Here is a 72,089-nt window from a genome sequence, read left to right as displayed (position 1 = left end):
CCACTAGTCCATGCAGGGAATCAGTAGTGGGTCACCAAAGTCTAGCTAATGGACAAGGGGTCGCCATCCAAGTATATACATTTCAGGTCCCCCTAGTGATGAAACCAAGGTCATCCTGACCTGATACACACTATAGCTCGATGGTGTACATGGGGTATCTCTCATACATGTATACACTACACCTTAAAAGGTAGTACGCTTTCCCGAAAACGGCTATCAATGTGCATGCCATGTGATGATACAAATGATGAGGCTTTGACCCCGTCTTTGAAGGCCTCTATCATGCAAAAAGGTCACACATTCTTTCGGTTCACTCATCCGAAAATACTCCAACCTCATCAAAGGATAACCCATATAACCCTCATCGGTTTGTTTTTCTTAACCCAGGTAATATGGGTTTTCTCCAACCACACTGACGTAGCATGTCAAGCACAGTCTAGTATCGGCAAACATAATTTGCTTAGTATGGTTTACAAGGGACCACACTCCCACTGAATTCATGTTCCACTATATAATTTTATTTTACAAGCACTCATAAGGATCTTTAATGGCTACACTCACGCAATAGTAAATGCACTATTACAAGGTTGGTATGACATATGATTTTTAGGTTGGGGACGTTGATAAACGAGTACACTTGTACGGGTCCGATGCATAGAGTTCATTAACCTCTAGCTCAAAGCCAATGGGCAACTAAGAAAAGGTTTGAGTATCTATTTTTGACACTGAGAATGTTGGATTTGATGATTATCTAAAATCATCTACATAAAGAATTCCCATATTATGTGAGATCGAGATTGATATTGATAGGTTTCCTAAAGGAAATATAATACCAAAAAAATTAGGACTATGGATATATCTTTTGGTCCTTGAAATACATGTAACGAATAGAAAGTTTCCTCTTTGGTGTTGACTCCTAACCTATATATAGGATATGAAAGTGGAGAAAATTTGTGTGCCTTATTTGGGTCACCATATGAGAAATGTGGCTTCCTTTAAAGAAGAGACATGATTTCTTCTACATCAGTGCCAAGACCTCCCTTAGAGAGAAGAGAGCTTCCTATGGAAAGAAACACTATGGATATGCCTGTTGAAGATTGTGAGGTTGGTTTCTTGTAGAAAAGCGGTTCTATGAAGATTTTGGGTGTTACCTTTCAGGAAAGTAGGTCTAAAAGGGTTTACTTGACTGGGTTTTGTCGAGTTATTATCCCAAAATCTGTAATGTAATTTTTATTGGTATAGTAGATTTCAGTTTGCCGTGCCCGTAGATGTAGCCCTCTTGGGGTGAACCACGTCAATCTTTGTGTTCTTGTGGCATGTTCATGCTTAATTTCTTGTACTATGACTTGTGTTCTTTCCTATTTTGTTTCTAGCTGGATAAGTGCACAATCGAGGCTACTTAAATCCTAACAGAAAAAAGGTTTGAGCATGTATTTCTGGCCTTCATTTGGTGCATCTAGGATTCTTCAATGGGTGTAGGCCATTGCTTGATCTAGGAAGGACATTTTAAAGGGAAAATATGAAGGGACTATATTGTGCCCTCTAGGATGCAAATGGTGTTATATTCTTGATAGCCTTCACAGTCGTGGAGAAAGAGAACTACAAGGGCTGGTTGTCATTATTGACTATTTTAAAAGAATTGTTGGATGTTTAGCACGATCTGCCTCCACTAACCATTATATCGGTTCAGCAAGGGTAGCAAAATGCGATCCAGGAGTTGCTTCCAAATACAATTAGGGGTATTACACGTGATATAGAACTTCAAGAGGAGATGGACGGAGCAAATGTCGAGACAACTATTCTGGCGTGCTACCCGTGTGTGCACTCTTCAGAATTTAATGAGTTTTTGTTGCAAATACCTAAGGCAAATCTTATGGTTGGATCATGTAAATCCTGTGCAATACCAGGCCACTGCCCATTTCCTTGGACATTTGAACATCCAACCTTCAATATCACAGTCATTTAACAATGGATATTATGTGCTCGAGACACACCCATAACTGTGCTCATTGAATACATTAGAATAAAGCTGATGAGTAGATTCTTTAAGAAACTTTAGGCTGCAAGAACTCGAGCGGTACACTAGTACCATCTGTCCAAGTTAAAATTGACGGTTGAAAGGAGAACAAATTTTCATAATGTATTATGGGTAGTTTATGCGATACAAAATCCACGATGATAATATATGCTGTCTATCTCACAAGGAGAACATGCACCAGTAACGTATGACAAGTCAGTGGATTACTATGCGGTCATGTCATAGACACCATAAACCACAGCCATACTGATATTCAGACAATTTATTATATGCTTTCCACTTTGAACCTGTGCTGAATGATATACACAAGCTCGAGATGCCACACAACATGATAGTGTTACCTCTGAGGACCCAGTGGACATCTGATTAACCTAGGAATTACTGCATCCACTTAGAAGTCGTAGAGGTCTGCGAGTGTTCATAAAAGTGAGGCACTAGTTAACAAAATTAGGAAGATCAGTAAGTTTGAATTATGCAAAGAGCTTTCTTCTTAGAACAAAAACATCTTCAATAGAGATTCCATGATCTCTTAGCTGAACGCACTTCATAACTTTGTAGGGTATGAATGCTTATAAACAAAAAAGCACCCTAAGCACATGTTAACTTAACATCGTGTTCCCAAAACAAGAATGTGAAACTATTTTCTAACCTCAACTACCACACCTGCTCATACATAGTAGAAAGTTGTAGCTGCACGTACCTACCCAAGTAAAGCACAATAATCTCAATATTAAATTAGAAGGAGAAGTTTTCCATGATGTAGTTCAGAACTATTAGATCCAATTGCAATTCAGAACTATATGTACTGGCTTTTAAGAACATGAAAACCAGATCCAGGAAGAAGTTCGAAACTTTTCAAACTACCTAATAGAACTTGGTTTTGGGATCTAAGAAGAAGTTCAAAACAAGTAGCTTTAGCCAGCTTCCTGGATCTTGGTTTCAAGATCCAGGAAGAAGTTCAAAACTACCACCTAGAACTTGGTTTCCAGTTCCAGAAAGCAGTTCATAGCATAGAGCTCTGAACTTCTTCATGGAACTTAAAGAAAGTTCCAAGAAGCGAGTTTTGAACTTACTTCTTGGATTGTAGAGTTGCAATCTTGAACCAAAGTTTCAGGAAGAAGTTCAAACATAGAATTCCCAATTGCGTCCTGGATCTTGAAACCTTGCTCTGGGAAGTACTTCGGAACTGGGAATTCCAAACTTCTCAAACAACCTTCTCATCTCCTAGTTACTCTTACAACCAATTCAATAATTGTGAATGAAACAAAAATCAGTTCAAATGTATGGAAAAATTAATTGATATAGATACAAAAGCTCATGCTCATTGAAATCTTAATTATGTTAAATCTTAGAAATGTAATACAAACAAAACTATGCCTTTGATCTAAGCCTCGGCCTCTACAAGGGATGTAATTTTTAGCTATAGATGTTCTTTGTGGCTCTTCAACGTCACTACTCCTTTTTCTTTCATAAGTAGGCCATCTACGAAAGCAACAGGAATGCTCCTACTCTAGCTGAGCTGGCATTGGAAATCGTTGTGTGGCTTGCACCTGATCTCCTTCTTCCTCCATCTCCTCATCCACCTCCTCCTCCTCCATCTCGTCCTCCTCCTTCACTCCCTCCATCTCCTTACTACCACAAACCTCCTTTTGCTCCCTCTCTTCACCCCAACTGGCCATATTGATGGGTGTGAGTAGTGTCCAGAGCTTGAATGCCGCATTCATGCGTGGGGCCGAACAATGTCCCACATGTCCTTCATCAATCACATGCTTTAGCATGTTGGCAACTAAGGCTTACTTGATTACCGCTTGTTGGCAAATCGGGATAACACAAATCCCCACTTGATGTGGTGAGCACCCCATAACAATGAATAAAAAATCCAAATAAAATCCTAAGAACGATATTGTATGTGTAATATATTTGAGAAAATTATAGAATAAAAAACCAAGTAATATGAGAAGTCACTATAACAACACAAATAAAAAGTTGAAGACACGGATTTACGTGGTTCACCCAAAATGGGCCATATCCGCAGGTAAAAGGGCAATGATACATTCATTATCTCAAGAAAGAAATTTACAAGCTTAGGCTTTTGTAGAGATTACCTCATACATGGAAAGAAAGCTCAATAGAATTCTTTCTTTGTCTTCGTCGACTAACACTATCGCCGCAAGGAAACCCCAATCAAATCCGGCCCAATACAAGAGCCACAATAGTGCTAGGGTTTACACAAGAAACCTACAATCTCTAAACCCGCAATCTCTACCTCCCAAAGCTTCTTTACATATTTACTTTCTTTTCTCTTCTTTCATCCTTGTGTTTTTTCTCTCTCTAAAAACGTCTTTTATAGACCTCCACAAAGGTCTATTTTTTTGACAAAAATGCCATTTAACAAAAGAGAAATACCACAATGAGTGATATTTACATCATATCCCAACAATCTCTACCTTGATGCAAAATCACACCCTTACCACGCCAAATTATATCTGGTTGTTGTCTTTTTAAATAACCTAGAGAACTTAGCCAATAATGCAAGCTCTCTAGCCGAATAATCTACATGAGCATGTCTAACTCATCTTCCTTCATGCTTGTACTTCTTATGCAAACTCCACCTTCTTCAACACTCTCATTCTTGAGCTTTTAACGTCATCTTGCCTTCACACATGCTCTAGGTGAATCTACACACTTACAAGCACAATCGGTACTGGATCTCATATCATTGAGATCCCTTGTATAAGTCTCTCCATGAGGTCTTCTCTATGTTTATAACCTTGGCAATGCTTGCCCATACTTCTCAAACTTTGAAGTATTTCACTCAATTCCAACAATTTCTTCCTAGGCTAAATATAAGCCAATCAAGAAAACTACAAACAAGTGAAATAACAAAATCTTATACAAATCATGACAATAATCAAAATCAATATTAGAGTGGCATGAAATACTCTAATCATATCGGCCCTTCCTTCGCCAAATTTTGAACATTGGCCCACAGGAAATTCATGTGGTGTTTCCGGCTTCACATCCCTATGTGAAAGTCCCTATCTTTGATTTCTCCACCTTGCCGAATATCTTTATCGATACCTTGCTTTATGTTATCAAGATCGTGAATTGCCATATCATGCACCTCCTTTTGAGCTTCATCCTTTTCAACAACCAAATTTATCCTTTCACTTACAATTGTGCTCCCTAATAACTTATGCAAGTTTTCTTTTTGGACTCCCTTGATCATAATAAGAGCTCCCTTTGAAACTTTGAGCACTTCACCTTGTTCGGTAAATTTGTAGCATTTTATATCTAGAGAAGATAGTGAACCTCACTTTTTCAAGTGTCCAAACCATCCCATCATACATCCTTATGTGGATCGTGCCCATTCCAATCATCATACTTATTGAATTATTTCTCGTTGATGCTAAACCGCTATCACATATGTATCAAACCATAATTTATGTGAGCATATATAATGTGTGACTCCAATATCAAGTATCCAACATTGATAGTACATGGGATCACATCCCACCATCAACACCCCATCTTCAATATAGTCGGATGTTGATTTTTCAACTTAGTGAACCTCATTCTTGGCCTCACCTTTCTATTTCATTCCCAAAACCGAAGCACTTAGAGGAATTTTGCCAACATTTTTTCTTTCTATGACCAAGCTTGCCACAAAACCAACAGCCTTTGTCATAAGACCCCCTCGAATTTGATCGGCTACTTGAGGAATCTTTTGATGAACTAACTTGTTCATCCAACCGGCCTCTTGCCATAAGGACATCCATCCTCGACCCCATTGAATCATCCATCGATGTATTCTTTTGAATTTCATTGATAAGAATTGTATTGCAAACCGAGCCCAAATCAAGAGAATCTTCTTTACTACAATTCAACGTAGTAACACAGTTTTCATAAGATTCTGGCAACGTGAAAAGTAAGGTGACCATCCTATCTTCATCCTCCACTTTCACACCAATACTTTCAAGTTGAGAAATGATAATATTGAATTCGTTCAACTGTTCTGATACTTTTACACCTCCTTTCATTCTCAAATAATTCAACTTTACTTTTAAGAAAATTTAATTTGTGGTAGATTTTGTTTAATATAAACTTTCCAATATCTCACACAAATCTTTTGTTGTCTTTTCCCCAATAATATTGAACACTTCATTCGTCAAACACAAGCGAATAGTTGCCCATGCCTTCAAATCAAGTTCCTCACGATCATCCTCGATCATATTTACTGATTTTTTATCTTTCTCAAGTTATGCCTTGTGTTGCCCTTGATGTACTAATGCATCTTGCATTTTTAACTTCCAAATTTTAAAATTATCTTTCTCATTAAACTTTCCATCTCAAACTTGTGAGAAGCCATTTCTCCAAATTACCACACATGTCCCTTGAGCTCTGATACCATTTGTTGGCAGCCGAGGGGGACTCGATTATCCGTTGTTGGCAAATCAGGATAATACAAATCACTACTTGATGTGGTGAGCACCCCACAACAATGAATCCAACAACCCAAACAAGAACACTATTGTATGTGCAATATATTTTACAATAAAAAAATAACTAATATGGAAAATCACCATAACCACAACCCAAACAAAAAGTTGAAGACAAACGGATTAATGTGGTTCACCCAAAATGGGCTACGTCCACATGCAAGAGGGCGATGATACATTCACTATCACAAGGAAGAAATTTACAAGCTTAGGGTTTTGTAGAGATTATCTTATGCATGGAAAGAAAGCTCAATAAGAATTTCCTACCATAATCCCATCATCAATCGAATCCTTATTTTGTCTTTGTCGACTAACACAGTCACTGCAAGGAAACCCCAATCAAATCTGGCCTAATACAAGAGCCACAATAGTGCCAGGTTTTACACAAGAAACACCTAATCTCTACCTCTCAAAGCTTCTCTAGACCTCTCTTTTCTTTTCTCTTCTTTCTTCCTTATGTTTTCGCTCTCTAAAAATGTTTTTTATAGACTTCCAAGAAAGACCCATTTTCTATGCCGTTTTTTAACAAAAGAGAAATACCATAGGGGGTGATATTTGCATCACATCCCAATATAGCATTTGTGCGATTTGGCTAACAACACGCACAAACAATATATAGAGTAATATGTATATTATCATAGATTAAAAAGAATAACAAATCATAATTTACAAATATTTAAAGACCACATTCAAATCACAAATTACAAAACTAACTTACTATTTATTAATGTTGTATCCTCTCTGGCAATATCTTGACGATTCCTTGAAATTGCGTAAGAGAGTGCACTAATGTATAAACATGACAAATGAACCATGAATAATTCTCAAATTTGAACTTGTAATTAGCGGCTATTATACAAAGAGCCCATGGAGTGTATGAGCTCGTACTCACTAGAGGCCATGCCATTTTTGTTGTCTATCTCTCCTATTATGTAAGTATACAATTGATTCTCCCACTCTGTACCTCTTGCAGCAACCAATCCATCAAAGACTAAGGCAATTTCCCATGCTTTTCCCTCCTCACCTACCTCCTTGGAGGATTAGGAAGCCCTTGCTTAATTTCACATTGCTGGAGGAGCATGTAATATTTTGTGAGCTATTAGGAACATGAGACATATCGCAATCATGAGCGTCTAGAATGCAGCCACGGTGATGGGTTCCTTAGGAAATGTAAGATCCTGCTCGTATGAGTTTCAATATACCTGTAAATGAAAAGCCTAAGAGTAAATTAACCGAGCAAATACTTTGTGAGTAAAAAAAAAACATAAATTTAGTTAACAATCAAGCTAGCTTGATAGGGTTTGAGTAGATCAAGCTCTTGCCACCCAACAGAGGTTGGAAGTTATGGGGGCTCTTGTACTTCTTGGGTCTCTTCCATGACTTAGTGCTTGGCTTACCCAATTCGGAAAGGGGCTGGGTCGTGGTGTTAGCACCCCACACTCTAGTCACCACATTGTGATTTTCATTCTCACAATGTCTCTCCCATTGAATTCCCTCCCCCCCCTCTGAAAAAAAAAAAAAAAAAGCATTGCACCAACACATACACAATATGGTCAGAGAATAGCACAAATATGTTAAAACATACACATTATGGTAAGAGTAGAGCTCAAATATGTTTAATATAATAATTATGAACAAACAATTAAAAAATACTAAATAAATGAGATGCCTGAAGAAGTGTGGCTGAGCCATTAAAATGTATTGTATCAAGGAAAAGCAACCTTGGATAGAGATTGTATATAAAAGAAAGACTGCAGCATCCTAAATATAATATCGCGCCTCCTCTAAATCCTTGAAAAATTTAATTAGCTTGTTGGTATGGATCTATGGGATGGATTGGCGAAGATGCTCGCTGCCAATTAGGTGCAGGAGGTATATACGTGTGTATTGCGGTAGATCGTGCAAGATGTAATTTGAGAAAGCTCACTGAACGTGTTCCTAAGTCAGGTGTGCTTGAGCCTGTTTAGCTCGACATTGAAACCTAGTATATTTCTATAATAGAGCACCGACAAAGCATACATGGCAAACCCCTGCACACTAGGGATGAGTATCCACTCCTCATTTTATCAAAAAAGAAGAAGAAAAGACAAGGTAAATGATTGTTTTTTTTAAGAGTCATTGAGGAGATGGCCCTACCCTTGGTAGGAATTGAGCCTAAAACGTAGCTTTGCAATTTGTCATTGGGGAGAGGGCCCTATCATTTGGCACTCCGAGGTGAGTTGCCTGAACATCTCATCAAGAGTAATGTCAGGGTCTTTGCTCATAATCCTCCAGTGCCATGTGATAGAATCACCGCCCCAGCTGTATCCGATAGTGGCCTTTAAATGAATCAGCTTATCACGTAAGGAGGGTACAAAGAGTAGAAATGCCTTGACATGGTCCTCTAGGTCACATTTTCCTGTAACCCTATTTTTGAAGTTAGGGATGACGAAGCTCGGTGGTAGATCTTTGATGCTACGAAGATTCTCTTGCACGTAGGCCTTTGGAGGTAGAAAGTCATTGATCCCCATTCTGGCAAGGGTCTCTTGCTTAGCTTTCACTCACCACCTTCAAATTAGTGTATTGAGTTGTAGGTGTAACGATTACCCCACCAGTTGGCTGGTTACTCAACATAGACTAATGAGTTAATAAGGGAGGTGTATGTTGAGCCATTTGAGCTTGAAAATTGGTAGACCTGTCCTGCAAGGGAAGTCTGATAGAGTTGAGCCAGAGCGAGCTGAGTTGGAGGTGCCCCTACAAGTGGAGGGGTATTACTAAGTTCCTTGTCCGATGGAACGATAAGGTTAGACCGCTTAATTGGTTGACTTACCTATCTTGAGAATTGATCTAGAACTTGGGCTCGAGGCTAAATGTCATGGCCTCAATCGGACAATCTCTGAAGAAAGACATGGGCATGATGACTACCCTGAAATTATTCCAGGTCAGCGTCTATGTTATACATCATTTCTGATGTACTTGTATCCCTGAGATGCACAAGGAGAAGCTAGTGGAAAATTGGCCCTGTCGGTACCAAAAACGCCTCCAGACCATGGGAGCATTGTAAGAATAAGCCTAAGAACTGTCAGATCGGCCTAAAAAATGCATGATAGGGTAGTATTGGATGCCTTAAAAATACCTGTAAAGTTTCGTCGCGTTCCAACAAGTTTTGAGCTAATCCAGACAAAACTCTCTTTCCAAATCTAGTTCCTATCATGTTAAAAAGGGACCATATAACTACAACCCTATTCTCAGAGTATCAGATGAACACCAGACTACCTCCATTAGATCTGTAACATCGAAACATCCCCAATTACCAAATTTCGGCTCAATCAGACCCTTCGAGGCTATTCTGGGCCTAACTTAAAAAAAAAGGGTGGGTTTTACATTATTGCAGTGCAGCCTCCGTGAATCAGTTTCCATTTATGGAAACTATGTTTTCTCATTTCATGATGAATTTCAAATGCTCATAACTTACTTATTTTGAATCTAATTACTCTTCAAATTCGGACACGAGCTAGATCTTGTTGATACGCTCGTTTTAACATATGACACGTCCTATGATATGCCCCAAAATGAGAAAATGTTTAGAGAGAAGATGGGCTCAAAACACTTGAATTTTCAGATTTAAAAGGTGAAACATCTCTATATTCAAAAGGTGATATCTTGAGATCTCGATGTCGGATCGTCACAAGTACGGGTCTGTTGCGACCTTGCTTCGAAGGGCTTCAATTTGATATAATGTTGTGTGTGATCGGAGGTCGAATGGTACTGAATTTTGAGGTTAAAAAAAAAAACATTTTTTGGTCACCGGAATCCCAATCAACGATCACGGGATACTCCACCTTCAACTGTGGACTACAGACCATACTTGCTTTATCGAACCGCACCATTGTTTTTCATGACCCACAGTCCAAGCAGGGGCTCATTAGCGAGTCACCAAAGTCTGGTCGATGAGCCAAGGAGTCGCAATCCCAGTATGTGAATTACAGGTCCTCTCCTAGAGACAAGTCAAGGTTACCACGACCTGATGCTACCATAGCTCTATAGCCCATAGGGGTATATCTCGCACATGCATATGCTTCACCCAAAGATGGATATCTAGCTTTTCCGAACGATCTATCGATATGTATGTCGTGTGATGGAATAAGGATGAGGTTTTGGACCCCGTCTCTATAGGCCTACCATCACACACAAGGGTCGCACAAAAAATTCGAAAAATTCATTCATTGAGTTTACACAAAAATCGATTATATATTTTTTTTTTTTTTGACAAGATTCAAAATTATATTAAAATAAAAAAAATCGATTATCTTAATTTATCAAAAATGTTTGAGCAGATTACTAAAAGCTTCAGGTGGTTAACATGGTATTTAATTGTAATTAGTAACTAGTATATCTTTTCAAAAGATGAAACTCATGTACAAAATAATATAGAAATCAGTACATACCTTCGGAAATGGTTCGCCTCTCTATTTTTCGTTCTTATCTGGCTACAAAAACAAAGTATTGATCAGTGGCACAAACCAGAAATGGAGTTTCTTGGTTTACTTAAGGAGAGATGAAATGATGGTTGTGTTTCTAGGATATTAAACAGAGAGAGAGGACGAGTTTTTATTTCTTTATTTAAAGAAAATCTGATTTTGATTTGTTTTTGTGTGCTTTAAATAGGCTTCAAACAAACTTGACTAAAAATAGGAGTTATCATGCCACTAGTGTCGCCAGAGAAAATCTCAGCCCTTCAATATTTATTTCAAATAAGCAAGTAATATTTGGTTTACAAGAAAAAGGGAACCACAAATAGATATCTTAAAAAAGTGTATGACGTGATAAGGATATGCGATTGGTTTAAAAGAAGACAAAATATATTGGAAAAATTACTCATATATCCGTCATTTAAGAGCTATTACAATTTTACTTAAAAGTTTCTCTTATTATATTTAAAATTTTGGATATTACATGTATTTAAAATTTTGGATATTACATGTATATCCGTTGTTAGGAGCCCCGAATTTTTTGTATCATAATGATCCGAAATAAAAAAAGAATACGGAGCTTTAAGATCCGAAATTTACCAAGTTTCGAATCTTAAGGATCCCAAAAAAAAAAAAAAAGAAAAAAGAAAAAATCAAGACTATCAATGTCCAAAATTTCCTAATTTCAGTTCGTTAGTATCCAAAACACAATAACATTTCGGACACCTAAATTTTAAATTTTTTATTATATAATTTTCGAATTTTTAAAATTTAAAAATTATAAAATTTCTAATTTTGAAAATTCCAAAAATTCAATCATACTTAGTTCACGCAAAAATAAATTTTGGATTTTGAAAATCCAAAAAAGAGCAATTTGGTCATTCTTTAAATTATTGACAAAATGTTTTAATAATAGATATAAAATTGGTAGAGCAGTAATAAATACAATTTTACCTAAAGATTTCACTTATTACATTTGAAATTTTGGATATTACATGTACACCTGTTTTTAGGAGCCCCTAATTTTTTTTTTTCTAATATTACCTTATTTTTGGATATTGAGGATCAGAAATAAAAAAAAAAGAATTCAGAAGTTTAAGGTCCAAAATTTTCCTATTTTAAGATCTTTAGGATTCCAAAAAAAATAAAATATTCCAGACTACCAAACTTCGAAATTTCCCTATTTTAAGATTTTTTTTTTAAATAATAATCACCCCTTATAATTTTGGCAACAAGATCACGTACAAGTGGTCTTATTACAAACAATAGAAATTCCAAAAATAAATAACACATCAATAAAATAAATCTCAACTACTTGATGCCATTCATACAACCTAATACTGTGCTTAATATAAAATAAAAGAACAAACAATTAAAAAAAAACATGCCGAAGATTACTTCAACCGGGCTTTTTACACCCTACACCGAGTCACCACATCCAATGGCGTGCGATCAACAGTCTAGCTTCAATCTCTAACCGGGAAAGCTAATTTCGGTCAAACTAGGTAACCACCTTTAAATCTCTACAAAATCCAAACTCCAAAATAATTAGGCTCAAATCCTAATTTTTCCAACCCTTAGATTAGATTATGAGAGAGAGAGGGTCTCTATGTTGGGGCGTGCCGTCTAGGGTCTTTTTAGGAGAGAGATTAGAGAGAGAAAATCGGAGAGTAGAGAGAGGGGCGTGGCCCCTAAGGAAGAGAGAGAGAGAGTTTACCGGAGAGAGAGAGGTGTGTAGAGATGGGGGAGAGCACCCCTATTTAGAGTGAAATTTAGGTCTAGGGTTTCTTTAGGGTTTCCCATAATTTGCCTCTTTCTTGAGATTGAACATGGACCGTTTATCAAGGTAACTTGTGGGGTAAGGGATCTGAGCCATCCATTCTATAGATGAGCCATCAACATTATGGAAGGTGCATGAACCATGACCCCCCTTTCTTTAAACCATTTTCCCATCAATATATTTAAATAAATTAAATCCATTAAAGATATAGTACATACCATAAATTGCATATTCCATCGCAAATTTTCCATAAGAATATTTCAATAATATCAAATTAAGATATTCCTTCAATAATCAAGATAAGATATGGTCAATATTTTCTAATCAATATTTGACCATATGATACAAGATACAGTTACCATATTTAACAAACTTGAAGACAAAGCAACAAAAAAAGGTATCCAAGGGTGGGGAGTGCCACCCATGTATAGTATGTGGGGCCTCACTTAATTCCCATATGGTGGGCCCATGTGTACTATGGGCCCCACTTAATACCCACATGGTGAGCCCATGTGCACTATGGGCCCCCATGTATTTTTTAATAAATATTTTAAAATTAAACAAAATGAATTTTAAAACATTATAACTTTGTAAATTAAGAACTTCATTTTTATAAGTCCAAAAATAAGAAATGAAGTATCAAATGACGGATAAAAATTCAAATAACAAATCTAAAATAATTTAATAATAAAATGAATACAATTAAACTAATATGATGGGAAGTGGATCCATATGGTTCAGGAATTCAATCAACGATCACGAGATACTCCACCTTCAACTGTGGACTACAGACCACGCTTGCTTTATCGAACCGACCCAGTGTTTTCCATGACCCACAGTCCAAGCAGGAGCTCATTAGCGGATCACCAAAGTCTAGTCGATGAGCCAAGGAGTCGCAATCCGAGTCTATGGATTACAGGTCCTTCCTTAGAGACAAGTCAAGGTCACCAGGACCTGATGCGATCACAGCTCTATGGTGCATAGGGGTATCTCTCGCATATGCATATGCTTCACTTAAAGGTGAATATCTAGCTTTTCCGAATGATCTATTTATATGCATGCCGTGTGATGGAACAAGGATGAGGTTTTGGCCCCCGTCTCTGTAGGTCTACCATCACACACAGGGGTCATACAATCCCTCGGCTCACTCATCTAGGCATAAGCTTCAACCTCATGAAGGGCTAACCCAAAAACCCTTATCGATTTATTTTTTATGCCCAGGTACCTTGGGTTTTCCAACCAACTGGCCTAGATCGTCAAGCACAGTCCGGTATCCGCAAATATCATTTGCTTAGTATGGTCTTCGAGGGACCACACTCCCACTGATTTTACGTTCCAGTATAATAAATGTTTTCATTACACATTCATAAGGCCTTTAAAGGCCACATAAACCCAACATCTCCCACTTGGCCTTTGAAGGCCTTACACTATCTCTTCTTCACTTTCTCTCATCCCCATCTCTCTCACATGTCTTACAAAAACATTAGAGACAACTCCCTTAGTAAGAGGGTCTGCAATCATCGAATCTGTAGATATGTAGCTGATCTCGATCTCTTTCAATATCACCTCATTTCTCAGGTGATATAAGTATGGCTTGATATGCTTGGAATTCTTGTGAAACCGAGGCTCTTTAGAGACACAAATATCTGCCGTGTTGTTGCAAAAAATTCGCATCGCCTCACAATGTACAGGATGAAAATTAAGTTGATTGAGAAACTTCTTAATCCACACAACCTTCTTGGCTGCTAGACAGCATGCCACATACTCGGTTTTCATGGAGGACAAAACCACAATATCTTGATTTTTTGACTTTCAAGAAACCGCACTCCCTCCAAGCATAAACACATACCCAGATGTAGACTTCACATCATATGGATCCGCAAGATAGCTTGTATCTGAATATCCCTCTATGGCTATTTCAATTCCCCTCTATATGTGAGTGCATAGATCATGGTCCCCTTTAAATATCTGAGAATTCTTTTTACTGCTTTCCAATGCTCCTCTCCTGAATTGCTTTGAAAACGGTTCACTAGACTCATGACGAAGGACAAGTCAGGCCTTGTTCCCCGTCATAGCGTACATAAGCGACCCAACTGTGCTCCTGTATGGCACTCTCTCCATGACTCTTATATTCATGTCTTCGGTATGACAAATTTTAGTACTAAGCTTCATCTTTTTGTCAATTGGGGTTGACATGAGCTTACACATACTCATATCAAACTTTTCCAGTATTCTCTTATAGTAGGCTGCCTGGGAAAGTTGGATAGTTTTCTCTCTTCTGTTTCTTATTATCTTGATGCCCAACATATATGAAGCTTCTCCAAGATCCTTCATATCGAAGTGTTGTGCAAGGACATTTTTCGTCTCTACTACTAGGGCAATTGAGCTACTAACAATTAGCATATTATCCACATATAATGATATAAAGACCGCATCGCTCCCACTGACCTATTGATATATGCAATAATCTTCATTATTTGTAGAGAATCTTGCAAGAGCAAGGGTCGCTTGGAATTTTATGTATCACTGTCGTGATGCATGTTTCAGGCCATAAAGGGATTTATTAAGTTTGCATACAAGGTTCTATTTCCCTTTCTCTTCAAATCCCTTAGGTTGGGTCATGTAAGTTCTTCTTCTAAATCTCCATTTACGACGGCTGTTTTGACATCCATTTGATGAACCTCAAAGTCAAAATGGGCTGTTATAGCTATAAGGATTCAGATGGATGGAAATTTGGCAACAGGGAAAAAAGTTTCATCATAATCTATCCCTTCTGTCTGGGTAAAACCCTTTGCAACCAACCTAGCTTTGTATTTTTCTATTTTCCCTTCAGAGTTCAACTTTTTCTTGAAAATCAAATTACAACCAATGGCCTTACGTTTTTCAGGTAAGGGTACTAATTCCCATATATGGTTTTGTTTAAGGGAAGCATATTCATCGTTCATGGCTTCTACTCAGTATTCCCTTTCAAGACAGGTCAAGGCTTCATAGTGAGTATTAAGTTCTGAATCTGGATCTTCCCCAACCTTATCAAAATGTTCTCTAAGGTAGGCAAAATATTCTAGGTAAAGAGGTGATCTACTTACTCGGTTACTTCGTCTTGGTTCAAGCAAATGTTCATTTTCCTTAGTGAGGTTAGAAACAGGTTGGGTTGGTTTAGAAGTTTCAAATTCAGGGTCTTGAACTACATCCTTGTTTTTGGCCTCCTCATAAAAGTTGGCTTGTTTCTACTCACCCTTACTTCAAGGAATTCTTCCTCAAAGAAGTGTTCTTCGCGGCTTTCAATGACCGTACCAGTTTCAAGGTTGCAGAATCGATACTCCTTACCATGATCTCGGTAACCAATGAAAGTGGATTTGATAGTTTTAGGTTGCAATTTGATTCTATTTTGATGTAGGATAAGGACATGGGCTGAGCAACCCTAAACTTTCAAGTGTTCAAGAGAGGGAGTACGACCTATGAAAATTTCGTGAAGAGTAAGTGGGGCAGCTTTTGTGGGAGTTCGATTAAGGATGTAACATGTTGTTAATACGATTTCTCCTCAAAAATCCAATGAGATATTTGAATGCCCCATCATACTCCTTACCATTTCCACTAAGGTCTTATTCTTTCTCTCAGCTACACTATTTTGTTCAAAAGTATAAGGCATGATGTACTGATGGATGATCCCATTTTCAACACACAATTCTTTGAAAAGGTCAGATGAATATTTTCTCCCTTTTTTGGTTCTAAGGACTTTAATTTTCAGGTTGGTTTGATTCTCTACTTGGGCCTTATATTCTTTGAATTTTTCTAGGGCTTCTGATTTTGCATGAATAAGGTACACATGGCCATATTGCTAGTGATCATCTGTAAAAGAGATAAAATATCTTTTTCCACTTTTGATGGTCATATTCATAGGTCCATATATGTCACTATGAATGATTTTAAATACGTTAGTAGCTCTTTTTGCCCTGGTGGTATTTTTTCTTATTAGTTTTCTTTGCAAACAAGACTCGCACCCTTTCGATAAATCTCCCTTATAATTATGAAGAATCCCGTCCCTTTTTAATCTTTCCATTTGTTTGATATTAATGTGTCCTAACCTCATATACCATAGGGTAGCATCTAATTTATTAGGGGACGAGATATAAACAACGTTCTCTTTTATTTCAATAGTAAATAGCCCGTCTACAAGTCGTCCAGTCATGCTCATATCTTTCCCCTTCTTGACCACCACTTTCTCCTCAATGAAAGTGGTTATGAATCCAGCCATAGACATCTTAGTAACCAAAACCAAGCACTTCCTCATATCAGGAGCATAAAATGCTTATTTTAGGATCAAAGTGCTCCCACTCTTTAGTTTTCGCTCAAAATCTCCAACTCCACGTACATCAGTCTTCTGATTCCCTCCTATATAAATATGTTGTTGTCTTGGCCCTATGGAGTGAAAGAACGGTAACTTTCTTTGGTGTTTGTGACATGGGCCGTAGCCCCCAAGTCAAGACACTAAGAAGCTTCCTTGGGGTCAGCTAGCATGGACTCGAAAACCACACATGCCAATTCCTTGTTAGTTCCACCAGATTTGTTGAACCGACAACTATTGGCTATGTAACCCACCTTCTTGCAAAGAAAACAAGTTCGAGCCTCTTTCTTTGCTCCCTTATTTCTAAAATCTCTTCTTTTGAAATATCTTTCTTCTGAAAAGTATTTCTTCCCTTGCTTTTCTAAAATTTAAAAGATGGTTGAGATTTTACCATATGCACAACATCCCTTGGAGTTTGCCTTGAACTCCTCATTTCTTCTTCGGATTTGATGGTCGTGATGAGTTCCTTCAATTTTGATGCCTTTCTTCTAGCAGAGATGGAAGATATGAAAGTCTCCCATGAATTAGGAAGATAATTCATTAAATGAATCACTTGCATAGATTCATTGGGCTTCATGCCTGTATCTGCCAAATCTCTGACTAATGCACGAAACACGTGCACATGATCTTCAAACTTGGTACCTTCTACCATTTTTAAATCATTGTACCTTCTCATAGCCATAGTTTGCTTCATGAGAGAGAGTTCAACATACTCTCTTTCAAGTTTATCAAAAATATCACTTGTAGTATAGATTGACTCGTACTCAGAAGCATACGAGTCAGTCATGGCACATAAAAGAATGTGCTTGCATCTCAAGTTCCTCCTCTTCTAGTTGGCGTACTCATCTTTCATTATTTGAGATGAGTCGTCAGTTGGACGATGAGGTCAATCCTCAATGAGTACCTCATGCAAGTTTTCTTCATAGAGCACAAATTTGATTTTTCTTTTCCATGAAGCAAAGTGGGTCCCATCAAACCTTTCGGTTTTCAGGATCAAAGAGATGAAGGTCCGAGCAACCATTATATTTCTATTCTCAAGCAAAAATAAGAAAAGAATCCTAATGGCAATCAAGTAAAACTAGCTTTGATATCAATGAAAGAAAGATCTATGTAATATTTTACCAGAGAAATACAATTTTTTTTTTTTTAATAATAATCACCCCTTATAATTTTGGCAACACTATCATTCACAGGTGGTCTTATTACAAACAATAGAAATTCCCAAAAAGAACACATCAATAAAATAAATCTCAACTACTTGATGCCATTCATACAACCTAATACTGTGCTTGAGAATATAAAATAAAAGAACATACAATTAAAAGAAAAGATGCCTGAGATTACCTCAACCGCGCTTTTTACACCCCACACTGAGTCACCACATCGAATGGCGCGGGATCAGCAGTCTAGCTTCGATCTCGAACTGAGAAAGCTTATTTCGCCCAAACTAGATAACCACCCTTAAATCTCTACAAAACCCTAACTCCAAAATAATTAGGCCTAAACTCTAATTTTCCCAATCTTTAGATTAGATCATGAGAGAGAGAGAGAGTCTCTATATTGAGGCGTGCCCCTTAAGGTCTTTTTAGGAGAGAGAGTAGAGAGAGAAAATCAGAGAGTAGAGAGAGGGGCGTGGCCCCTAGGGAAGAGAGAGAGAGTTTATGGGAGATAGAGAGGTGCGTAGAGATAGAGGGAGAACACCCCTATTTATAGTAAAATTTAAGTCTAGGGTTTCTTTAGGGTTTCACATAGTTTGCGTCTTTCTTGAGATTGAATATAGACCGCTGATCAAGGTGACTTGTGAGGTGAGAGATCTGAGCCATCCATTCCATAGATGGGCCATCAACATTATGGAAGGTGCATGAACCATTATCCCCCTTTTCTTAAATCATTTTCCCATCAATATATTTAAATAAATTAAATCCATTAAAGATATAGTGCATACCATAAATTGCATATTCCATCTCATATTTTCCATAAGAATATTTCAATAATATCAAGTCAAGATATTCCTTCAATAATCAAGATAAGATATGGTCAATATTTCTTAATCAATATTTGACCATATGCTACAAGATATAGTTACTATATTTAACAAACTTGAAGACAAAACAACAATAGAAGGTATCTAAGGGTTGGGTGTGCCACCCATATATGGTATGCAGGGCCCCACCTAATACCCACATGGTGGGCCAATGTGCACTATGGGCCCCGATGTATTTTTTAATAAATATTTTAAAATTAAAAAAAATGAATTTTAAAACGTAATAACTTTGTAAATTAATAACTGCATTTTTATAAATCCAAAAATAATAAATAAAATATCAAATGACTTATAAAAATTCAAATAATAAATCTAAAACAATTTAATAATAAATTGAACACAATTAAATTAATATGATGGGAAGTAGATCCATATGGTTATCGTGACGGAGTCCTCTTCAATTTGTGATAGAAAATAAGACTCGAAACGTCACGGATCGCGTTACAGTTGTGGTCGAAGATGCAAAAGTTTATGAATTTGGCCGGATATAGGATTGATCAAAACTCTGATTCAAGTTGATGAATGGGTATCAAAACGTGCGTAATAATGCAACCAACGATTCTACGACGTTTGATTACCCAAATTACCGCCAGAAGTATTTCTGAAAAGTTCCTAAGGCCTAACAATGACAAAAGGCCCCTCAAGGAGGGTTGATTTTGCTATTTCATGAAAAGTGCCACGAGACAATTTGGTCATTATTCACAAAAATGCTATTTTTATTTTATTCCATTAAGTGTGTATTTTATAGCAATTTTAGTGGTTTTTGAGCATGCACCCATGTTTAGGGGATGCTCTGTATAAACAAGTTAAGTCATTTGTATTAGAGGCTTTTTGAGAATGTTTGGAATGTATTAGAAAAACTTGAGAATTCAAAGAGACTTTGAGCTTCTTCTCTTGCTTCTAACTCATTTCCTAACTCAATAAGGGAGGAGAGAGAAACAGTTGTTGCTTCTAACTCATTTCCTAACTCAATAAGGGAGGAGAGAGAAACAATGGTTAGAGAGAGAAATTACCCTTGGTACTCCTCACTCCCTAGAACTCCAAACTTCTCATTTCTTAGAACTCTTAGCTCCCTACTTCTTAGAACTCCAAACTCCCATACTCCTTAGAATCCTAGACTTCCTACACCTTATCTCATACCATACACCCTATACTCCCTACTCTCTACTCCGCACCATACACCCTAGACTCCCTACTCCCATAAACCCTAGCCTACCATACACCCTAGCCTACCTGACACCCTACACTGCCCTAACCCACCTAGGTCTATTCACTTAGACCCTAGACCCTAGCCTTAGCCTCTAAAGGTCAAGACCTCTCTCTAAGGTGCATTCAAAGGGACCCAAAGGTGCACCTATAACCGAGCCTACTTAGGCCCACTCTCTCCTCTATCTCTCACTCTCTTCTCTTTTCCGCCTCTCTTGTCCCACTCAGACCCACAGTGGGTCCGAGCTCCGTCTCTCTCTCTCTCTCCTTCCTTCACAAACTCATGCATAGGGAGGTCCCATATCTCTCTTTTTCTCTCTCTCTCTCTCTTTCTTTCTCTCTGCTCTCCTCCACCTTTTTATCTCTTCCTACTCGGACCCACAGCAGGTTCGAGCGCTCTCTCTCTCTTCTTCCTTCACGGACCCACCCATAAGGCATGTTTGTCTCTCTCTTTCTCTTTCTCTTTCTCTCTCTCTATTTGTCACGGGCCTGCACTGGGCTCGTATCCCTCTCTCTCTCTCTCCATGTATGCTCTCTCTCTCTTTTCCCCTCTCTCTATCACAGACTCGCACTTAGGGCAGGCCCGTATCCCTCATTCTCTTTCTCTCTTACTCCCTCTCTCTCTCTCTTTCTCTCTCTCGTATACAGACCTATAGTGGGTCCGTGACGCTCTCTCTCACCATCTTTCTTATCCTACTTTCTTCCCACCTCTCTCCTTTCCACTCACTCGAACCCGTAGCAGGTTCGAGCTTCCCATCTCTCTTCACTTTCTCTCATCTATTCTATCTCCCTTACTCTGCTCTCTCTCTTATCTACTCTCTCTTCCTTACTCCCTCTCTCTCTCTTTCATCCCATTACTTCTTTTCTTATTCTCTCTCTTTTTTCACTCTTCTCTAGCACTCGATCACTCAAGCTCAAGTCCTCATGCGACAGCTTCCTTATAGAATTTTTAAACTCTTGGACTGCTCTAACCACCATGTTATATAGTGTTCGGGTTGTGAGAAATCTCTATCGCTTTCATTTTCTCTTCTTTTCTTTCTCTCTGGGTTATTTTAAGGAGGTTCTTTGAGTTAGTAACATATTCATGGGCTAAGTCCCATGACTCCATTTCCTGAATCCTCCTGGTACCAAGGATTTGAGCCTGGTAGCTTCCTTTATCTCTGGTAACACCTCTTAGAATAAGTTACGTCAGGAGGTTGCCCAATTCTTGGGCCACTCCCTCGCTTCTTCTATACCATCGTCTATCTCATCTTCTTATTCTCCTTTCTAATCTCTAAATTAAACCTCAATCAATCCATCCTCATTATTCTCTTTCTTCTCTATCTTGTCCTCTTCTCTATCACTCTAACCCTTCCATTAGAATCCCTATCCCATACATTTACTAGGAGGAGGTTACCAAAAGCGAATTCTAAGAGCCATTTTTAGTGGGAATCTAAGTGATAAATTGAATTTTGAGGGGGCTGAATTCCAACGGCACTGCTGGACAGCCAGAGGGATTTCGAAATGATCTAAGAAGGCTAAGGCTCAGATGCATTCCACGAACTCTACCGGTAAGGTAGGTGTACGAGTCCACCTCTTTATCGCTTTAAAATCATCTCGCCGTTGGACACCTATCTACATGTGGAATGCGAGTGCACGCATACACGTGGGTCGAGCGGTTGTTTGAGAGGGGTTTCATTGTGCCCGGGTCCCCGAGGGAGCCCGAGTGACAGTAAATCCAGGCCCGACCAATCTATACTCTTTATATCATTGATGTGGTTTGATGAGTTGTGTCTCCTCGCACTGTGGTGGCTCGCTGCATACCTAGACCTTGGTTGCCCTTGGGCATCTTGGCCTTGATTATTTAGGTATGGTTGGCCTGACCTAGGCTATTCCAGCCTTGGCCGACCTAACCTTGGTCGGCCTGGCCCTAATTGACTTGGGAGAGAGAGTCCAATGGGTTTTCCTGGTGTTTGACAATGCATGGGCCTCATTTTTTGCCCAACTCCTATGACAGGCTCGAGGGCCTAGGAGTTCTTGAAGGATGGTTTCGGGTCTTGTCCCTTGACTCTTTAAGGTTTTCCTTGCTGCACAGATCTCATAGCCTAGGCTAGATTGGTGAGATTCTGTAGGGTGAGGTATGTGAATATTAGTCTCAGACAATTGAACGTCCTTGACATGAGTGTAACCGGCTAGGGTTTGGGTCGTAAATCTACAAAATTATGATAAACTGATCCCGAGGCTTTGTTAGCCTCACTTGGACAAGGCCGTGGATATCAGGTTGCCTTTGTCTGGCGAGACTGACATGGTTGTTGAGTATGGATTACAACTAATGCTTAGTTCTGAGACTAAACCTAGACCTAGATCTAAGCATGTGCCTAGACCTGAGCCTAGGCTAGACATGGTTAGATATGGATCAAACATAGGGAAACCTAATCTAGAGATAAAATGGATCTGGGTTTGAACCTGGATGCGAGCCTCAACCAAGACCTGTGTGGACTAGCATTCCGAACAGGGTATGGCCCCGATCGAGAATGGTACAAACCTAGCTTGGGCCTAGGTGCGGACCCAAGTCGAGGATTGGGTCAAATTTGGTATGGACCCTTCCTAGACTTAGTGATGGACCAGGGTTCTGGCCTAGGTGTGAACCTGGACTGAAACCTAGGTTAGAATGGGCATGTGCCCTTCATAGACCTAGTGACGTACTTGAAAGTCGGACAATTTAAGCCGGGCAAGTGTATACTGATTATTTTTTTTCTTTCGTTTCTTTTTATCACCACCCAGATTACTTACATATGTCCAAATATATAATGAGAAACAATAAAAATACAAAGAATCCCAATGACTCTCACTTGGTACCACTTTAATAATTATTTATTACACAATCACAATTATATAAACTTGATATTGGGATCATGAAACACATAATACTCCTGGGAACAAGAAAACATAAGACTTCAAACCATAAAGAAGATTGCCAAAAGGTTACCTCAACTGGACTTTACATACCCCACTCCGAGTCTCCTCCTACAATGGTACACATAATCAATGGTCTATCTTAGATCTTTGAAGCATGGAAAAGTCTTGGCTATAACTCTTAACTAAATCAGAGAGCAATGGAACAATAACACAAAGGTGTAAGACCTCAATACCATAATATGGGTGTGCACCATATGCATGGCGCGTGCCCCTATTTATTATTCCAAGATATTGGTAGCGAGAGGGTTAGAGAGATCAAGAAAGATGAGAGAGAGAGGTGAGAGGGTGGTGTGCCACTATTTAGGAGAGAGTGAGAGAGATAGAGAGAGGTGTAGAGATTTTATAGAGAACGAGCCCTTATTTACAGACTTTCTTTAGGGTTAGGTTTTATTAGAGTTAGCCATCTTTATGAAGATTAAATCCATACCATTGATCATGATCATAGGAGACCTGTGGGGTGAGAGATCTGAGCCATATAATCTTTAGATCAACCGTCATGATTTAAATGAAAGTGTTAGAACCTTATCTTTCCACTTCCTTAACCTAATCCCATCAAACAATAAAAATATGATGTATTAAAAATATGCAAAGTATATGATACTTTCCTATCTCTTGTATAAATCTCTTATACATGCTATCTTTGAAAAACTTCTCAAATATCTAAACTTGCCATAATCTTTAAACTTGAGTGAGTGCCTCATGGGCCATCTCATTATAATAGGAGGGTGCATCTAAAAGAGGGGTGTAACACCTATGATGGCCCCCACACGCTCCCTCATGCAAGTTTTATGGTGGGCCCTATATATTAAATGAATTAAATTGACTTAACAGTTCCCATGACCCACAGACCATCACAATGATTCATAATTAAGTCGCCAAAGTCTGTCAATAGGTGAGGGGATACAATCTCAGTCTGTGGATTACAGGTTATTCCCTGAGAGGATTTCAAATATGAGATCACCTGATTTATTGCTATAAAACTAGTTAATTGACAATTTGATAGAGCTTGTGTGGATGACAATCGAATTATAATTTAAAGGCCAATTAACCTGTGTAAGCCAGTTCTCCTTTAAATTCTTGATCTATTTGCCAAAAATAGAAGATCTTCTATTTAGATTAAATCTAATTAAAATAAGCAAAATTAACTAGAAATTAAAGAATAAATGATAGGAAATTTACCTACTTGGGCCGGTTGGCTCAGGATGCCCATATTGGAGGATGTCTCCCGTATCAAGACCACTGATTGTTTACACCTCTTGCCTTCAATTTTATCTTTTAAACTTTGTTGAATTCCTTCAATTTTACAATTTTATCTTTTAAACTTGGTTGAATTTCCCTCTGAGATTTGTTTAAAACATTGGCTATGGATGATTGAGAGTGGTTAAAACTAAATTTAGGGTTTTGTAGCTTAGATACATGGCTTTTATGATTTAAGGTTTGAAGGATAAAACTCTAGGCTAGGATTAAAAAGACCTAGGCTAGGCCTTTCTTCTAAGGAATTTGGTTTAGAAAACTAGGGTTTGAAGCTCTAGAGGGTTAGGCTTCCTATCTAAAGTTAGATCTCTAAATCTAAGATTATGTGTGTTCAGAATAATTCGTAATAGAACCCTTATGTAGATTTCAAAAGTTGGTTCTAAATCGATTGGGAATGATTTGTATTGCATTCCTACAAAAAGGTTGAGTTGACTGGTCAAACAGGGTTAAACGCCACAGTATGCAGTGTTTGGGCAAAACTGGACCAAATGCCATGCCTAGGGTTCTAGGAATTCAGCCACATGTTTTTTAGGGTTCGAGTTTTAAATGCCACGATTTGTGGCGTTTAGGGGTTTCTGGTCCAAATGCTATGTATGAGATTATTTTCAAGGTCTTAAGATTGGATTCCCTGAAGCATGGCGTTTAGGGCTTTTTGGTCAAGACGCCATGGCGCCTGGGAACCTTGGGGCTCAAATTTTGGGATTTCCCATTTCTTTTGATTCTTATCTTAATTTTATCACTTATTGATCAGATTATCCTAAAACCCCATATCTTAAGTTGGTTTTCCTATTTTCTAGTGTTTAAGATTGTTCTAGATTTTAAAATAGTTCCTAGGGTTTTAGGATTATTTAGGAGATTCTCCAGATTGTTCTAGAAGGCTAGGACCATAGTTCAAAGGACTATGGACTATAGGAAGGGTGATCTAGGGTGTACTAGGTTAATGTGGCCCCTAGAGGTCTACTAGGCATTTTTAAAGCATTTATTTAAGGGTTTAAAAATTAGGAAACAAAATAGAGAAAAATAGCCAATTTCAAAATGGGGTGTCAAAAGGATTCTTTTAAAGGATCATGGATTCATTAAATTAATCTGCTTTGATCTGATCGAGGCTCCTATTTTGAGCGCCCAAAGGTTTAGGTAGTATTTTCTATTGCTTTATTTCTTTATTGTATTTCAAGGCTTATCTTTTTGGTATTTTATTTCTTTATAGTAGTTTTATTTTATCTCTCTTGATTGTGATGAGATATACAGCCGGCACGGCCGACGATCCATAGAAGGTTCGATCTCTATGTGAGATTTGATTGTCCTAGTGCTTAGGTTCTCGAATCATATTTGCATTTATTTAAAATTTTTGTGTCGACCTTGGGCTTCCGAAAAATATTTGAGAAAAGATGTATTTTTTATAAATATTATGATACATATTTGTCTAGTCTCTCTAGGGGAGGCTGTAGTTATTTTCAATACTGCTTATGTTTACTTTAGTTTTTTGTGTTTATTTAGGGTTTTTTTGAATAATTTTGAGGCATGAAACTTTTTGTAAATGCATGTTATTATTTTCATTAATTAGGGGAAATGTTTTTTTTTTTTGGGTTGGTGGAGTAGGGGTGGGGGTGGTGGTGGTGGTGGGAGAGGAGGAGGGGGGGATTTACTGTATTTTAGACTATGAAATGCCATGTGATACACATATAGAAACCTGACTCTCAGTATTCTCACCTTTTGGATAATTTGGTCAAAATATGTTACAGCTTTATCATATTTTTCACAAATGAATGAAATTTGATTTTTAAAATTTTTAAATATTTTTTTAAGATATCTTTTTGCTAGCTCAATTTGTTTAAAAATTGAAAGTGTTGAACCGATTTGCGTCACCCAATTCACCAGGTCAACCGGAAACTGATAGGTAACCGTTTGAGCCACGCGATCCAGTTTTCTAGACACTGTTCTAAATAGTGGTTTAAAAACCGGATCGTTTTTTCGAATCGGGCACTGCAAAAACCCATTCGGATAGGTGAATCGGTGTTTTCAAATCAAGAATCGGCAGAATTGGTTGGATTCGGCCCTTAAAAAAATTCAAAAAATTTATTAAAAATCATTATAAATGTTTTCTTTTTAGGAATCTAATAAGAAATGAGGGTATTACACTAATAACTTTTATTTTTTTGCATCAATATGTGAATATTGAGATGTTCTTTCTTTGTATGAAGATTCTCATCAAACATTTATTAAAACTTTACTAAATACAATATTATACATTGAAATAGGAATTATTGGTTTGTATTTTATTATTTTATCATCATTTTACTATACCAATAAGAATAAATTTGAAATTTATCTTATAATATCATCTAATTTTAAAATCTAATTTACAACTATAACAAAAAATAATACATTGCATAATTTATAATGTAAATAAATTAATAAATAAACTATAAGATTTGGTTATCATTGTAATTAATATAGTTATTAATAATAATATTATAATATATGTAATTCAAAAAACAAGAGTATGACCCTCACAAATAATAAATTTAATGTATAATAATTAGTGTTGATAGAAATATAGAATTTAGTAACATAAAATTGCACTCATATTTTAATAAAATTAAGAAAATAAATAAAGAATTGCAATGTGGGATAATTGATCAAGTAACTTGAAATAAATTCTAAAGTAGTATGAGTTAGTGATATTTTTCTCTCTTAAAATATCCCATAAACTAGTATTTTTTTTAATGTTCAATAAACGAGTATTAATGTTATTTTTTCCTTTTTTTTAATATCCTATGAGCTAGTATTAATTGTTTTAATCCCAATTAGCTAATTGCCTAATAGTATTAGTCTTTTTTTTTTTGTTGGATACGTAAATTTAAATTTTTTTGGTGAAGGATAGAGGTGGTGGGCCCTATCAACTAATTATTAATTTTAATAATTTTCTTCATTTTTCTCTCTTAAAGTTTGTTTAAAAAATACTATAAATATCTAAAAATAGTATTCTTTTAGTTTCTAAAAAAAATTAAGAGTGATGCATTGTGTAATATCATTATTTTGTAAAAAATGTTGCATACTGAGATGTTGTTTTCCTATCTGGATGTTTGTATAATTATTAATTATAATATAGTATTATAATATTATATCAAAATAATTTAAAAATATTAGGAAAAACTTCTATATTATAAGATTAAAACTAATAACTTTTCACATAAATTAGTATCACATCAAAGTATCAAACTTTAATTAATTCGTTTTACTCATCCAAAATTATTAAAATGAACTAACTATAATAATATATATTGAAATTGAAGTTGTTGGTTTATAACTTTATATTTTATTATTTTACTATACAAATAAAAATATAAAAGATCGTATAATATCATCTAATTTAAAAAATCTTATTATAATTATAAATAGAAAATAATATTTTACAAAAATTATAATATAAATAAATTAATAAATAAAATATAATATTTGGTTATTAATAAATTAAAGAAATTCATATTTTTAATATAGGATAATTGATAAAGCAACTTAAAATAAATTATAAAGTGGTATGAGTTAGTGTTAGTTTTCTCTCTTAAAATATCCTTTAAACTATTTTTCTTTACTATTCAATAAACTAATATTAGCATTATTTTTTTTAATATCTTATGAGCTAGTACTAATTTTTTAATCCCAATTAACTAATTAATTAATTATTAATCATATAATAAAATAATCCTATGAGATAATAGCCTAATAAAATTTTTATGTTTTTTTAGTAAGTAAATTTAAATTTTTGTTGACAAAAGATAGGGGAAGTGAACACCTAATTATTATTTTAAATATTTTTTTTTTTTTTATCGTATAATTTAAGTGCCACCATCAGGCGTACACCTTTCTTATTCGTGACAGACGTACACCATCGGGCGTACACTCACGTAAGTCGTCTCACTCCAATTTATTGCATTCTAAAGTTTAGCTTACAACCATGCAAGTCATCTCACACCAATTTGTTGCATTCTACAGTTTGTTAGCAAATTGTTCCACAATTGTTCCACATCGAAGGATGTGGGAAGAACGGATCCTATAAAAGAAACAAACCAACCCATCCTTCAGGGTATTGATGTTGTAGGCCATGTGCAAGTAGGAAAGTTGTATTGTTGTTGTAGGTGGGCACGTAGGAAAATTGAGACCTCCGTAAATTCAGGACATCACTTGGACATAAGCAGTTAAAGAGTTCGACGCTTTAAATTCAGGGCGATTTTAGGTGGAGAATCATCGATTTTCATTTTTTCTATATGATTCGGGACGGGCGGGGCGATTTTAGGTGGAGAATCATCGAATCTCATTTTTCTATATGATTCCGGACGGGCGGGGCGATATTCAATCCGGATCGGGTCATTATTCTAGGTGGAGAATCATCTGTATCCCTTTTTTCTACATAATCCAGGATGGGCTGGGAGATACTCGATCTAGATCGGGTCGTCGAGGTGTCAGTTGAAGCTTTAAATCCATGACATCAGTTAGACATTAAGTAGTTGAGGCTTTTGTTGAGGCTTTAAATCTAGGGCGATTCTAGGTGGAGAATTTTCTGAATCTCATTTTTCTACATGACCCGAGACAGGATGGGCGACACCCGATCCAGATCGCCTGATTTCGTATCGGGTCACCCAATTTTAAAACATTTGTTCTAAAGATACCTTCTCACAAAGTAATTTTAAATTCTTAAATCACTTCCGTTCATGGTTGAAAACTCCAAATAACTAAAAAGGCATTTTTGTACTTTGTCCAATTTGATGGCTTGTGCCCATTAATATGCATAATTATTCAAGGTGGAAGAAATAGAACTAATAGATAACTAAAACTAGTTATGCACGTGCGTTCTATGTGATATTAAATATCAATAATTTTTATTTTAATTTTTATATTTTTAATTAGTTACCTTTTTTTTATTAAAATTATTGAAAACTATCCTTCATATTATATGAGAAACTCTTAATCATAATGTTTGTATTTTAGATAATAGATTTTTATTTGTAAGTATGAAATAATCTACTACTATAATTGTATTTAAATTATCTTATTTGAAAAAAAAGACATTAAAAAGAGGAAAAAGCGGAATTATTGTGTTTGGATAATATATTATAATTTCAAAAAATCTATTTAGTAATGTATTCTAATTTCAATATTTTAGCTTGTAGGGAAACTACAGGAAGGAATTATTTAGAAACTAGAAAATGGTAAAAAAGAGAGCACGGAACACATTTCTTATATATGAATAGTTTTCTTACACCATGACGCACATTTTATTTATCATCAATAACTAAATAGTGAACAACAACAATAATAAAATTATTTCAAATTGCTCATCCTTTAGATTTCAAATAGACTATTCTACCAATAAACCATAATACCAACAAAATAAACAATAATAATTATACAAACATTGAAGAACTTCCTTGAATAAGAGAGTGACTTAGCTAGGGCTCCCCATGAATCCTATCTTTATGCACATAGAAAGACACAATATTTGGAATTCTAACTTAAAGAAGGTAGCACATCCATCTCTCTATCTCTCTCTCACTCTCTCTTTTTCTCTCCAAAACCATACTCTCCCCTTAGTTCTAGCCCCAACATCTCTCTCTTTCTTATCTATTTTTCTCTTGCTCTCCTATTAGGAAAATATATCATGTTAAAATTTGTCTATATTTTATTAGTAAAAAATATCACTCTTGATTTCCATGTTATCATTATTATCTACATCATCTTAATAAATAATATCTATGACTCCACCCAACCTTATCTTTAGCAAGTGGGTCTTGGTCTCATAATTTTTCTTTTGAAATAATAGCAATTTATCATAATCTAAAATTTTTCTTTCAAAATAATAGCAATTTATCATAATCTAAAATTTTTTTATTTCAAGGTCCCATACCCTACATTCTCTTTAAACATAAACCTTTTTTATTCTTGCGAAATGTGTTCACCCCTTAACTCTATACCACTCGTTTTATAAGGTTTTTAATAAGGAGCCATAAATATTTTAAACAACCAATGGCATTTTCATAATTTAAATCAAGAGAGTTGAATGGGTTAAAATTATCAAACTACCCCTATTTATTTGAATAGGATTAAATAAGAATTTGAGTAAATTTTCTTGAGGAGCTAGCTATATTTATGAATTGAGCTAATTGCGATAATTTTCAATGAACCCCTTAACCCTCCTAATGATCTTCTTTTGGGAAAAAACAAGAAGGAATCACCACCACTCCCACTCACCATAGGGGGCCACCCTCTTTTGTCCCTTCTTAGTTTTAAATTTAGAACACCAGCAAGCAGCCATGAAGGACAAAAAATACAGCGTGCATTTCGCTTAAGATACACAATTTCTCTCTCTCTTCTTCTTCCTCAATATGCAGAGAAGTTTTGGCTTTGCCTCTTGAACTTCTGCCATGGAAAAGCAAGTAAACTCTGGAGTTACATATGCTCAGGTTCGGTGTCCTTCTCTCTCTGTCTCTCACTAAACTGATGGTCCTTCTTCCTTTTGACAATCTTCACCATATCTGGTTCTCTTGTTCTTCTCGCTTTCGCTCTGAACATATCACACACAGAGGGACCTTCGCTTTATCCTCCTCCATCTCTGATTCCTTCTTTTCTTTCTCGTTCTTGGCACAAGAGGCAGAGAACCCTTACCTTTTCTCCTCCCTCACCATTTCTGATTCTTTAATTCTTTCTCTCTCTCTGAAGTCTTTCTTTCTGACCCACCATCGCCCCTTCCCAAATTTTGATTCTCTTCATCATCTTGCAGATTGATGCATTCACTGATCGTATGTTCGGTGGGAACCCAGCTGCCATATGCTACCTTCCAGAGGAGAGAACCCACGAATGGATGCAGCTTGTTGCCAAGGATTTCAACCTCTCTGAGACCGCCTTCCTCCTCAAAATCCCCAACACCCATTCAAACAATGAGTTCAGCCTTCGATGGTTCACCCCAAAAGTCGAGGTATCTCTCTCTAGCTTCCATTGGATGTTAAACAAAATTCACCTCACTCATCTTCACTCATGGCCTTGGGTAATTTAATCTCTCCAGCTTTTACTGTAAATCAGAGCAAACGATAGTTTCCTCACCCTGTTTCTCTCATGGTCCTTGACATAACAGAGAAATTGAATCCTCCAAAGAGGGTGTTTGCCTTTCTTTTGAACAGGTTGATTTATGTGGACATGCCACTTTGGCTTCAGCCCACTTCCTCTTCAGCCAGCATGGGGGACTTCTCGATACCAAGACAATTGTATTCCACACGAGGTCGGGGATTTTGACGGCCAAGAGGGTTGGAGATGGTGGTCGTCTCATAGAGCTTGACTTTCCATTGATCCCGATATCAGAATGTGATGCTGATGATTTGAAGCTGGTGAAGAGCGCGCTCGGAAGTGCAGATATCGTATGGGCAGGAAAACCTGGAGGACATGGTTACCTGGTAACTCCTTTCCCTCCCTCATCAATTCACAGTGAATTTCTCAAGGTTTTGCCGATTCATTTGTGCAAATTGCCAGCTTACATATGAAATTGTCTGATACAATGTGAGATGGTTACCAACTCTGATGGATTATTGTGAACTGTGGAGGTTGAGGTCTCCAGCACTGATGAGTTGAAGAGCTTGAAACCCGATTTTCAGAAGATGTTAGTGTTTGGTGGTCGTGGTGATCTGATCGTGACTGCAGCTGGAGGACATGATGCTCAACTGGATTTCACTTCAAGATTTTTTTGTCCCAAGGCTGGCATTTTAGAGGTAAATTCTGAGATATCCCCATATCTGCAGCTTGAAAACATGGCTGCCCAGTAGGAAGTTGTCTGTCTGTCTCTATGATCAAAATCCCGCCTGTCTCGAGGAGCCCACTGGGATGGGTTCTAGTCCATGGCCCCTAGTTTTCTTCAACCGCTTAATCTCTCTCCTTGCAAAACGAATTTAAAATTATTATCTATTAAACCCTTTTTTCACTTCCTTTTATACCTTTCCCCATCTCCTTGAACGCCGGTAAAACTCTCTCCAAAGAATGGCTCCTTACATTCTCTCCCTCTACCTCTCTGTAAATTTCCATCTTTTCCCTCCCACTCTCTCCCTCTCTCTCTAAATTCCCATCTCTTTCCCTTTGTTTGTCACCAAAATTTTCATCCTTTTCCTCTCAACGCAAAACGTATCTCTCAAATTCTCGTACAGAGACCGACCCATTTGAACCTTCTGAGGGCAACCCATTCGATCACCATTACTGCAACTCCTCCTTCAATGTCTTCTAGGGTTTCGTCTGTTAAGTCCCTTCTCATAGAACCAGATGGTGGGTCTCTGATAAATTTGGTGGTGCCTAAGAATGAGAGGGTTTCTAGGGATAGAGAGGCTTCAAACCTGCCTCATGTCAAGCAGACCCAAATTGATTTAGAGTGCGCTCATGTGATAAGTGAGGGTTGGTCAAGCCCTTGGAGGGTTTTATGAGATACGTGGGTTCATGTGATAAGTGAGGGTTCGTCAAGCCCTTTGAGTGGGTTCATGTGATAAGTGAGGGTTGGTCAAGCCCTTTGAGGGTTTTATGAGAGAGGATGAGTATTTATATTGCCTGCATTTTAATTCTACGAGGAAAATTCTCATCTTGAGAGAAAACCCATTTCTTAAAAGGAAAAGTTTATATAGATATTAGGCTTTAAACAATCAAATTAGAGCTTATATCAAAATTTTCATTAGAAGAGGTTGTTTTGATGTCCAAATATCATCAAATTGATCATCCCGACATTAAGATGCATGAACATGAGAAAAAAATAAATTTCAAGTTCTAGAAATAATGCATTTTGTAACGTATTTTTGGACCGTCAATTTTCAAGATTTTCAAGTTTTCATAGATATGATCAATCCACATTATATTTTAAGCTTTAAAGTTTATAACTAAAGATGAAAATATAATTTAAGGCTATTACAAAACTTTTCAATATTAAAATCATATCTCTCGATACTATTTGAAAGTGGGCTCTAATTTGATTGTTTAGAGCCTCGGCTCTATACAAACCGCTCCCTTTCTCAAATTGACAATTTTGGGGGCCCGTAGAGAGAAAGGGTGGGTAGAGAGCAAAAGAGAGAGAAAGTGGGTTTAAGTAGAGAGAGTGTATTTGGGCATGGAGGGAGAGAAGAATATGTGATTATAAAATAAGAGGAGCATTCAGAGGCAATCCGAGCCGCCCATTCTCGGACCGCCTTCTCGAGTGTTCTTCATGGTGTCGAGGTTGGCATCATCGGATCGCATTAACTCATTTATGTGCTAAGAAATAAGGCGGTCTAAGGATGCCAACCTTGGATCGCCATTTGAGCTGGGCACTGTCGTACTAGCAAAAAAACTAAAAAATAAAAATAAAAAGCGGACTGAGGGTTAATTTTAGAAAAATAGAAAAATACATGTTGACCGACCTTCCACGTAATTTTTACCCAAAATTGACTCATTTCGTATTTTCTTTTTCTTTTAGTGATACATAAATTACTTTGAAAATTATTAAAAACTCATAAAATTTGTAAAAAAATCTCAATAGAAATACATTTTTATATGGTTTGTCGTCTTATGATGATTTGGGAACTTTTTTTATTATATGCTCCAATTTTTTTTTTCTTAAATATTTCAAAATATAGATAATTTTTTTTAAATAATCCATATTTTATATTCTTCTTTTGGGACTTTTAATGATTTCTATTACTTATGTTATTTTTAAAATTTTATGTATGGATACACTTTTCTGCCTTTTTTTTATTGTATGGGGCAATTTTTGGAAAAAGAATACATTGAGGCCACCCCCCACATGCGACCTTTCTCTTTTTCGAATACTTGTCCCATATACAATATTTTCATCACCGTACTGGTGGCAAATACTGCATTTTAAATTTTTTTAATTCATTGTGTCCGATACTTTTCACACCAGACTGGTGAGAAATCTCACATTTTTCATTTTTTTTTAATTCATTGATGCCATACCCAACACCGAACAACCACTTCTATTGACCTATTTGGAGTTTTTAATGCTAGATAGCCCTTTTTTTGAGTTTATGTTGTTCTCTATACTGGATAGGGGTGTGTTTTTTTAGACTATATATCAGACTTCGCTCTGTCCCCTCTGCCTCCCAAACATATTGCCCTCTCTCTCACTAACCCCACTGACCAGGGTTAGTGTATTTGCTAAAGTTCCTGAGGATGTTGGTGGAGAGAGTCTAACAAGTTGGGTGGTGAAGGGAACACAGAGAAGTTTAATGTCTAGTTTTAGAAAACGCACCCCTATTCGATATTGACAACGTCGGACACCCAAGGAAGTGGACTGTCCGGCATTAAAAATACCCAATAAGCCAAAAGAATTCGTTATGCCCTGTTGGGTGTAATGGATAGATATTTAATTATGATTATTATTATTTTTGAGAAAATCAGAATTCTTTACTGTGGAAAATTGCAAATAGGGGGCAGGCAATTATAGCAAAGACATGGGGTCGCCGATGGAGGTGTTCTCGGCATAGTTTTTGCCAAAACATCACCATACCTTATTGAAGGGCGCAAAAATATGTCCGTACATGAATTTTCTTTTAAATGTTTTGCTGATTTTTATTTTCTTTTACTAATTTTTTTATATTTGTAATAATTTTTGGCATTCTAAACTATATATTAGACACGTGCACGCTCCACCAATTCCTCATTGATGAACAGTGAAAGGCAGGTCAATGATCACGAGTTTAATCTTTATGATCAATTATTTGATAAAAAATGAATATCTGATTGATTTGCGGGCTTTGACAGATCACTTTACAACCTTATAACGTATTATAAATAAATCCAAGGTCGATTTGAGATCACAAATTGATAATTTTTTGAAGAACATTTATTGTTTTTTTATTTTTTCACCATTTCATTGATTCCAGACGAATTAGGGTAAGATTTTTTATCATATCCTAGGGTTTTTATTATTGATAGTGTTATTGACTATAAATTGTAGCCCATTTTTACATTTTTTGGTCGATTGCTAATGGATTTTCCATTTGAACTCACAATTTTTTAAGAACAGGTAAGAAATTTTTTTTTTCCCCTTTATTTAATTGATTCCAGTCAATTTTTAGCAAATGTTTTGTTCATATCAAAGGGTTTTTGTTATTTATAGTGTCATTGACCAGAAATTTTAGTCATTTTTTATGATTTTTGGTTGATTTTTTTATTGCTGGTCGATTTACGTTTTTTTTTTTTTGCCAAAGTATTGATTTCAAGAGAATTAGGACACCATTATAAATGATTTCAGAGGTTTTTTTGAAAGTATTGATGTTATTCATATGATTTTGGCCATTATTTGTGTGATTAACCCAGGTCTATTGCTCGATTTTGAAGAAATAGATTTGCAGCTGCGTTTTATGCAAAAGAGTTAAAAACTCCGCCAAACTAATGATTTCAGGAGGTTTAGGGCACCATTTTGAATGATTTCAGAGGTTTTTATGATAATGATATTATTAAGATAATTGTGGGTGTTATTTGTGTGATTAACCAAGTTTTGTTGATAGATGTTTGAAGAAATCGTGACAGTTTCACACGAACCCAAAAACCCTAAGTTTCGAATAAATTCTTTTGATTATTATAAGTCGATTCAGATACAAATGAAGTATTCATTTTGATCCTCATTGTTTCAAATTGTATATCTAGTAGTATCATGATTTATTATTTTATCTTTTTTATATAACTTTTTCTTTGAAATTCTATGTGGTTGTCTCTGCAATTTAGGGTTCATCTGCCTATTATTATTTATTTTATTATTATTATTTTTATTATTCATCATCATCATCATCATCATCATCATCATTATTATCATCATTATGATATCATGAAGTTAATTTGTATGATTGAACAAGATTTCTGGGTTGCTTTCGCAAAATACACATTGAAACATTTTAGGGTTTTTTGAGTTATCAATTTTAAATTAATTTGCTGATTAAAATTGTGAATTTTGACAAATATATATTTTCCTTTCTCTCCGCTAAGAATGCCTTTTTTTTTTTTTTCTATTTTCTTATAATTATATTCAATTATATGTCATGAATATATAATTATCATGCAAAAAAAACTTGTATTTTTCAATTTTATTGTCAATTTTTTTAGTGCAATAAAACGTAAGTTCATGATACATGATTAAATTATTCATATTCTTATCCTACAATTTCATTTTATATTATGCTGCAAATATTTTGATTTGGAGCATGCTGGCTTATTACTATAGTTTGATTTATGCAAGAATACTTACTTTTTATAACAACTAACTTGGAATGTAAATTTGGAGTTATATTGATGGATGGACACCCAACTTAAAGAATACATGATCTTTCTTTTACGCATTTCGTTTTGGTATTAGGCTATTTTTTTGTTGTTGTATGCTCAATTTGGTCTTTGTATTTCTATCATTGATTATTATAAGCTCTTTTTTTCAGTGATATAAATGAATGGCTAACACAACAGACATCAAGACAGGAAAAACAACGTCTCAGACTCTCAGTATTCACCTATTTTTACAAAGTAATGAAAGTACCTAATGGATCACTCCTAATTTCTTTTAGAAACTAAAAAAAACACTATTTTTAGAAACTTATGGTGATTTTTAAATAAAAATTGATAAAAAAAATTGCCCATTTGGCCAACTCAACGTATCCACAGATCCGACACGGGTATGGATGTGAACGAAGATCCACTTTTTTAAACACTTGTTTATGCCCGATGACAATTCCGGCCCCTATGGACGAGGCATATAATGAAAAAGGTATAACAATTGATTTGCCTCGTTGGCCATTGGGAATTGACAATTAAGGTGCACCTCCAAATTTTATCATAACATATAATTTTGTTGTAAAAAACTATTAGGATTATCTTAAAAAGTATTTTCATACCTAATTAGAAAATTTTAAATTCCAAAAATGGTTAAAATCAAGTAGATCTATTAACATATGAAGATCTTGAAAATTGATGGTCGAGATAATGTGTTGCAAGATGCACTATTTTTGGTACTCAAAAACCTTTTTTTTTTTTAATATTTATACATCTTGATGTCGATATGATCAATTAGAGAGTTTTTCAACATTAAAACAACCTTTCCAATAGATTTTTGAGATGCATATGTGATTCTACATTTTAAGGTTGCAACCTTATATAAACTTTTCCCATAATAGAAAACATAATAATTGAGTTGTCTTTTTGCCCTGCCGGTCTAGAGGGAGGGATGTGAATGTGGTTGAAATAGCTCTTTTTATGAAAAAAAATGTCATTGATCATATATTGATTGCATTGTAGATAATATTAGAGGGAGTGTAACGCGTGAATGAAGAGAGCAAGGGACATAGATCCATAACGACTTGTAGTTATGGATGATAGAATGAGGTTAATGTAATCCAGATACAAGAGAGCCTTCTGCTAGAAAGTTTCTAGCAAGGTTTAAAACCACAGTTTGAAATCTCCATAACCTTTCTTAAAAATCAGTCCGGATCACCGGATTGGTGATCTGGCCTAGTGGATTGGTTAAAAAGAAATTTTGAAAAAAGTTTAAGGGACAAAAAATTGAAAAAAAAATTAAAAATAAAGTGGAATCAATTATGTGACAGAACCGGCTAGAACGGGTTGATTTCCATGGGGAACCAGCCCTTTCCTAAAATTAGGTAGAACTAGATTAGCCCCTTTGATTCCTTATCCGAACCAGCTGGTCCTAGTTTGGTTCACTGATATTTAAAACCTTAGTTTCTAGGATCGATGGTGTATATGTGATTTCTAATAATATAGGATATTTTTTGGATCATAGTTAGCAAGTATCTATTTAAAACATGATTGTTAAAAAAATCTTTGATTTTTTTAAAATTCGTTAAGAAGTTCGAGGTTTCCAAAAGATTTTCAAGAAATCATTTTGTTTTAACAAAACCGATATAAATCCCAATTTACCTTTTTCCAAAAAAATTATAAAAAACTTATTCATTATAATTTTATCTCGTCATTGATTTAATATCCTTGAATTTTGGTTTAGAGATAAGCACATTAAAAGTGGAGGGAAATTAAGAATCTTGATTAACATAACCTTTCACAAAAAAATTCTACCAATTTGTTCTCTTAAAAAAAAAGTGCAATATATTCTCCAAAAAATAATCCATCAAAATGGTCATGTATCTCTAAATAACAGTTAGAGTTAGAGGAAAAATACCCCAATAAAAAATCCTTTTCTCCTCTAAACATAGAGTGTCAAGCAAGAGAGATGGGTGAAAAGTAAAGATTTAAGAAACAAGGAATTTAGATTGAACTTCGAATATTTGGATTCGTTTAAGCATTTTGTTTTTTTTTTTATACATACAAAAGTTTAATTGATTGTACATGTTTAATCGTTTTTATTTCATTGGTCCATACAACATAACAATGACCATTTGATATTTTTTAATTTTTGTGTTTTAATTAATCGCAATCCTATATTAAAGTCTTTTTTTTTTTTTGAATGATAATTCCATATCTTGGGTTCCATTCTTCTTATTTGCTAATGCAGTTATAGTGTTTAGTGTTGTTGTTTCCATTGTTGATTGTATTCTCCCAATAAATCTACCATAAGTTTTGTGTCGTGAGTCACGACAACAGAGTAGGCATTGTTCTTGTATTTATTGAAATTTAAACAAAATTTGTTAAGTACGACTCTTATAATACTTAGTAAGGTCATAAAAATTATAGGTCCACGGTTTTAATCTATCCATATAATAGCCGTAACTCATAATCTTATATTGTATCATATTTATATATCCGATTTTTCGCTTTGTTTTTTTAGCCTAATCCAAAATATTCATGATTTTCTAACTTAACTAATTTTTGACAACCCGTATTCTTGCCCAATTTTTTGTCTTCACCTTTTTGAAATAAAACTTATTTATTACCGATATTTTTGCTTGCATTATTCACCGACTTGCTAACCATGTTCTAAGGTCGCATTAACTGATGGTTAAAACTGGACAATTGCCAGAGAGACTTGGGCAGTCTTGGATGATCATTCGAATGGGTTGGACAGTTTGACCATTTGAATACATTTACAGGGTCACATGGATGTGGTGAATCCTCATCTTAGTGTGGTTCTAACATAATGATCCCATCACAAAGTTAATTGGCAACAAGATTTTTCAGACTTCCATGGATCTAGGATTCGAGAATTCCATTCTTTCATAACTTCATCCCAATGATTTGGACAAATGGTCTTTGTATAGTGTGAGAATTCACATCATACTGAAGGAAATGACAATAATGGTACTTACAAGACTACCATATTTTCGATAAGCAATATCGATGGAGTGCCTCAGATGGTGTGAATCGGGCTAGGTCGTGGTGGTACTACCCACCTAAGCCCTAGTTAAAAGTCATGGCCCCTATTCTCAATAACGCTTTTCAAAAAGATTGACTCTTAACAGGTATGGACTTATAATCCCCACTGATCTACTTAAGAAGAAAAGTACCTCGCGGTGGTCTTTGATGACCCAGTCTAACCCTATCATATAGAGGATTCCATTTTTCCAATATTGGACTGTCCTTTGAAATCTTTGAAAAATGGCCATCAAAACCAAGGAGTTTGGAGTCATCCCCAAATCTACGATTTGGAGAAGTTTTTTCCTTTTTTTCATAAAACCTTACTAAAATAAATATTAACAAATGTAATATTCTTTGAGAACTTTAAGGTGCCATGGACACACACAAACCAATAGACATACCCATTGTATTAGGATATGGATATACATCTTTACTCAATATATCTCTTGATAAGATTAGGATATGTATCATACATATATATACATATTAGTAGGGATATCTCTATGTATGGATACATATCTCTTGATAAGATTAGGTAGAGTCTATCGATAACCATTGGTATTTATCTTTAATTGTTACTAGTCTTATATTTATACAGAGTCTTGTATATTCTTGATTAAAAAATTTAATAGAGTTCTCTGCAGTATTCTGAAATAATCTTCCATGGGGGCCTGAGGCCCAAATATACAGAAATGTAGTTTCGAACATGGTATCAAAGCAAGGTTGATCAATTGCTCAACGAGGTTGTTTTTGTCTCTCGTGATCGTGGTCTATGTGGGTTCGTCTATAGTCGTAGAACGAGTTGAAGCCGTCCCTATTTCTCTCTCTTGCTTCTCTTCCTTTGTTTCATCAGATCTAAGCCTCTTATTTTGTAGCCTCTCCTTGAACAATGGCTCCAATTCTCTATCAATATAGGTCATGAACCAGCCCTTTGGGGTCTCTTCAACCTTACATTGACCAGTTCTTCAAAGCAACTCTACTAAAACAGTGGGAGCGACGCATATGCTCCATGAACGCTCTCTCAAACTCCTTTGATACCCATCGACTATTCGATTTGGGTTCTATCCAAAGACCTGCATTTGTTAGAGACTCTCACTCATGCAATGGCACTTGAAGCCATTTTCATCTCTACATTGCCCTTATCTTTGAGTGCATAAAGTATGCCCTTGGCATGTGGATATAAAGATGACATAACCTGTTGTCATGGTGGCGTGTCGTTTATGGCAGCAAAGGACTAGTCGTTTATGTTTGTTTATTGGCATTCGCTCTAAAAAGGCTAGAGAGTGTAGTCTAGGTCAAATACAACAAGTCGAGGATTTGCAGAGACTAAGAATCTGGAAAAGGCTGAGGATTTGTAGAGACTCTGATTTCACCTGATCGTCTTTTATTTAGCTGGGCGCTTATCTTTTTCCAACTGGTATATTCCAAAAATAGAAGGCATCCGTGGTCTTTTAGAGAGAGCTTCTCTTTTTCCAACTGGTATGTTCCAAAAATAGAAGGCATCTGGTGGTCTTTTAGAGAGAGATGTGAGTCTGGTCATGCTGTTGCGGGTTATAGCTTAGGGCATTAGTGAGGCGTGAATTGTAGAGAGAGAGATTATGGAGAGAGAGTACAAGGTTTTTTTTTGGGATTGTAGAGAGAGAGTAAAAGGTTTTCTATTTTATTTTTATGCTTTTTTTTGTTAATAAATTAGAGAGTGTATAAGTTTGTAGGATTTGCATTCTTCACATTGTAAAGCTCAGTACTTAGTCTTGAAACAAGATCGAGGCTCAAAATTCACGTTGCTCCCTGCTGCGTGCTTGCCTCCTGCTGGGATCGCAGTAGAGAGAGAGAGTTGCAGCGCTCCAAATATCACCGTGTAGGGAGAGTTGTCTTGATATTCTCAAGATAAGCCATGCATTAGCCATTAGGGGTCATCTGAGGAGCACTATTGCAGAAAGCTCTCGATCTTCGTGGGAGCAAGTTGCTTGGATCTGTGCTTGCTAAAGATGGTGGTGTTTCAAAGGTTTCAGATTTTCTATTGATTTCTATTGGCTCTTCTCAGTGCCTCATGTTTGATGATCGAATTAAACATGATCGAATTTCTAGATTGATGATCAAGTTTTTTGTAACTTGATCATGTTTAATGATTGAGTTTTCCGTTACTTAATCCTATTGAATGATGGAGTTTTTCGTTACTCCATATTGTGTGACGCTCGAGTTTATCGTTACTCGATCCTGTCTGATAATCGAGTTTTTGGTTACTCGATCTCGTTTGTTACTCGATCTCGTTTGTTCTTAAGGCAGTCTGTTGTTGGTGCTGTTGTTGATCAATTTTTTTGTTACTTGATCTAGGGTGTTTGAAAAACTCGATCCTGTCTGATAATCGAGTTTTTGGTTACTCGATCTCGTTTGTTCTTAAGGCAATTTGTTGTTGATGCTGTTGTTGATCGATTTTTCGTTACTCAATCTAGGGTATTCCTGAAGCCGTCTGTTCCAGAGGTCTACTGTCACTTTTTTGTGCTTGTTGTTCAAGCAATCTGTGTATTAAGTCTCATAATTGGGAATAGAATGAGGACAAGGTTCTGCATTTCCATTGAGAGAAGGTCAACATATATACAACGTACATACTAGAATTACTCCTATAATTAGGGAGCTAAAATTGGGCTATACATTAATACCTAATATTGCTGCGAACAGATTCCTGAGATTGTGGCTACAAGTATAGATTGTGGCTACAAGTATGGTATATTGCTATGAACAAATTCCTAAGATTGCTACGAACATTCTTGCAATGAACAAACTCCTAAGATTGCTACGAACAGATTCTTGCTATGAACAAATTCCTAAGATTGCTACGAACAGATTCTTGCTATGAACAAATTCCTAAGATTGCTACGAACAGATTACTGAGATTGTGGCTACAAGTATGGTATATTGCTATGAACAGATTCCTAGGATTACGACTACAAGTATGCGACGACAAGTATGGTATATTGCTATGAACAGATTCCTAAACTTGCGACTACAAGTATGGTAAGATTGTTTTTGACAACTTAGTACTACAGCTGCTTTGACATGCTTTGTGTCAAAGCATCTTGAGTTTGAGGGAGAGTGTACTGATACATACTAGTATATCTCTTGATAAGATTAGGATATGTATCATACATAATGGATATTCCAGTATGGATATCCATAGATATGGATACATATCTCTTGATAAAATTAGATGGTGTCAATCCATAACCATTGGTATTTATCTTTAACTGTTAAAGTACAGAGTCTTGTATATTCTTGATTAAGCAATTTAATTTCTTGATTAAGCAATTTAATTTCTTGATTGAACAATTTAATTTCTTGATTAAGCAATTTAATTTCTTGATTAAGCAATTTAATATTCTTGATTAATAAATTTAATTTCTTGATTAAGCAATTTAATATTCGTGATTAAGCAATTTAATTTTTTGATTAAGCAATTTAATAGAGTTCTCTGTAGTATTTTGAAATAATCTTTCATGGGGGCCTAAGGCCCAAATATACATAAATATAGTTTCTAACACTTTGTTGTTTCTAAATCTTCTTGATTCATGTTATTAAGGAAGTAGTGTTTCTTGTCGCAGGATCCCGTTACAGGTAGCGCACATTGTGTATTGGCACCATATTGGGCATCAAAGCTTCAAAAAGATACTTTAAATGCTTATCAGGTATTGCCAAGTTAGTTCTTGCCTTGTCCACCATATGAAATGGTGTTCATGGTTTATTTTTCTTGCTATTTTCATTTTTTTCCCCATACAATATTATGGTACTCATCTTTCGACAGGCTTCAGAGCGCGGTGGACATCTCTGTGTTGCAGTAGACAGATTGGAAAACAGAGTTAGGCTTCAAGGACATGCAGTGACAGTAATGAAAGGGGTTCTCTTGGATAATGGTTCATATTGACAGTTATTATTGACATGGAATAGTTTGATTATAAGTGTACTATGGTGTTTTAATCTGAGCCTATTAGCTCAGATGGTTAGAGCGTCGTGCTAATAAAATGTCGCATGGCACTACATTCTCACTGCCGCATGCACTATGGCACTACATTCTCACTGCCTACGAGACATTCTCACTGCCTATGAGACATTCTCACTAGTTGTAATCTTAAATTAGATTTAAATGATAATGACTTTTAAATGATAATGAATGGTAATGACATTGTACTCTGCACATGATGTCGAGCTTGACATAAATATATGGACACCGCACCTCCAAATTTTATCATAACACATATAAAATATTCTTTGGATTATTTGAAAATCAAATTTTATCCCTAAGTATAAAATTTTAAACTCCAAAAATGAAAAATGGCTAAAATCAAGTGAATCTATAAACATATGAAAATCTTAAAAATTGAAGGTCTAGATAATGTGTTGCAAGGTACACTATTTTGGGATTCAAAATCTTTTTTTTTTTATATTCATACATCTTGATGTCTTAGATGATCAATTAGAGGGTTTTTCAATATTAAAACACCTTTTTCTCATAGATTTTTTAGGCGCATATATAATTCTACATTTTAAGGTTGCAACCTTATATAAAGGTTTTCCTTATGGGAATACAAAATTACATAATAACTCCTTAAATGATTATATTCAGCTAAAGCTTCTAGCATGGGAAGGTTTGGAAGAGGAATTCAAAGGGCACATTGAACGTCCGAGAAAGCACTGCCACTTTATGAAGAAATTTTAAACCAAAATTTAGGCTCCAACTTCAAATAGGTAGCCGTCAACGTTTTAATGTGCCTTTTTTAGGACTCGGCCCAGCGGAGACGAGGTACTCTAGCACATTTGAGTGTATTCGCCGCGACTCGTCAGAGTTGGCACATTTAAAATAGAAAAAAAAAATTTTGAGTGTATTCGCCGCGACTCGGCAGAGTTGGCACATTTAAAATAGAAAAAAAAGAAGAAAAAAAAGGTGCGTGGCCGAAAGAAAAGAACCTTGGCATCAATAGTGAACCCTTAATCTCTCTCCCACAAGAGAAACTAAAAAATGGGTTCCAAGCAGTGTTTAAAAAACCGCCAAGTCGAACCGGACTCGCCCGGTTTGACTCGGGAATCGACAGTAGCGTCTCGAATCGCACAAAAAACCAAAAATCACTTTGTTTTAGAGAGAACCGGGCGAGTCTGTACAGTGACTCGCCGATTCACTGTACGGAATCGGCGAGTCCCATGAAGAACACGTGCTGCACAGTGTTCTTCACGGGATTCTTCAAAATTTGTCATTTTTTTATCATTTTTCTTGTTTTTTTTGGCATGTGATCTAATATGCAGGCTTTAAAAAGCTTTATTCAGCTTTTTCACGGATTAAATGGTTGAGAAATTTTGTGTTTTTGGATCACGAAAGTTGCATTTTTAGGGTTTTCGCCTTTCCTTGTGTTTCATGCCAAATAGGGCATGAATCGGTCAAAATTTGTAGGCATTTTGATCGTAAAGTTGTTCATCAAAACCTTCTATTACGAATTTGTGATAATCGTTGAGAAAAACAGAGTTATTTGGAGATTGAAGGCTCGGGTTCACAAAACCAAGTAAGAAGTTTGGGTTTTTTTTTTTTGTCCGCCATATGATTAATTTCACTGCATATTTTGAAGATAATGAGTTCAATTTTGTAGGGTTTTAATCTTTATTGTGTCTATTACGATTTAACATATTCAATTTTATGTAATTTGGTCAATTACAGCATGAATTTTTAGATGAATATAGTGATGTATGTGGAAAAAAATTTCTGCTGTTTTATTTTTTTTTTTCCGCCTTTCGATTTTTTGTTCATGATATATTACAAATAATGTGTTAGATTTCTAGCGTTTTTAATCGTTATAGTGTTGTTTATAATTATATGTATTCAATTTGATCTGATTTATTCAATTTGAGCTTCATTTTTTAGATTCAATGACTGTTGTCTGTAAAGAAAAGAACTGCGTTTTTTTTTTTTCTCAATTTAATCGATTTGATTTGATTTATTGATAATAATGTGTTCAAAATTTAGGGTTTTGATTCCTTATATTGTTGTTTATCAGAAAATATACTCAATTGGATGTAATTTATTCACTTACAGGTAGATTTTTGAATTAAAATGGCTTATGTAAGATGGCTCTGTGAAGAATATAATTTTTTTTTTTTTTTGTAATCCATGATCGAATTTTTTGTAATACATGATCGAATTTTTTGTAATCCATGATCGAATTGTTTTTTTTTTTTTTTTGTAATCCATGATAGAATTTTTTGTTTTTTTTTTTTTTTTTTGTAACCAATGATAGAATTTTTTGTAATCCATGATCGAATTTTTTGTTTTCTTTGTAACCCATGATAGAGTTGTTAGTAATCCATGATCGAATTTTTTTTAATCCATGATCGAATTTGTTTTTTCTTTTTTTGTAATCCATGATCTAATTTTTTGTTTTTTTTTGTTTCCTTTTTTTTTGTAATCCATGATCGAATTTTATGTAATCCGTGATCAAATTTTTTGTAATCCATGATCGAATTTTTTGTAATCCATGATCAAATTTTTTGTTCCATGATTGAATTTTTTGAAAATTTGTGATTTTTCTTTTAATCCATGATCAATTTTTTTTTTGTAATCCATGATCGAATTTTTTGAAAATTTGTGATTTTTTTTTTTTAATCCATGATCGAATTTTTTGAAAATTTGTGATTTTTTTATTTCTAATCCATGATCGATTTCTTTGAAAATTTGTGATTTTTTTTTTTAATCCAGGATCGAATTTTTTTTTGTAATCAATGATCAAATTTTTTGAAAATTTGTGATTTTTTTTTTTTAATCCATGATGGAATTTTTTGAAAATTTGTGAGTTTTTTTTTTTAATCCATGATCGAATTTTTTGAAAATTTGTGATTTTTTTTCTTTAATCCATGATCAAATTTTTTTTTGTAATCTATGATCGAATTTTTTGAAAATATGTGATTTTTTTTTTTTATCCATGATCGAATTTTTTGAAAATTTGTGACTTTTTTTTTTTTAATCCATGATCGATTTTTTTGAAAATTTGTGATTTTTTTTTTTAATCCATGATCGAAGTTTTTTTTTTAATCAATGACTGAGTTTTTTGAAAATTTTTGATTTTTTTTTTTTAATCCTTGATCAAATTTTTTGAAAATTTGTGATTTTTGTTTTTTAATCCATGATCGAATTTTTTTTTGTAATCAATGATCGAATTTTTTGAAAATTTGTTCATTTTTTTTTTTTAATCCATGATGGAATTTTTTTTTGTAATCCATGATCGAATTTTTTGAAAATTTGCTTTACTTTTTTTTATTTTTTTTATTTATCCATGATCGAATTTTTTGAAAAATGATGATTTTCCGAAAAGATGTGAAAATCGTGATAAGGTTTTGATTATCATGATGTATGAAACTCAAATTTTAATTTTTATTGTTTGAGTTTCCTGTACTTTTTTTTTTTTTTTTCCATAATCGAATTTTTTGAAAAATGATGGTTTTCCGTAAAGATGTGAAAATCTTGACAAGGTTTTAATTGTCATGAGGTATTAAACCATATTTAAAATTTTATTGTTAAAGTTTTTGTTTAAAAAATTGTATGTTGATAGATTATTTATGCAAAAAAATGGATGTTATTATATTTTTAATGCAAAACTGCATTTTTTTAATCTGTTGTTAATGAATTTTTTAGTTGGAATGATTGATGTTAGGTGGCTCTGTGAAGAATTGTTTTTATTATTAATTTTTTAATGCAAAAAATGTATGTTCTTGATAATTGAGTTGTAGCCATGTTTGGAGTTTGCATTTTGTATTATATTATCCTTAATGTTTGTAATTGATATGTACGAAAATATTATTGTCAATAGAGGTATTTTGCAATAACAAATAACAACAAATATGACTACATGAACTACCCCAACATATTATCACTACACATGGTGATTATTTTTCTTGTTAAATTGTCAGGTTAATTTTTAACTTTTTACTTCTTAAAAGAGTTGAATCATGTTAAGATCTGCAGAAGACCCTGCATGGCACTATGGGGTCAGACTTGATTCCAACAAAAAAGACAAAATTATTTGTAATTACTGTCAAAGAGTGATAAGTAGTGGGGTACATAGGTTCAAGCAACACTTGGCAGGGGTTCAGGAAGATGTTTCTGCATGCACTAGTGTCCCTAGTAATGTAAAACAACAGATGGCGGCAATTCTTAATGCTAACAAAGGTAAAAAAATTGCCAAACATAAGATGAATGAGGAGATAGCTAGTTTATATACGCCATCAAGCATGAATGATATAGAAGAGCAATTTAATAATGACCTACAAGAGCAATATAATAATGACCTAGACATGGCCACAAGATTGAGTTTACATGAACAATATCAGAGGGAACGTGGGTCTAGAATGCTCGATGGGTCTAGCTCAAACATGCATGGTGGGCCTAGCTCAGACATGCATGGCGGGCCCAGTTCGAGCATGTATAGCGGGCCCAGCTCAAATATGTATGAAGGGGTTGGTGGCAATAAGTATCAAGGAGAATCAGATGTTGAAGAAATTGTTTCTAGTTTACCTAGGAGTGCTAGTATTGCAGGTCATGATCGTAAAGACCCATTTCTCTCAAAGCCTAAGTCACAACAGATGACCCTAAAAGGCATGGTTAAAGGTACAAGAAACATGTTGGGGAGATATGTTGGTAAATGGTTCTACTATAAAGGGATTCCCTTTGATGCAGCCAATAGCCCATATTTTCCACCTATAGTCAGTGCAATCCAGAGAGTCGGGCCCGGGGTAAAACCCCTGACGGTACAAGAAACATGTTGGGGAGATATGTTGGTAAATGGTTCTACGATAAAGGGATTCCTTTTGATGCAGCCAATATCCCATATTTTCCACCTATGGTCAGTGCAATCTAGAGAGTCGGGCCCGGGGTAAAACCCCCGACGGCATATGAGCTCAGTAGGCCAATATTAGATGAAGAGGTAGAGGAAGTTACAAAGTGGATTGAAGAATATAAACAGAGTTGGCCAAGGATAAGCATTACTCTCATGAGTGATGGTTGGTTGAACAAAGTTAGCAAAAAGGAGTTTTTAAACTTCTTGGCCGATTCCCCAAAAGGTACAGCTTTTTTGTCTAGCAAAGAAGTATCAAGGACGAAGAAGGATGCAAACTTCTACGTACGACTATATGATCAGATAGTGGAGGAGGTGGGAGATAAGCATGTAGTCCAGTTTATTACGAACAATGCGCGTATATGTGTTTCTGCAGGCAGCAAGTTGATGGATAAGAGGAAGCATCTAGTATGGACCCCGTGTGCTGCACACAGCATCGATCTTATGTTAGAGGAGATTGGTGAGATCAAAATTGTGAAGGAGACTCTAGAGGAAGCAAGGTTGGTGTCGAGATTTATATACAACCACTCTAAAATTTTATTTCTGTTTAGAGAACACTCTAAGAAAAAAGAGATAATCAGGGCTGCCATAACCCGCTTTGCAGCCGATTACTTAGCTGTGGACTCCATTCGAGAATCTGAAGGTGCATTAAAGAGATTGTTTACCTGTGAAGAGTGGTTAAATGACCACCTCTCGAAGTCTAGTACCGATATAAAAGTGGACAACATAGTCTCAAATAGGCGGTTCTGGTCTCGATGTTCCAGTGTTGTAGAGGTCACTGCCCCTTTGGTCACAGTGTTAAGAATGATGGATGTTAACAAGAAAGCTACCATGGGTATCCTTTATGAAGGTATTGAGAGGGCGAAATCAGCTATTGGGGAGAAGTGTAGTTTTGTTAGCAAAGTGATCGAGATTATAGAAAAGAGGTGGAACACCAAATTTGGACGTCAAATTCTTTATGCTGGTAAATATATATTTATATCATTACAATGTTTCATTTTAAATCATGTTTTTATGAAATTGTAAATGACATTTTTCTATTTATATATTTTGTAGGTTACTACTTTAACCCAAAAATTTTCTATTTGACACGTGAACATCCCCACAAGATTATGGAAGGGGTCAGATACATTATTGCAAGGTTGGAGAGAAACCATCGAAACCAAGTAGCAGCAATACAAGAGGTATTATTTAATGTTTGGGTAAGAACTTCATTGACTTGTTATATTTGTGAGGAATAATGCACTAAAACGTAATATATTTATTTTAACCTGCTATGTATAGGGATGCTATAGGATCCTTCGGAACTAGACTTGCCAGGAATTCTCAAACTATGATGGATCCAGGTTATCCTCTCGCTAATATTTTGTTCATTCATATATTTAATCTTATGAATTGTTCTTGCCCTTACAATGCTTTTTACATTTTAATCCAGCTGAATGGTGGGAGATATATGGTACTGATGCACCTCACCTAAAGAGGATAGCAATCAAGGTGCTCTCCCAGACATATTCTGCTACTGGTTGTGAGCGCAACTGGAGTATGTTCCAATGGTTGTACACTACTAAAAGGAATCGACTTGTTTCTGAGAAGCTTCATAAACTAGAGTATGTTCATTATAATTTAAACCTCCGAGAGCGACAAATAAGAAGGAAGCTTGAAGACTATGGGCCGATAGACTTAGACACAATATTTGTTACAGACCAATAGGTAGTAGAAGAGGAGGAGCCAGTGTTGCACAAGAGAGCGTTCCTTGAGGCTATTGGTGAGGAAGATCTTGAAAAAGGTGATGAGCAGCATGAAAGAGGAAGCAGCCAACCAACGTATCCACAATTCGTCGGAGATGTTGGTGATATTGCACCTAATGAGGGAGAGTGGGAAGGGGGTCTAAGAGAAAATGAGAGAGACAGATGATTCTGAGGCCACCCTATCCCAGCCATATTATTCACATATCGAGTCCCAACAGCAACAGTGTAGGGATGAGCACGACAGTGTAGGCGAGCATGAATGATGGACAAGCTTTGGGGATTTTGGATTGGAAACACAACAAAACACTAACACTCAGAGATTTGGGTATAGTCAGACGCCTGCTAATATCGATGATTCGTTTTTAGATCGAATCAATGAATTGTCAAACGAATTCAATCAATGGCACCAGCGTGACCAAGAAGAACAACAACGTCGTCTGTCATTTTATTTTTAGATCGTATGTTACTAATTTTATGCTTTATTGTAGTCCATGTATGTTGATATACTTATTCCAAGATAATTCTATGTTTATCCTTTTGTGTGATGTAAATTAATTGCTGAATAGTAGTTCATGCAGGGAAAGAACATATCAATATTCGCATATTCATTCAAAAACATGAAATTTCTTAATGGAATACCCTCATTTCTTATTGAATTCCTAAAAAACAATATTTATAATGAATTTTAATAATTTTTTCAGATTTTTTTGAAGCTTTATTTTGACCGATTCACCCGATTCTCGATCAGGATCGCCGATCCGAATCGGTTTTTTAGGTGCCCGATCCGGATCACCGATCCGCTTTTTAAACCATTGGTTTCAAGTATTAGCCAAACTATTTTATGCTCTTGAAGTTTGCACTTGCTCCCTAGGGTAAAAACCAAGATTATAATATTTTGGGGATATAACCCATAACAACGAACATAAACAGTAAAAATTTTAAATGGCAATTAAAAAATAAAAAGTTTCCAAGATTGAATTGGATCCCTCTAATATTAGAGGGCAAGATTGAGGTGTTTACGAACTCAAAATCCAATTTTTTTTCTTAAAAAAAAATCATCTACTGATACTTAGATGGATAACAAAATTTTGGATAAAAAAAATTATCCCAAGTAGATATTTTGCCCTAGGGCGCTCAATTTTAATACTAGTGATTTTTAGGGTTTTTGTATTGAAAGATGAAAAAAAGGTAAAAGAATATGTAGGAATGGGAAAACAAGGTGGTTTTAGACCATGAATGGTACTCCAATGGTTCAGAGAGAGCTCGAGTAGTTTCGGCGGGGCTCACCGGTTTTTAAAATACCAACATAAAAACATATACTTATGTAATAAATTCTTTAACTAGTGTTTAAAAACTAAGCTCCTCTTTTGACCAAGCCCAACCACCTCGATTAATTTAAAAAAAAACAAAAAAAAAAACAAAAAAAAGAATAGAGGAAAAATGAAAAATAAATAAAATATGTAAAATGGGAATCAACCCAAATATTTTACTTCTTCAAATAGAATATTTAAATCAAGGGAAAAGATAAAAAATCAAAATCAAATAATATTTTGGAAAGAAAAACAATGAAAAAAAGGAAAAAGAAACCAAATCCGATCTTATTTCGATTCTAAAAAATGTTGCTAGGGCCTTTATTGATGATAGTGTAGGAACATTTTGGGATAAATTTGAACAAATTTAGTGCATTACGTGAAAAATCGAAGACTTTTTTCATTCCAATTGAAAAAATCCCAAAATTTCAAGTCTAGATCTCTTCAATGAAGGGCTTCAATCCAGCGAATTATTGTTGGGGTTTTGTGGCCTTTAGAGGCTAGAAGGGCATGTAAAAATTATGAATGTAGTGGTATTATACTCTATTGGGAGTTCGATCCATGTGGGACTAGTGGGACCAGAGCGGCATACTTCATACTGCGTGTGACTCACTTGGGGCTTCATACTGCGTGTGACTCACTTGGGTTTTGGGGTCTAGGCCTGGGATGGATACAAATATCATTACCCTGTGGACAATGAACAATTGTGGAGAGTTTATAAGGTTAGCCTTGTTGAGGTTGAAGAGATGCCCACTGTGGTTTTGACTGTAGGATTGATGGGTCTCCTGTATGCGGTTGGTGGGTAGTGAGGACATGCACAAAAACCCTCAACATTACCAATGGACAACACGTACATGTGCTGAGGAGAGGACCCCATGCACCATTACGATAGTGTGTTCTTGTCTAACGGAGGCGACTGATCCTTAGGAGGAGTAAAATAATGTGTACTTTTCATTTATTGGCCAGCTTTGATGGACCAAGCATGACCACTTGTGATTGAACGTGGATCATGGGTTCTATTAGGTTGATTTGGAAAGATGATTGTGATCTACAGGTACTAACTTTGGTGGAGTGTCTTAGTAATTCACATATTCCTGACCAATGGATATAATTCTCTTTTAATTATATTTAAATGTATTTTATATAAATTGTATTTCACTAAAATGAATTTTTAAAAGGCTCTCTATACTTTATTTTCATAAAATGGATTTTGTATGAACAAAAAAGTAATTTTATAATTTAAAATTATAGAGCTATTTTGAAATTATTTAATTATCTTTTAAAAGCTAGGTAAGGGTATAAAAATAGGGATTGTCTATAAAGAGACCATTTACCTTTATTACAAAGAGGTTACAACTATTCTCACTCACTAGATGTCAAATTGGATGGTTTGGGTGGAGTCATGACGTACTAGAATTTTTATTTGGAACTTTGTGTCTATTCAATGACACTTTTACAACTACCAAGTTTGAAACTTACGGGACAATGTGATTGTGACCTCCTTGTACAAAAGGTAAATGGTCTTTTTGTATATTTTTCCTTGAAAATATATGGAGACGATGTGGGATCAATAGCATAGTTGGCGCTCCTGCTCTGAAAGCTCACTCCGGCATTCTAGAGCAGGGATCTCGCTCGGAACCCATTCCCATCTTTTTGGGTTCTCACTCCATTTTTTATGATTCTCGATCCTATTCACAACGGAGCTCGCTCCCGATACTTCAGGGATCTCACTTCCTCTACTTCAAGGATTTTGCTCCCATTCACAACGGATCTCACTCCCGCTAAAGCACGAGTCTTCATCCCACACACAATGGATTTCGCTCCTTCTACTTCATGGATCTCGCTCGCATTGTCTCGCGGAATGCGTTCCGTAACACTGTAGATATGGTTCCTGAACAAATTTGATTCCCACTCCCAGAATTTTAAGATTGTGATCCTGACATTCTAGGAAAATAGATTGCAAGTTGAGTTGTCGAGTGTGCCCGCGCCCATGATCCATCAAGGTCTACCCTATCATACCACTGACAATGGAAAATAGATTGCACGTTGAGTTGTCGAGTGTGCCCGTGCCCATGATCCATCAGGATCTACCCTAACATACCAACCTTAAAATATATTATTTCAAATTTTATATATCCTTGGGTGTGGTTTCTATAAGGTTGCAACCTTAAACAATCCAATTAAGACGCACTACCAAATTTTATCATGTCATGTAATTTTGGTGTAAAACATTCTTAAGATTATCTGAAAATCTATTTTCATATCTAATTTAATACTTTTAAACTCCAAAAATGGTTAAAATCATGTAGTTGTATAAACATATGGAAATTCTTAAAATGGACGGTGCAGATAATATGTTGCAAGATGTACAATTTCTGGCACTCAAATTTTTTATTTTTTTCATACACACATCCATCTTGATGTCGAGATGATCAATTAGATACATTTTCAACATTAAAACAACCTTTTCTGATGGATTTTTGGGGTGCATCCTTAGTTCTACATTTTATGGTTGCAACGTTATATAAATATTTTCCTATATCTTTGATTTTATAAAAGACTATATAATTCTCAAATGAGTTCCCAAATTTGGATATATATATATATATATATATATATATATATATATATATATATATATATATAAATTTAAAATTACCTTGATTTCTATGACAATAATTTTTTTGAAATTTTGAATAAATTTATTTTACCATTTTATAACTTTCTAAAAGAAACTTCTTAAATAAAAATAACATTTAAATTTAAAAATTAATATTTTTAGTAAAATTTTCATATAGTTATTTCTACCAAAAAATAATGGTGATGCATTTCCTGAATTTAAGCTTAACAGTAACCATAGATGCTTAGCTTGCATCCAAATGGTACCCAAATCCTAGAAAATATATTTCTATATATACTAATGCCAACGTAAAGCTCATTTTCGTATCATGTATGCGAATTTCAACAATACTAACATTAATTGTTCATAGCATTAGAAGACTTTATTTCATACTAGATTAATGGGATTTAATTAATCCATGGACATCTAGGATTGGTTGTGCATGGATCTAGCCGCATGGGCCATTGATAGATAGAACAATGGTTTCTAAATTTAACCAAATTGATATTGCACTTATATGGGAACGGGATGTTGTGCTTAGTTTGTGCACGAATTCATGTGTAATGGAATTGGGTTCTTCATACAAGTGGAGTTCTGTGCTGGGGGCATGGACCACCATTGTGCAGAATGCGATCCTACAATGAATGGAGCTCGATTCTAGCCAAATAGGATCGTGGTATTGTTTAGATGGGGGCGAGACTCAAAATTAAATGAGATCTCGTTCTTGTTGTCGATGGGAGCGCGATCCTAATAGACATGGGAGCGTGATCCCATGTTACATGTAACGCGTTCCTACAAAATAAGGATCTCGATCCCAATGTATCAAGATCTCGCTCCCTATTCAAACAAGATCTCGCTCCCTAATCAAACGGGATGTCGTTCCGTAAATACATGGAACACGTTCCCGTTAAATAGGGATCTCTATCGGGATCTCACTCCATGTTCAAACAGGATCTCGATTCGTAACTTCTACTCTCACCGGAACTCGCTCCGGAGCATCAGTCATCGATCCGACACTACTGCTCTCGAAACTGGAGCTACTCCCGCTCCTGGTAACTATGGTCAATAGCCATGGGCCCAGAGATGAATGGACCCTTTTGGTGTGGCACCACATGGGCCTTCACTGATCCACATTTCCCACCTTTGAGACCCTCTCTCCTTTTTCTCTCTCAAAACTTTCTAGATGATTTGAGTGAATATTTAGAAAATATTGTGATGGTAGATTTTGTAAAGTGGGATGGAAGGGGAATTGTGATTTTTTCGAAAGTGGTTCTATAACTTGGATTTTTAGGAAACCAAAAACATATTATTGAAAATCCATTTAAAGGAGAATGGGTCAAGGAAATTAAGAGATAATGGTTCTAAAGCTTTCCCTTCATCATGATGGCTAATTAATAGTGTGGACGCTTGAGGATGAAAGCCTCTCTTTACCCTACAGATCACTGATGATCAACCGTCTAAATTAAATCTCATAAAAATGACAAAGGGGGTTAAGGTAGATCAAGCTAAAGGGACTCTCTCTCTCTCTCTCTTTCTCTCTCTGTTATGTTATTTCCCCCAATAAATAAGTTTGTTCTAGAAAGCCTCCCATCCTAAAGATATTCTAAGAAGGGACCTAGATCATAGATCAGTGCGCCATTGCGCTAGGTGATCCGGAGTGAGGTATGCTGATTTCTTAGAGGTGATCCGAGGCACATAGTTCTCGCAAAGGCTTGCCATTGTTCTTGATTTATTTTATGCATTGTAGTTTCTATTTTTTATGAATAAGAGAAAGATGTTTATGATAACATGTGAGGAACCTTTGATTGTGCCAAGATTATCAGTTTTTTTATCTTTTTTTGAATTGTGGATACGCAATGAAGAGAGTTCTCACAATTCTCTCTCACAACCTCTACTACGTCATCTAAATCTTCTAGAAAAACACTATTTATCTCACTAATCTAGGGAAGAAACACACCTTTGTGAACCTACATTCTATCCCCATTTTATTCACTTTGCATAAACGCTGGCAAGCCAACCCACACCTCCCCTCCTTTCCCTCCATCTTTGAAAGATGGACAATGTGATCTAGCCAAGTATATATAGTTTTTTTTTTTTTTTTTTGGCCAAGTATATACAGTTCTGAAATGGGAGGTTGACATCTCCAGCACTGATGAATTGAAGAGCTTGAAGCCGGATTTTCAGAAGATGTTGGACTTTGGTGGTTATCGTGATCTGATGGTGACTGCAGCTGGAAATGATGCTCAACTGAATTTCACTTCAAGATTTTTCGCCCCCAAAGCTGGAGGAAATGATGCTCAATTTTTTTTTCTGAAATATTTCAGAGTATAAATAAAAAAATTTAAATAATACTTATTTTTTTATACTTTTTTGGGACTTTTGCAAACTTTTAATGATTTCTATAACTTATTTTATTTTCGAAAATTTATGTATGGCCACACTTTCTAGCATCTTTTTTACGGTGTGGAGCAATTTTTGGCAAAAAATTATGCTGAGACCATACCCAACATGCGACTCTTTTCTCTTCTCCATAATTTTCCCCTGCCCAACCTTTCTAATATTGGATAGGTGGAAAATCCCATATTTTTTCTTGTTTTTTGTTTTTTAGTTCAGTGCCTTTCTGTTACATCCAACACCAAAAAACAACTTCTATTGACCTATTTGGGTTTTTTAATGCCAAATACCCACTTCCTTGGGTGTCTGTTGTTGTCGGGCATTTTTTTACTGTGTATTAGATTTCTCTATGTCCCCTTCACTACTCCAAAAACACCGCCCTCTCTAACTAGGTTAGTGTACATGCCAAAGCTCAAGAGGTTACTGGAGAGAGAGAGAGAGAGAGAGAGAGAGAGAGAGAGAGAGAGAGAGAGAGAGAGAGAGAGAGAGAGAGAGAGAGAGAGAGAGAGAGAGAGAGAGAGAGAGAGAGAGAGAGAGAGAGGCGAGTTGGGTGGCGAAGGGGACAAAGAGAAGTGGTTGTGCTCTAGTGGGTGTAATAGACAAATGGTGAAGTAAAAAAATAAAATTGAAAAAATGCGGGATTCCTTACTTATTTGGTGTTGGTATGGCCAGCGAGAGGGCCAGTTATGGCAAAAAGAAGGGGTCACAGATGGAGGTGGTCTCGACATATTTTTTGTCAAAAAATCTTTATACCTTGTAAAAGGGTGAGAAAGTATGTACGTACATGAATATTATTTTTATTTTTGGCTGATTCTTAATTGCTTTTTTTAATTTTTTATTTTTTAATACTTTTGGCGGACTCATGGCACAATCCACTAGTTGGCCCAAGCCAAGGCTGAATCCAAAGGAGCCGAGTTTGAAAACTCGGCCGATTTGGAATCTAGCGAGCTACTAAAGCTGAGGAATGGAATTGATTTGTCTTCTACCCAAAGACAATCGACGAGGGAGAAAATGAAAAGAGTATAAAAAATGATTTGTCTAGTTTGCCATTGAGAATTAACAATTGCAAATGCGGAATAATTTATGGGCAAATTACGTACAGATACTATTGGGGTCCATTGCCAAAAAGATTCATATTTGTCCGAAATTACAAGCACCCCCTTCCCAGTCTGGCAATAGGGCAGGCCTATTCTTTTATGTAAAGTGTTTTTTGTTCTGTTACTTCAATGCAGGAGAGCTCACCACTTTCCAACTATTTCTTCACTCTTCAGACTCTCCACTCTCTCTATTATCAATCCCTTTCTAAATGCTCATCTCTCCCTCTAGTTACCCGCATCAATCTCTCTCCCCATTGCTCATATAACGCACCAGATTTTCTTCCCAACAACAAACCAAACCTCTCTCATCCCATAATCTCTTCCAAATATCTAGGCACTCTATTTTGCAATCCCCAAAAATGGCACCACCCTTCGATCCCCTTCTTCATCCCCATCATCTACCATCGCTCTTTCCCCTCTCTGCTTCGCCAGAAACCCCTCTCCTCCATTCCCCTTTAAAGAAACGGGAACAGAAACACTCATCAAAAGAAGAAGACTTATCAGAAGAGGAAGATGAAGAAGAAGGGTACTTGGAATCTCAGTCGCAAACTCTCTCTTCTCAACTCACTTTGAGATCGCCCAAACTGGAAATCCATCTCCCAAATCCCGAACTAGAAATCCATCATCAACTTACAATCTTCTTATCCTTGGGTCTATACACAACCCCACATGTACCGTCATCAATTCTATTAAGCCTTTGAAACTCATCTACAGTCCTACATCCCTGTAAAATGTTGATTGTTCTTATAGGTGGGAGTATGGGTCTTAAAGGGGTCTTGAGTCTCTCCTCATCTACAGACTGTGTCCAAACCAGAGCCACGTTCAATGTGGTTTTCATTGATTTCCATTGGGTCATCATTCCTATCTCTCTCCTCTTCATCTCCACTTGCTGAGCACTGAGAGTTTCAAGTTTCTCTGTCTATACTGGCAGACTTGGGTTGAGAACCATCAGAGCTATCACCAACAAGTTCATTGGCCTTTGGGCTTGCTGGTTTATTTCCCCATCGAATCTCACCTTTATCCTCTTAAACTTTACCTACTTTCTCTTTGTATTTGAAAACTATCTAGCCTATCGCTTGTGAGAAATAACCTTTCACTGCATTTCTATTGATCAATAAGATTATAATACAATTGTGTATTTATAGAGAGGTACAACCAATACTTACTACAACTATATGATACAGTTTCTATACAATTATATCATATAATTAGACATTGACAGAGATGAATATCCCATATCTGTTATGTTAACACTCCCCCTCAAACTCGAGATGATTTGAAAGGGATCATGGAGAGTTCGGAAATAAACTATGAGAAAGAATGCGGGGGATGAGACTTAGTGAAGAAATCAGCGAGTTGTGCTGCGGTGGGCACATATGGGAAGGAAATTGTGCCTGCGATATATTCTTAACGGACATAATGGCAATCGACTTCAATATGTTTTGTATGTTCATAGAATTTTGGATTTTTAGAAATATAAATGGTACTCTTGTTGCCACAAAGGAAATTGTGCCTGCGAGATATTCTTGTCAGACATAATGGCAATTAACTTCAATATGTTTCGTACGCTCATGGAATTTTGGATTTTTAAAAATATAAATGGCACTCTTGTTGTCACAATAAAGTGGAGTAGAAGTTGAGATAGTGACACCCATATATGCAAGCAACAAACATAGCCAAACAATCTCGTGGTGGTTTGTGCCATAGCCCGGTGTTCAACTTCCGTAGTTGATTGAGAAAATGTGTTTATGTTTCTTGCTTTTCCAATAGATAAGAGAATCATCGAGAAAAATGCAGATTCCTGTGGTAGATTTGTGATCACTCGGATTTCCTGTAAAATCGGAAACTGTATATACCCGGAGCTCAAGGGAGGTAGAAAAGGAGAAGAATAAGGCTTGGTAACAGGTATCCCTAATATAACGAATGATGCGCAAAATGGTAGCGAGATGTACAGAACACAGGGCACTTAAAAACTGACTAACCATATGTACAGCAAGAGGATTATCGAGGCGTGAAATGGTCAGATATATCAGTTTCCCAACCAGTTGCCTATAAAAGGCTGGGTTAGGAAGAGCTTCTTCATCTGTAGCCCGAAATTTGATATTGACTTCAAGAGGGGTATCAACTTTCTTTATATCATTCTAGAGTCGAGCTTGAGAGATAATCTCTGAAGCATATTTTAGTAATGGCAACAGATAGCCACGAGGAGAATAAGCAACTGCTAGTCCAAGAAAATACCGCAAGAAACCTAAATCTTTTATTTCAAAGGTGCTACTTAGCTTTTGTTTAATTTTATGAATTGCGCCCATATCATTACCGAAGATAATCATGTCGTCCACGTATAATAACAAAATAACCCGTCCTTCAGAAGTCTCAGATACAAAGCGCACTGGGTCATGATTACTTTGTCGACAGTCAACCAAAGAACTTCATTATGAAATTTCTCATGCCAAGCACGAGGTGCTTGTTTGAGTCCATATAAGGCTCGTCAAAGTTTACACACGCATCTTTGTGAATCTACAACGCCATGAGGTAACTTCATATATACTTATGTATCAAGATCACCATTGAGAAAAGCATTTTTGACATCTAATTGATAAAAAGGCCATTGCTGAACACAAGCTACTGAGATTAGTGTACGAACTGTAGTCATATGAGCGACGTAAGCAAACGTTTCTGCAAAGTTGATGTCATATTAATGATTGTAACCTTTTGCCACCAAGCGGGCTTTGTATCGTTCTAGACTGTCATTTGCCTTGGTTTTAATTTTACAAATCCATCGACAACCTAGAACAATTTTTCCTTTTGGGACAGTTGTCAGATCCCAAGCATGCATACGCTCGAGAGCATTTAACTCATCAATCATTGTTTGTTGCCACTCATGTTGACTTGCAGCTTCTTTATAAGTCTGGGGCTCAGAAAAAGAATGAACAGAAGCAAGGAACACTTGTTGCTGAGGTAAGAAGGTTTCATAGTCAGCATGTCGAGGAGGTGGTATAGATACCCGGGTGCTCTGTCTAAGAGCAGGGAGCAGCAGAGGATCAACAGGTTCAGGGTTTCAATCAAGTATGTCAGCATGAGATGGTGGAGTGCCTTCCTAGGCTTCAAACAAAGGGACATGAGTGGAATGACCAGCGGAATTAGGAACAAAACCAGAGAAGGAGACTAAGAAAGAAATGTGAGAAGGTGAGGGATTATTGTTATTGTCAAAGAATGGAATGTGTTTAAAAAACACCACATGACGGGATACCCAAAGTCTTTTGGTCGCAGGGTCATAACACCTATATCCTTTTTTATGATCAGGGTAACAGATAAAGCAACATTTGACTGTCTTTGGTGATAACTTATCGTGCTCGGTTGGGGGTAACAAAACAAAGAAAGTGTAGCCAAATACACGTAAAGGGAAATAATCAGGTAATTGTGTAAATAATTTTTGGAAAGGTGTTTCACCAGATAAAATGGAGGATGGCATGATGTTGATGAGAAAGACTGATGTACAAACAAGTTCTGCCTAAAATTCTTTTTGGGCAGATGTAGAAAATAGAAGAGATCTTGTAGTTTCTATGATATGATGATTTTTACATTCAGCAACATTATTTTGTTCTAGTGTATAAGGGCAGGTTTTGTGGTGTTGAATATTATGTTTAGCCAAAAATTGATGAAGCAACCCATTGGTATATTCCCCTCCAGAATCTGAGGGGTAGGGCTTTAATTTTAGTGGAAAATTGGGTTTCGACATACGAATAAAACTGAGTAAAGATTTTAAAAAATTCAGTACAATTATTCATAAAAAAAAAACCCATGTATAACGAGTATGATCATCAATAAATGTTACAAAATAGTGTGACCCTCATTTAGATGGAATAGGTGCAGGACGCCACACATCAGTATGAACAAGATCGAACATAAAAGGTGAAACAAAAGTACTTGGAGAAAAAGGTAAAGCATGAGATTTAGCGAATTTACAAGTTGCACAATGTTGGACATCAGTAAAAAAATTATTTCGTACAGTACCAAGCACATTGCAGGAAAATAAAGACTATAAACGAGAAGCAAAGATGTGACCAAGACGTTGATGCCATAGAGATGCGTCATCAACAATAGAAACAGTACAGACAGAAGAGGTTGACATATATAGATAGTCCAGGTAGTACAAATTTCCAATTTTACGCCCAGTCCCAATCAATTGCCCTGACTGCCGATCCCGTATGTAGCAAGAAGATGGAGAAAAAACAACATTACAGTGTGAATGGGTAATCTAGCCAACAGACAATAAATTCATGGTAAGAGAAAGAAAATGGTAAACATTGGAAACCCTTAATTCACCAGAAGGGTCAGATGTAAGAGATATGGAGCCCATTTTTTATATTTTCATAGTGGCTTCATCATCAGTATAGATGGTATCAGAAAAAGACTTACAATCAACTAGGATGGACTGATTGAAGGTCATATGATGAGAAGGTCCTGAGTCGATCAGTCAAGAGGTAGAAACAGAGTTACCTAAAAATGACGAAGTGGGTTCAGAGGCCAGGTGTGACTGGGAAAGCATAGATTGCACTTGTTCCAATATAAATGTCATAGGTGGTGAAGCAGAAGTAGGATTGGGACCTCCAATTTAAGTTGGTGGGTACTTGATCAATGGTGAACTTGAATCAACAACAGCAGCAAAGATGGGTTTCTTCTTGTTTGGGCAGATATACTTGATGTGTCCCAGTTATTTATAATAGTTACATCTAATAGATGTCATGTTCTTGAGAGGGACAGAGTACGAATTGCATTTATTTTGTTTAAATACATTGGATCTTTGAGGTCGGGTTGTTGCAAACACTATTTCTCCTTTAAAACTCTAGTTAAGAGAATTGGTCTTGGTTTCTTATGCAATTAGCTCAGAAAGAGCTTGATTCAGAGTAGGGAAAGAGCTTCTGTGGACCGGCCATTTCTGACACTCTCAAACTCTTGAAAGGGTGCCATTAAGAATTCAATAACTTAAAATACTTCTCGAGATTTGGTAATTATTTCTGTGCTAGGACCATCTTCAATTGCAGGTTCCATAAGTGTTAGAGCATCTCAATGTGTCTTCATGGAAAAGTAAAAACCTGAATTGACTGTTTTCCCTATCTGAGGATTGAAGTTCCTGGACTAATTGATACTTTCGTACCTAGTTAGTCAGATTATAATTTCCTCAAGAAATTTCGATGCTTCTCGAGCAGTTTTGAAAGTGTTTAGGTTGATCTCTACATTACTTTCAGATGAGCCCATCAACCATGCTATAATACGAGCATTATTTATGCCCCATTCTTCTATTTTTCCTGGCTCAGTAGATTTTTTCTGAGTCCCATCTATGTATCTGATGAGACCTTTTTCATAAACGACATTCTGCATAAAAGAGACCCAAAAGTGTAGTTGGTGCCATTGAATTTAATATGTACAAGCTGGAAAGACTTTGATTTTTCCATAAGAAGGGAAATGAATGAGAGAGAGAGAGCTCAACCAAATAAGAGAGATCCTAGAGAGGGCGAGAGAATAGTATGGTCCCAGAAGAGTTTTTGTACCAAATAAAGTAGAAAAGTGAAAGGGTACGCACTTCGTATAGAAAAGGTCGAGAGAGAAAAGAAGAGATCCTTGAAAGGCAGGCTGTGAGGCTGGAGCCCCGCAAAGCTGAGATGCAGAGAGAGAGCAGAGGAGCAGTAAGTTAGAGAGAGAAAACTCTTCTGGGACCATACTATTCTCTGATCAGAGAGAAGGGAACGAAGACTTCTAGTAGAGAGAGAAACCCAGAGAGAGATCAAGGAGCAGAGAGACAAGAGAGATTTGGAGGCACCGAGAATTCAGCAATCTTGGTGTGGTGATTCAAGCCAAAAAAAAGAGATACCCAAATACATATATGGACCTTTGATGAAAATCAGGGGAAAGAAAGTATGGTTTGCATGGAATGGGTATGCACTAAATTAAACAATCGTGGGAATGGGTATGCACCAAGAGAAAGTAGAGGGACTCGATTAAACAATCGTGGGATTCACAAGAAAAAGAACAACTCAAATTGCAATACCTGGTGTTCTTCCAGAAGTTGCAGAGAAATGGAAACGAGATTTGCAGGAAACAGCGGAGATAAGAGAGACTATAGAGATTTGGGGGCCGAGAGTTAACAGATATTTGGGGGCCAAACTTTGGGGATTCGAGAGGTAAGAGAGATTTGGGGGCTGAGAGATAAGATAGAGAGCGAGGGATCACGACACGCAGGTGTAGAGAGAGAGGGTTGGAGAGTAGGCGGAAATCACTCAACCACGATAGAGAGAGATCAGAGAGATAAGAGGGTTCATAGATAAGAGAGAGATCAGAGAAATAAGAGCCGAGAGGTCTGAGAGAGATAAGGGATCAAGGACGTCTTAGAGAAATACCGTGACAGAAAGGTTAATCAGAGTCGAGGACCCACACAGAGAAGGTCAAGATAGGATTTCAGATAACTTTGCTCTGACGCCATGTGAAAAATAACTTTTTACTGTATTTCTATTGATCAATAAAATTACAATATAATTGTGTATTTATAGAGGGTACAACCAATATTTACTAAAACTATATGATACAGTTTCTATAAATGTATATCATCTAATTAGACACTAACAGAACTCAATATTCAGTCGAACCTCTAAAACCCTAATTTCTCTATCGCTCCGACTATCTTCCTTATCAACGCCATTAGAAACTTGAATTTCTCACTCATATACACTGTGTGTGAGTACTCAATATCAGAATATAGAAGAAAGAATTGGAAATGGGTGAACTGTCTGGTATTTGAAGTACCGGACAACAAAGAGTACTTCACTTAAATAATAGCGCCCTGTTCAATGTTTACATTGCCGGACAGGAGACAACTTAAAAAAAAATACCGTGGGAGGGGAGAGGGTGGTGCTCGTAATTGTGAGCATCTTTACTAAAATAAATATTAATAAATGTAATATTCTTTCAAAACTTTAATAAAACTAATCAAACAATATTTGGTGCATGTAAGGCCCCATGAACACAGAGCCAATAGACATACCCTTCGTTGTTTCTAAATCTTCTCAATGTATAGTATTACAGATGTAGTGGTTCTTGTCGCAGGATCCCGTCACAGGTAGCACACACTACGTATTGGCACCATATTGGGCATCAAAGCTTCAAAAAGACACTTTTAATGCATATCAGGTATTGCCAAGCCAGTACCTACCCTATCCGCCATATGAAATGGTGTTCATGTTTTCTTTTTCATGCTATTTTCCTTTTTCTTCCCATTGATACAATATTATGCTACTCATCTCTTGACAGCCTTCAGAGTGCGGTGGATATCTTCATGTTGTAGTTGACAGATTGGAAAACAGAGGTACGCTTCAAGGACATGCATTGACATTAATGAAAGGGGATCTCTTGGACAATGGTTCATATTGACTGCTCCAATATTGATTTGGAAGATTTTCCTTTCTATAATTTGGTTAAACATGTACTATGGTCTTTTAATTTGAGCCTGTTATCTCCGATGTTTAAAGCGTCGTACTAATAATGCGAAGGCCGCAGGTTCATGACCAGCATTGGCACTGCATATGAGACGGATTCACTTGTTGTGAGCTTAAACTGGATTTCAATAATAATGACATTGTACTCTGCATGTGGTGTGAGAATCTGATGTTATGAGCTTGACACGTGCGGGCATATACACGCACCTACATATCGGAACGAGGGCTCTTGGTTTTGGTGGTCGGGTAGGTCGGTGAAATTGTAATGTGACATCAAGGATTGAAATCCTGCAGCACTTAAACCAAAAAGAGAAAAGGAAAGGTTGATAAAGGTGTGAGCCCTATGATGCGAATGCAAATATTCACACACAAATACGTATTCGTATGCACATAGATGATGTAAAATCAAAGCCACATGTACACAAGCAAACGTATATTATGTAAATGCAAAATTACACAATAACTAGCCAAATGATTATATGCAGACGATGCTTCTAGCATGGGGAGGTTTGGAATAGGAATTCAAAGGACACATTATTTTAACTTTGAAGAAAGTTAAATTAGATGGATAACAAAATTTTGGATAATAAAAGTTCTCCCATGTAGATGTTCTACCCGAGGGAGCTCAATTTTAATACTAGTGATTCTTCCGGTCTTTATGTTAAAAAAAAAAGAAAGAAAGAAAGAAGATAAAAGCATATGTAAAAATGGAAAAATAATATAGTCTTTGTAAGGACCAAGACTTTCCGGCGTGTTGAAGTGCGTCGGAGGGCTGTTGGCGCGTGTTTGACAGCCGTGCACAAAAGTGAGTGCGTCGCCATGCACAGCAGTGAGAAACGGAAGAGCAGAGAAGTCGCAGTGCGTACAAGGCGAGCGGCAGGCCGCTGGCGTGTTGAAGTGCACCGGCAGGTCGCTGGCATGTTGAAGTGCACCGGTAGGCCCCTGGCGTGTTGAAGTGCACCGGCAGGCCGCCACCACGTGTTTGATAGCTATGCGCGGCAGTGAGTGTGCCGCCGTGCTTGGCAGTGAGTGTGTCGCTGTGCACGGCAGTGAGAGACAGAAGAGGAGAGAAGTTGTCGTGCGTGCAAGGCGAGAGGCCGTCGTGCGTGCAAGAAGAGGAGAGAGAACGCACACGGCAGTGAGAAGAAGAGAGAACACACGCGGCAGTAAAAAAAAGAGAGAACACGCATGGCAGTTAGAAGAAGAGAGAACTCTTGCGGCAGTGGGAAGAAGAGAGAACATACGCGGTGTTGAGAAGAAGAGAGAACGTAAGCGACAGTAAGAAGAAGAGAGAGCGTGCGCGACAGTGAGAAGAAGAGGGCACGTGCGATAGTGAGAAAAAGAGAGAATGCGCACGGCAGTAAGAAGAAGAGAGTGTACGCGGCAGTAAGAAGAAAAATGCCGCCGTGTGCGATGTCGCCGTACACGATGTCGCCGTGCATGATGGTCTCAGCCGCCATGCCTAACACTGCCGAGCCCATGCATGCCCTTTAGATGCCATTTGTTTCTTGCATGCTGCCTTTCATGCCATTTGTCCTTTTGCATGACACTTTGAGTGCCACTTGGCAATTTTGAGCTACCACCTTCCCCTTTTGGCTTATTTAAGCCCTCTTCTTTCTTTCCCCAAGATTTTGTTCTCTCTCTCTCTCCCACATTGGGACCTCCCTTTCTCAATGCAGCCTCTTGGAACCATTTTGAGGAAGTTTGGGAACTTGACCTGTGTGGAGAAATTTGGAGTACTTTTGAGTGCAGGTAAGCATATCCAACGTCTATGTCTCCATAGTTTTGATTGATGCAAGAAATCTAAGCATAGCATAACTATGTTTTGATGGGGATGTAGCTGCATGCTTGTAAATTTGTGCTTGTTTGTGCCTTGCTTTTCCACAAATACTTCTGTTGGCTATGAAAATTTGTGGAAAAGGACCCCTGTGTATCTAATTTACGATGAAAAATATTGTGTTAATACCCATTCTGATTTGGATGTTATTGATCATTCTATAATGTATGCCAAAAACTTTGTTGGGAAGTTCCAAGTACCTTATATAATTTTGTATTAAACTGTTTACTGACCAAATGTGTCCAAATGACCTCAAACTACTTTTAAATGAAAGATGGGTGTGTCAATTTCAAATTTGGGTTTGGAATCATATTCAAATTCCTCGTGGTTAGGGAATTATGCCCCTATTTACATAAATATATCACTGTTATAAGTTGCAGTGAATTTCCAGAACTGTTGTTTATCTAGTATTAAACTGTTTACTGACCAAATGGTGTCCAAATGACCTCAACCATTTTTAAATAAAATGTGGGTGCGCCTACTTTAAATATGGTTTTGGAACCATGTTGAAATTCCTTATGATTTGGGAATTATGCTCTTGTTTGCATGCATATATCAATGTTATAAGTTGAGTGAATTTCCAAAACAGTTAATTATTTTGTATTGAACTGTTTACTGACCAAATGGTATCCAAATTACCTCAAACCACTTTTAAACCATGTTAAAATTCTTTACAATTTGAGAATTATGCCCATGTATGCATGTATATGTCACTATTGTGAGTTGCAATAAAATTTTAGAACTATTATAGGTTTTATGAAAGACTATTCACTGACCAATATGTCTCTGATTTAGGCTAAACCACTTGTAAATGAAAAGTGGACGAGTTTATTTTCAAATTGGTTTTGGAACCATGACTAAAATCCCCATGGAATGGAAGTTAGGCCAAATTTTCTAAGAGGACTTCATACTGAAAATCCTGTTATGTTATGAATTATTGAATATGCATGCTTATGAAATAGTGAATGCTCATGAACTCTGGAATAATTATAATAAGACATGCTTGGGCATGAGTGAATGCTTATAAGATATGCATGTGCATAGTTATAATCTGATATGATAAGACTGTGATATGAACCACTATGCAATGGAACATCCATTGGTAGTGGGCATCTGATATGATAAGACTGTGATATGAACTACTATGCAATGGGATATCCATTGGTAGTGGGGATCTGATGTCATAAAACTGTGATATGAACCACTACGCAATGGGATATTCATTCGTAGTGGGGATCTGATATGATAAGAATGTGATATGAAGCACTACACAATGGGACATCCATTGGTAGTGTTATATGAGATATTGTGATCTTTCCCCGACTCCCGATGATAAGAAGGGAGTTGGGATGTGAATGGAATATTTGGGAGGGTCGCGCTCCCCAAATCTACATGGGCACTACGCATTGGGTCATCCAATGGTAGTGTAATGCTCTCTTGCCAAAAGGGCATAAGAAAAGTGTCGAGTCTTGCAAGGCCACAGCCTATCGAAGGCCCCAATGCGTGCTGGGGATTGTGTGTGTATATGAAGATATTACGAAATGGGTCATCCATTTGTCATTGTCTTCTCTCTTCTTTCAGGGTAGAAGTCCCAAGTAATAGGATTGGTTTGGTCTGATCGATGAGACTTTTATTTTCGGAGTCAGTGCACTAGAATTGCCTATATGCACTATGTGGCTGCCTGTATGCACTACGTGTGTGCCTGTATGCACTACGTGTGTGCCTGTATGCACTACGTGTGTGACTATATGCACTACATATTTGCTTATATACGCTACGTGTTTGTCTGTATGCACTACGTGTTTCGCCTAAATTTTAATCTGTTATTTTGATGAAAAGATGGGGTAATTGTTAGTTCATGTGATGTATGATTTTCTTAGATCTACTTTACACTTCTTCCACCACTACTAAAAATTTTGATACATGACTCCATGTTATGACACCTGCATCAATCTTGGGGGATGTTTATGAATAACATTGTATAGGCAGAAATAAATGATGTTGATATGCTTACTAAGCTTTATAGCTCATTCCTTTGATCTTTCTCTATGTAGAGCAATATACTGCGGTTTCTGAGAGCGGGTGACTGGGTAATCGTGGCATGGCAGTTGAAGAATATGAGCTTGTTGAGAAAGGTCTTATCCAGATTGTAGGTGTCTGTTGGTGGGGGGCCTCATAGTTGTGTTGTTTGCAATCTTGTTTTGTTTTGTTGTTGTTGGGCCTGTAGTGCCTTGAACATGATTGTAAATAAATTTTGGAGCTTGTATATATATATATATATATTGGTTTTATTTTGTCCAGTTCTTTGTACCTTTGTGTATGGTTTTTGCTTTCTTTCGTAGTTTGTTTTGATTTCGCTTTCTAAAAAGCGTTGAGCACACTCCCACTTAAGTGGCATTCGCTACCTCTGGTCGCGGTCCCGCACTCTGTTGCCCTCCGTCAAGTATAATAGGGGTTAGGAGGTGGGGTCGTGACAATTATGGTATTAGAGCAGCCATGATAGGATTCTTGATCTAGAGAGTCTTAGAAGTGTCTTTAGGATGGTTCTTTTAGATAAGCTAGTAACTAGGTGTTCCTGTTTTAGGTCAAGATGACAAGGACTCGTGCTAACAATGTGTGTTCTAATAATGATAACACCGAGGCCTTCAGAGAATTCTTCAGGACTTGAGGGGCCATGACTCAAATAATGAAAGACCATATGCCGGCCCCGTCTACCCCTGTCGCAAACCAGGCTAATAGTAGTCTAATTGAGAGATTTAGGAGGCTAACACCTCCGGCGTTCTTGGGGCATGGGGGAGTAGAGAAAGCTGAGCGTTGGAAGAGGCAAGTGGAGAAGATATTTGATATATTACATTTTTCAGATGAACAAAAGGTTAGACTGTGAACTTACATGTTGGAAGGGGATGCTGAGCACTGGTGGGATTCAGTGAAGCAATCCTGGGAGGAGTCAGGGACCATGGCAACTTGGGAAAACTTTCTAGAGGCATTTAATGAGAAATACTTCCCTAATTCTATCCAAGAGAGAAAAGAAGTGGAATTTATTGAACTACAACAAAGGAAATTGTCAATAGAACAGTATGTAGCAAAATTTGTAGAGCTCTCCTGTTACGTGCCACACATCATTAATATGAAGGCGCGTAAAGCAAACAATTGCGAGAGAGGCCTCAGGCCAGATATAAGAGAGAGAGTACTATCAGCCAACCTCAAGACATTCTCCCCATTAGTGGACCTCGCCATGAAGATCGAGAGAGATTTTAAAGAGTTTCGATTCAGGAAAGAAGGGAAAGTGGGGGTCGTGTCGTCTGGGAATTTTAGGAGGAAGGCTCGACCCCCACTCAGGTTTAGGGGAAGAAACAGTCGAGGCAGTACCAAAATCCAAAAGGCCTTCCCGGGTGATGTAAGGTATAACCGGTGCCCAGCCTGCTCATACTGTGGGTTGAGTAACCATTCTACAGCCGAATGCTATAAGAAGGTGGGATCATGTTTTCGATGTGGCAAGCCCGGCCACCTGTTCCAGGACTGTCCAGTAAAGGGGGCAGAGAACCAACCAAGGACTCAAGGTCTGGTGTTTGCTCTCACGGAGCAGGAATCCAAGGCGTCAACCTTTGTTATCCAAGGTACGCTCTCTGTTTGTGGTATAGAAGTTGGAATCTTGATTGACCCTAGATCTTCTCATTCTTTTGTTGCACCTCACTTTGCATGCCACAGAAATGTTAGACCTTCACTTTTTGACTGGACATTGGTAGTATGCACACCTATGGGGGATTCTATGGAGACTGATATGGTATATAAACAATGTGGGGTTTTGCTTGAAGGGTGTGTCCTCCCTATAGACTTGATACTTTTTAGCATTCAGGATTTTGATGTTTTCTTGGGCATGGACTGGTTGTTCGCACATCATACTATTGTTAATTGTTATGATAAAACTGTGACCTTTAGATGCCCAAACCAGCCTGGGTTACACTTTATTGGTATTAGGGATACTCCCCCTCTAGAACTTATCTATGCCCTTAGGGCTTCCCATCTTCTAGCTAAAAGATGTGTTTGATACTTAGCTTATGTAGTAGAAAATCGGGATGTTCATTCCAAGTTAGAGGAGATACCAATGGTAAGAGAATACCCTGAGGTTTTTCCTAAAGAATTATCGTTTCTGCCTCTGGCAAGGGAGATAGAGTTTGAAATAGATGTAGTCCCTGATACCACTCTCATCTCCAAAGCCCCTTATAGGATGGCCTCAGCAGAATTAAAGGAGATGAATGAGCAATTGCAGGAATTGTTGGAGAAGGGATTCATCCGACCTAGTGTATCACCTTGGGGTGCGCAGGTTCTGTTTGTGAAAAAGAAAGATGGGTCCATGAGACTTTGCATAGACTATAGGCAGTTGAATCAGGTCACAGTAAAGAACAAATACCCCCTGCCTAGGATCAACGACCTCTTTGACCAGCTTCAAGGGGCCCAAGTGTTCTCTAAGATTGATCTCCGATCGAGCTATCACCAACTGCGGGTCAAAGAGGAAGATGTTCCCAAGACCGCAATCAGAACCCGATACGGCCATTATGAGTTTTTGGTAATGTTGTTTGGGTTGACCAATGCCCCAGCTGTTTTCACAGACCTGATGAATAGAATTTCCAAACCCTATTTGGATAGTTTTGTGGTGGTCTTTATATAAGATATTTTGGTGTATTCGAGGAACCTAGAAGAGCATGAGCAACATCTAAGAGTGGTCCTCCAGACTCTGAAGTCAAAAAAATTGTACGCTAAGTTTAGCAAGAGTGAGTTTTGACTTCTTAGCATAGCCTTCCTTGGGCATGTTGTTTCTAAGGATGG

At 36.6% G+C, this 72,089-nt stretch overlaps 1 protein-coding gene across 7 annotated transcripts; it reads left to right on the top strand.

Moving 5' to 3' along the window:
• The first annotated feature begins 30,882 nt into the window (after positions 1–30,882).
• LOC18430973 (uncharacterized) lies at positions 30,883–44,064 on the top strand. Of its 7 annotated transcripts, none has more exons than XM_088853430.1 (6): positions 30,883–31,036; positions 31,354–31,548; positions 31,751–32,020; positions 32,168–32,332; positions 43,502–43,585; positions 43,709–44,064. In XM_088853430.1, exons 1-6 carry the CDS (start codon positions 30,998–31,000, stop codon positions 43,736–43,738), a joined length of 783 nt encoding a protein of 260 aa, XP_088709556.1. In that variant the 5' UTR covers positions 30,883–30,997; the 3' UTR covers positions 43,739–44,064. The 7 variants fall into 7 exon arrangements, with proteins under 7 accessions (XP_088709556.1, XP_011622142.2, XP_088709559.1 ...); XM_011623840.3 differs by having other exon boundaries at positions 43,702–44,064; XM_088853433.1 differs by having other exon boundaries at positions 31,725–32,020.
• Positions 44,065–72,089: the final 28,025 nt, after the last annotated feature.

Source organism: Amborella trichopoda, chromosome 12, assembly GCF_054954075.1.
Source record: "Amborella trichopoda isolate Santa Cruz 75 chromosome 12, AtrichopodaSantaCruz75HAP2 v2.0, whole genome shotgun sequence".
In the NCBI taxonomy this organism is placed as follows: Eukaryota; Viridiplantae; Streptophyta; class Magnoliopsida; order Amborellales; family Amborellaceae; genus Amborella; species Amborella trichopoda.
The sequence above is the reverse complement of the archived record's forward strand: the minus strand, read 5'-3'. Positions and strand labels throughout refer to the sequence as shown.

Coding starts and splice junctions, on each gene's coding strand:
- LOC18430973 (XM_011623840.3), top strand. CDS start 30,998: ATGGAAAAGCAAGTAAACTCTGGAGTTACATATGCTCAG. Junction 32,021..32,167: donor CTGGAGGACATGGTTACCTG/GTAACTCCTTTC, acceptor TGAACTGTGGAG/GTTGAGGTCTCCAGCACTGA. Junction 32,333..43,501: donor CCAAGGCTGGCATTTTAGAG/GTAAATTCTGAG, acceptor TTCTTGTCGCAG/GATCCCGTTACAGGTAGCGC.